Raw genomic sequence first — 72,089 nt, forward strand, 5'->3', positions numbered from 1 at the left:
ACCTTAAATTACTAAGCTTTAGTGTTGTGAGTTAGTTATATTTTGGTACAAACAACGTTTAAGGTTTTAGAAAAAAAATAGCAAACATCTCTGGCTTCTTGCTACACAACTCCCCTAAGAGAAGTGAGCTAATTTGCAAGATCACCATCTAGTGGCAAATTGCTCCCATTGCAAACACACAGTCCCTAGAGCCCAAGGATTTCTAAAGATATATGGCCAGGCAAATCCATCTCAGATACAAGATGGACAGTGTAATTTTGACCATAACAGGCAACATTGCACAAGTGGAAATAGTCCTCCTATATTTATAAATCATGAGCTAATAGCTGGGAAAGGAGTAGAGGACCCATGCTACATGGTTAAATTAAGTGGTGAAATGAGAAGAAGCTAAACAGATTGTATGTTCCATTCTATCCCATTGACAAAGTGTAATACTACTACTTTTTGAAAATAAATTTTAGGAAACAATCATAAGGAAGCAGGAATGAATGCTAAGAATAAAAGGGTTTTTTATGTAGCAGGTTTTACAAATTCTGTTTACCACCTACAGAACTGGGTAGAAAGAGACCCCCTGTAGTATAATCTGTACCTACTCTTTCTCTTTACTTACATTCCTTTAAAGCATGTTGGAATCTTCATGAGTAACAGAAACTTATCCTATGTAAATAATGTCAGCACTCCCATCCCTGCAGAGCAAGTTGCTTGCATTAGCTAAATTTTGGGATGCTTCTGTTGGACTTTGGGCCACTTGCTTCAGCTGGAATCAGCAGTCACCTACATGACAGGTGGGGTTTGGAGAAAGTAAGGATATTACTCCTTGGCCAAAATGAACACTCGCATTAAGATTCTATTGTGCCTAAAACTCACACAAATTAATGTTTACTGCTTTTTAGGAATCCCATATTTCTGACTTCAGCTAAAAGGTCATCAATTATAAGATAGAACATTATTTTATGTACAACCAAGGAAGAAATATACTGCCAATTTAACCATGACAGGTCATCAATTGTAAGATGTATCCCAATTTCAAATATGTTAAGTCATATTTTTAAAATATGTTTGTATCCTTGAAATATGGAAAATAAAAATTCTGATAATGAGAGAGAGAATTGGAAATGAAGACTATAGTAATATTAATTCAACATTTAAGTACTGATGTCAACCCGCTAAGGCAGCGCCCTAAGGAAATGGAACGCATGAGAGTCGTGTTTTGATAGAAGAGGAGGAAGAGAAAGATAAACTCCAACTGCTTCACAAGGTTGACTAAGCCCGGCTTTATTTAGACCATACAACCTCCTTTGAACAACTCCTGTTAGCAATGTTTATTTAAAGAGGTCCCTATTTGAAGTTAGCATACTGAATTCCATAGCTGTTGACACTTTGGAAAAATAACTGACTCTGAGAAAGGTTAGGAAGGTGGGAAAAGTCTATGAATAAAACCTTTTCAAGCTAGAAAGAGGTCAAAGTACAGCATGATCAAAGACACAGATGAAATGCAGAAGAATGCAGATAAAGGTAAAATAATGAGGACCCAGAGACACCAATAAAAAGAGAAATGCTTTCTGAAGTGGCCAGGTGTGGCTGCAAGAGCAGGAAAAAGCTCTCAGACACCCCGTGGAAGGACTTTACTCATCCCAGCCTGTACACAGCAGCAGTAAAGAAAACAAATAGAGAAAAAACAGAAAACAATTGCTGAGTTTCAATTCTAAAACAGGCTGACTTACACTGGATGTCAGATCACAGAGCAGAGTTATGGGGACAGACTCCTTTTTCTCCTTGAGCTGCATATTAGGTTTTACAGTAATACAATTTTCTTTTTAACTCAGAGAGTGAAAACAAAAACAACCTAGAAATTCTCCCCTCCTTCAAGATAAAAGAAAACTCTGTAAACTGAATTGATGTTAGGGACAGAATAGGATGTTATTGAGGTTGTGCCCAATACTAGGAGAATACACAGTATCTACATGACATCCTTTGAAAGATTAGAAAAAGATTTTCTTTTCTTGATTATTTTTTCCCTCAGGGATCTGAAGTTTATCATCAAAGAATAATTTCTTTGTGTGTTTGTGTGTGTTTGTATGTGTGTGCGTGTGTGTGTAATTTCAAAATTCCAACAAAGTTAAAATGTCCTGGGCACAGGGTGTTAACATATTATGCCATATTTTTAGTAGGTTTGTCTTATTTGATAAAGTTTTTAGGTAACTTGAAAATCATGTAACATACCACAGCTTACATGATTGACCCTGGTTGGTAAGAGTTGTGGGGAGAGGAAAGAAGACCATGGTGAAATGAAATTTTAGAACTTACAATAATTAATGCACTGCTAAATACTTTACATACAGTCCCTTAATTTTCATAAGAATGCTGTTAAGTAGTTATTAGTATCATCCTCATTTTTATATAAGGAGAAATTGAGCCTCAATGATATTAAATAACTGGCTTAAGACAACATAGCTGGTCAGTGGAGAAACTGGGTCCACCCAAGTCGGCTCACCTCAAATTCCTACAAAACTACATCAGGATATGTGGGAAGATAGAAATACTGAACGAATGGTTAGAAAGACACCAGATCAACTTTATGTACATCAGAATATTTTCCCAGAGTGGCCCATGCATTTGTAACATTTGTTGGTTTTTAATAAAATTATAAAAAAGCAGATTTCCCAGGTTAAGCTTACATTCAGTGAAAATTTGGGTAGGCTAGATTAAACCATAGTTCATCTTATTTTGATTATTCATCAAAGTAATCACATAATATAGATATTTTAATAATCCCCTTCTCAGCTTCATATAGCTGGTACACAATAGAGCCAGGACTTTTACCTCTTCTTCTGATTTCAGATTCTGGGCTTCTTTCAATAAGCTGTAACACCTCAAGTGTAGTTTCACCTAGAAATTGTTTAAGATCTCAGGAACTCTTTCAACTTTTAATAATGAACAGAGCAAGAACTTCTATCCTTCCTATCCCTACCCTGCTCTACACTGTCACACACAGCACATTTTTTTAACCAAAACTTGTTTATGACTCTAATTTCAGAAAATCAAATTCCCGTGGAGTGAACTTGTTTTTATCTAGACTAAACCCAAGTTTAATGGCCAACAATCACTAAATCACCATAAATATGACTGTTATTAACAAGATGAAGTTTTCTTTTGGAAAATAAGATGTGTCAGACAGTTAGTTAGAGAGAACATTAACATTAACATTAACAAACATAAGTTGAGTAACATAGAGTCAGAATACGCCAACCAGCAAATTTCTTCATGCATTCACAAACATTTATTGAACTTCCTATGTGTCACATACTATTCTAAGTGCTGGGGATACAGCAATAAACAAAATGTTGAAAACTGCTGCCCCTGTGGAACTTACATCAAGTAGAGAGACAGACAATGATGAAATAACTAATAAAACATACTGCACGCTACATAGTGATAAATACTGAAAGGAAAACGTAAATGGGCAAAATTTCTGTACAGGGACAAATGGTAAATATTTGAGGGTTTGAGGGCCAGACAGTCCCTGTCATGACTACTTAATTCTGCCATTGTGTCATGAAAGCAACCACAGACAATGTGTAAATAATCAGAAATGGCTATGTTCTGACATAAATGTATAAAATATTGGAGTTGGTCATGTGGATATCTGAAGGAAAAGCTTTCCAGGCAGAGGCAACAGGAAGTGCAAAGGCACTGAGACAGGAGTTTGCCTGGTGTGTTCAAAGATCAAAGAATAGGCCAGTGAGGTTTGTAGGGTAGAGTGAGCTGGAGGCATCAGGTACATAACAGGAGGTATGGTCAGATATGTAAGAACTTAGAGAGCAGAGTAAGAATAGCAGAATTTACTCTGTGTGAAAAAGAAAGCCATGGAAAGACTTTGAAAAGAGAAGTGGCATGGTATGTCTTACGTTTTTTTTTTTTGTTTTGTTTTGTTTTTTGCGGTACGTGAGCCTCTTACTGTTGTGGCCTCTCCCGTTGCGGAGCACAGGCTCCGGACGCGCAGGCTCAGCGGCCATGGCTCATGGGCCTAGCCGCTCTGCGGCATGTGGGATCTTCCCGGACCAGGGCACGAACCCGTGTCCCCTGCATCGGCAGGCGGACTCTCAACCACTGCGCCACCAGGGAAGCCCCCATGTCTTATGTTTTAAATGATATCTCTGGCTCCTTCATGAATAGACTGAAAGGCATGAAGGAGCAGCAAGAATGATTAGGCTGTGACTGTAGTCATTCGTGTCTTGGATCAGAGAGGGTGTGGTCTAGTTGATGAGAAGTAGTGAGGAATAAAGGAAATAATGCCCAAAAAACATTCAACATAGTGCCTAACAAGTTGTAAATGTGACATAAATATTTGATGTGCCTACTGTTATCAATTATGGAGTAAAGTAAGGATGCTTCAAACCTATTGCCTGTAATTTATAGAAAAATAATACTCATTTGAAGAGGTATTCAGGACTATGTAGTCTGTAAATGTATTAACTCTGGCTCTACAAAAATTTTGATCTAAGAGTTTATTCAGCCTCCAAGAACATAAGGGCTCCTGGATTATTTGAAAACATTTACTTGGTGTATTTTCACTAATTGAAAACTCAAGCCCTCCAAATAGGCTTGGCATTACTTTTGTTTCTTTAGCTTTTCTTTTTTCCCCTTTTAAACATTAGAGGAAAGTAGGTTATTGTAACTGATAGCACAAGGAATTTAGAAAAAGGAAGGAGGGAATAAAGGAAGGAAGAAGGCAAGGGACAGCAGGAAGGAGGGCGGGAGGTTGGCAAGAAGGTTACACTGAATTGGAAACAGTGTTCTGAGGGTTAGTATTCCTGAAACTTAAAGAATAGCTCGTCTATACGCTTATTTTTACAGAACTTTCTTCTCCTCTATCCTCTCTCCCAAACTTACCACGTATCAGTTTGCAACTGATACCCTGGGTGATAAACCATGACAAATAAACTGACATTTCTCAATGCAAGCAGAATCTCCTCAGTGGTTTAATTACTTGGTAAAACAGGAAGATACACTGAAGCTTCTTTTCATAGAACATCTAAATATTTGTGCCACCATGCATTAGGGGATGGTATTTTCCTTTATAAACTTTGCATTTTGGTATAAAATGTTAATTAGGTTAATAATGAACATTATTTGTGTTGAGGTTGAACTTATTCAAAGGAATTTTAAGGACAAAAACGTGCAAATATGGAAATAAATTACATAGGCATTTGCTGAAATGGACAGTCCAGTTTCCCAGCTTCACATGGTCCAGGGTTTTCTCTGAAGGATGAAGCGCCCTTGATATAAAGACTATTAAAGATATGTCAGAATAGCAACGTCCACACTTGATCTTGGCCTAGTCATATTAAGATACTAGTTGTCTTTAATATCTTAAACAAACAAACAAACAAAAATCGATACCTGGCAAACAGTGAAAAAGCAGTATAGAAGACAATTTTTTAAAGTGCTGGGATTCTGAGTGTAGGTTTGAATTCAAGCTTCATGACTTGCAATACGACATTTGAAAGTTATTTAACCTCTCTGGGCCTTAGTTTTTATATTTGTCAAGTAATTATAAAAACGTCTTAAAATTGGATGAAAGGATGAAATGGAAAACAAAAGTGAAATCCCTTGTACAAAATATTGTTCTGTTGTATTAAATTCTTCTTGCTTAAGGAAATAACTGCCATTATTCTTATTTTTAAAGAATATCGCAAACCAAAGTTGGAAAACTAAACCTGACAGATTAATAACCATGTTAACTAATGTATTTATGACAGCATTTTAAGTAGTCAAGGTTTCTTTTCTTCCCAAGAAAATACTTCAGTTTTTTTTCCTCAAATTAAATTCCCATCTGTTGCTCCTCCCCTTAAATAAAACTGCATGAAATCACCATTGACTTATGAAGAGCAAAAACCTAATTTAACACTTTTAATCACATATGCAAGGAATTAGGTTCTATGAGAATACAGAGAATTTCTGTAAAAGTTTTCAGGAAAGTGTGTGCACTAGTGTGGAGAATTAGCCCCCATGATCAGAGAACTGTGCATATGGTTTTTAAAGATACTTTTATTTTATTTTTTTAACATCTTTATTGGAGTATAATTGCTTTACATTGTTGTGTTAGTTGCTGCTGTATAAAAAAGTTAATCAACTATACATATACATATATCCCCATATCTCCTTCCTCTTGTGTCTCCCTCCCACCATCCCTGTCCCACCCCTCTAGGTGGTCACAAAGCACCGAGCTGATCTCCCTGTGCTATGCGGCTGCTTCCCACTAGCTAGCTATTTTACGTTTGGTAGTGTTTATATGTCCATGCCACTCTCTCACTTCATCCCAGCTTACACTTCCCCTTCCCTGTGTCCTCAAGTCCATTCTCTATGTCTGCATCTTTATTCCTCTCCTGCCCCTAGGTTCATCAGAACCATTTTTTTTTTTTTAGATTCCATATATATGTGTTAGCATACAGTATTTGTTTTTCTCCTTCTGACTTACTTCACTCTGTATGACAGACTCTAGGTCCATCCACCTCACTACAAATAACTCAATTTTGTTTCTTTTTATGGCTGAGTAATATTCCATTTTATATATGTGCCACATTTTCTTTATCCATTCATCTGTCGATGGACACTTAGGTTGCTTCCATGTCCTGGCTATTGTAAATAGTGCTGCAATGAACATTGTGGTACATGACTCTTTTTGAATTATGGTTTTTTTCAGGGTATACGCCCAGCAGTGGGATTGCTGGGTCATATGGTAGTTCTATTTTTAGTTTTTTAAGGAACCTCCATACTGTTCTCCATAGTGGCTGTATCAATTTACATTCCCACCAACAGTGCAAGAGGGTTCCCTTTTCTCCATACCCTCTCCAGCGTTTATTGTTTATAGATTTTTTGATGATGGCCGTTCTGACCGGTGTGAGGTGATACCTCATTGTAATTCTGATTTGCATTTCTCTAATAACTAGTGATGTTGAGCATCCTTTCATGTGTTTGTTGGCCATCTGTATATCTTCTTTGGAGAAATGTCTATTTAGGTCTTCTGCCCATTTTTGGATTGGGTTGTTTGTTTTTGATATTGAGCTGCATGAGCTGCTTGTAAATTTCGGAGATTAATTCTTTGTCAGTTGTTTCGTTTGCAAATATTTCCTCCCATTCTGAGGGTTGTCTTTTCATCTTGTTTATGGTTTCCTTTGCTGTGCAAAAGCTTTGAAGTTTCATTAGGTCCCATTTGTTTATTTTTGTTTTTATTTCCATTTCTCTAGGAGGTGGGTCAAAAAGGATCTTGCTGTGATTTATGTCATAGAGTGTTCTGCCTATGTTTTCCCTAAGAGTTTTATAGTGTCTGGTTAAGGATATCTTTAAATTTATTTCATTCCAAATTTTAAATAAATTAAAAAGTCAATGGCAATTTACCAGCTCCCAATTGCTAGGGTTGCGGGGAGGGAACATAAGAATGACTAACATTGGAATAAAAATCGGAGAACATAATTTAATTGCAAAATTGATATTTAGCCACTATTTGCACATATTTTTCTGCATTCATCTCCATGTGTTAGCCCATTATTTGAATAGTTTATTAACTGGAGTCTCAATTTATTTTTTCCTTTCAAATAAAAAAAAAGTCAGTGGAAATTTCATTTGTGACATAACTTAATTCTGGATTTTACTTTTGATTACAGCCAGGGTTTACTTTGATGTTTCCAAAATGAATTTCAAAGACCATTTATTCAGTAAATTTTGAAAATAGAAACATACTGAAACTTTTATCCCACTTGGTAAGCAGTCATCCTTTAGTTTTATCCAAGTTTTCCCATGAAAATGCCAATCGGGAATAAAACTGACAAATATATTCAATCAAAGATGGAATTTTTTTGCTCTTAAGTTGCAAATGGCCTCATTAAAATAAAAGCACCACCTTAGGGATTGCATAAAGCAGAGAATTGGTACCTAAATGGTATTTATGACCAGGCTAAATGTAAAGTGAATTAAAATTTAAAGGATTATAGTCAGGTAGGCCACAGACATCAGTAGAGAAATGTCCATTAAGAAGATGAAAGAACTAGCGGTCCCTGGTGACAGGCATATGTCAGGTTAGCGGTCAGGCATACCTATACACTTAGTGCCACAGCAAATGAGAAACACATTGCCCAAGGAGGAAAGTACTTACGAGATATTTATTTTAGACTAAAAAAAATCCTCAAACTAACATTTTGGAATTCATATCCATCATTGTCATCAAACTAAAGTGAAAAGAATGGGGGAAATAAGATGTGGACTGATAATAAATATTATCACATATGTGTTTATAGATACCATATACACTCTGACCCATGACTGTATTTATAGAATCCACTGAAAGCATAATCCTTTAGGAGTCTCACTGCATCTATGGTGATATAACCACAAAGAGATGCCACTGCCTGGCTACAAGCAAAGACCTTGTTTAATTAAAAAAAAAAAAACAATGAAATAGCTTCTAGGGTGCAAATACACCAAGGGATGCATTCTTCATAACGTGAATGAGTCACAAAACCAGTCACTATTTTGTCATTTTCACGACACAATGCTGTCCTGTGCACACAGCGTCTGCCTTGTTAAAATCAGGAATTCTTTTAAATGATCATCAAATGCCTTTACGTGATGACTCATGGACACAGGAAATCTGGTCTCATAATTACAAAAGACTGACTGCTTTTCTCTCCCCTCTCCTCCCCTTCTCTCCTCTCCAGTCCTCTCCTACTATCCTCCTCTCCTCTGCTCTCTTTCCTACTATTCTCTTCCCTTCTTTCTATTCCTCTCCTCTCCCTCTCTCTCCTCTCCTTTGGCATTTGATATAGCAAAAGATGTTTGAAGTTGTTTATTGCACGGTTCTCCTTCTCTGACATGTATTCATAATCCAAACATAACTGTTTCTCACTCTATGCTTTTAAAATCAGTTCAGAACATTTTCCTTACTAAGGGTGCAACTCATTTTTTTTAGGAATCATGGCTTCCAATTCCACTTTTAAACTAACGAGCCCTTGATGTCTAATGATACCAAGATGTACTCATTGCCGAGCTGAAGCCACTCTCCAATATGGACTTGTGTTCCCACAAATATGAAAAAAATGGTGTTTTACAATCTTATTTTACCTTCAAACAGAAAGAGTTTTTCATTACCAATGCTCTATTGTGACTTCACTGGACATCTTAAATATTCTTGGGGTGGTTTTCCTGGTCTTTAAGATGAAAGTGGTTCAAAGATGCTCTTCTCCTAGTTCCATCTCTGCTGTCAGTCCATAGTCCTGTATTTCAATATAATTACCTGGTGGATAAAATCTTGGAAACCAGGAATAAGAAGTGACAGAGGATGGCTTTAAAATCACCATTTCCCAACCTCAGGATCTTCTAGTTTTTGCACCATCCTTCTGCAACCTCGTCAGCCTTATCACTACTCTTTATATAATTATCACCAACCACGTATTAGATTGTGTAACTGACTGAGAATCCAGTGAAACAAAAGGTCATGGCTTAAAGATCTGTGGTAAACATCATCCTTAGGATAGAATTTGGGGTAAAAACATAGATTTATTGAGGTGAGATGTGGTAAATAAATACATAGGTTGGACTCCTATCAGCTACCTTAGGAATGCAAATGGGGGTCTAATAAGGAATGAATTGGGATAACTGGATCCCAGCCCCACCTCCCCCCCAAAAATAAACTTGGTCCAATTTTTATATAGAGTGTGTACATTTCTAAAATGTAGTGTTTTAGGATTCTAGAAAAATTATTCTGCCATGTACTCTCATTTCACATTTAAGGACCTCTCTTCTGGGGCAGAGGCACTCCCGTGATGATCTACTAGCTGAGATCTCTAAGAGAAGCATGTGCTGTGGAACTCTCTCACCCTCCCTACCTTCACCGTGAATTTGACGTCAGTGTCTTTCCTGCAGTATCTTGCTCTCAGCCCTGTTGGCTAGTTAGTATTAATTCAAATTATTGAGAAAATAGGTAAATAAAATGTGTGAGTCTTCTCCCTTCAGAGCTCCATATTTTAATATATTTAAAGAAGCTTTAAGTTAAACGAATAGCAAGAACTTCAGGCAGAAAAGCTAGACAGTGGTGGGAGTGATTTGACACTCAGAGAACCTTCCATCCGCCTCATGCAGCTGGCTACTCTATCTGGATGCAGGGCTTTTCCTTCCAGCTGAAGCCCACCCAAAGGTGTGCTCGACACTACGTACGCCACACAGTTCCTCTTCAACAAGCTACCTGTCCCATCGGTATATGTTCAGTAGTTTTGTTCCAAATTTCATTTTTATTAAATACAAGGTTCCTGTGAAATATCAAAAAGAAAGCTGAATATATTTAGGAGTAAAGGAGATGTCTTAATGTATTTTGGCTATGTCAAAGCATGTGTGCTTGATAGGGAAAATTTTCACACCACTCCAACCCCAGACTCCTCAGGGAGCAATCTCAGCTGGCCTCATTAGAGAGATGTTAAATTCGGGCTAATCTCAAACGGTCTGCAGTTTGATGTCTGCTCACCATCTCTAGAGATTGTAATCGGAATTAGATAAATTGCTTGGAATATTTCTTCATTATTGCTCTATTTAAAGCGTATACTGAAATGGATGTCAAGTTATGCAGGTATCCTCCTTTTTGAAAGTTTGCTTTATGCCATTTCACTTTTACAGAAGACCTACTTTAGTACGTGTTTTCGCTAACTGAAAGAAATCTGAAGATAAGTTTCGATTTTACTATAAAGAAAGGCAAAAAGTGAAAATGGTGTTCAGTTTGTTTTGCAGCGAGCCCTTATAGAAGCGACAGGCACCCTGCGCAGCGAGAGAGGCACCGCCGAGCTCCTTCCCAGGGAACTACCCTCAGCGTCTTAGCATCCAGTCTCCATAGTTTTCAACTGTGTCTATGAGCATCTGTGCTTTGTCTCGACTTATTTTGTGCAACCGTTAGCAAGATTTGGACTAAGGTAATGCTTCTTTACTTTACTTCACTTTCATTTGAGAAAGGTTTCACAGGAACACGCTCTCCTTTCTAATAGTGGATGGTGGGGGAAACCTGTACTTAGAGTAAGTGAAAAAGAAGGGACTTGCGCTGCTAATAGAAATAGTACAAACCACAAGTAACTAAGAGGCTGCTCTAAAACATGTCCTTACAATTTACCCAGAAGCTTAAACTTCCATTCTGTCAGACTTGGAGAAAGGAAGAATTTCAAAAATGAGGGGGCTCTCCACTGAAAAGAACTGTCCTAACTAGGTCTCGCGAGACTTCAGATTCAAGCTCTAGCCAGTCTGTAAACCTCAAAGGTCAAGGGTTCAAGGGGGAAAGAAGTGATTGCCACGTCCAGGCCACATAGAGCTTGTCATCACTGTCCCCTTTAAGAAATGTCAGGCATCTCCTCTTTCCAACCAAGAAAGAGTCTAAGGAACCAAACTTGTGTTCCCACAATTTAGAATTTCAACAAGTAATTCATTTGTCTTTGAGTGAAAAATAATAATAAAGAAAGGTGGGGAATAATTTAAGAGGGGAAAAAGGAGTCTCTTGAAGTGGCTATTATCTTGTGCCATGTTAATGTTCTTAGCCTGGGAAGTAACGTTTTCATCATTTGCAATGTAGGAAGAAAATGTATATCTTGTAATGAACCAGAAGTTCTCAGCATTTCTGGACTAGAATTTCCTGCATAAATATCTAGCAAAATACTGGACACTTCATTGCAGCTGAATGTGTATTTATTGAAAATAATTTTCTCTATATCATACCTCAGTGCATGAAACTACTGTCTAAAAAGATATTTAAAATGAAGAGTGATTATATTAAGATGGAGGTAGGAGAAATAAACATGTTCTTAATGAAAATACTAACAGAATCTGCTCGCTCTTGAAATATCAAGAAGTGTTATATTATTTTTATTTTGTTTTTCAGAAAGAAAATCGAAAAAGTGTTAAAACAAGCAATGTGTGGAACTCAGTCTCCAAATGCTTCCTACTGAAGCTGTGGAGTTGGATTGACTAGGGCCCACGTGGACTTAGCCCCAAGGTTTGGGGTCCATTTCCAGGCCAAAACCCAAGTTTCCAGTTCAGGGCCCCCAGATTCCATTAAGATTTCCCGTGAATCAGGTCCAGGCTAATTCAGTCTTGAAAAATCAATCATTCTCACTGCATTTTGTGAGTGGGAGTGATGGATGGTTTTCTGCTGGTCATGGCTGACCCAGACATAGGAAGCAGACCTGAGCACCATGCCTCATGTGTGAGTGGCTTATTTGGAATCGGTCAACTGCAAGGAACTCTCCGTGTCTTCCTGGTTCCTTTCCTAGACAGACACATAGCCTTCAGGTCTTTCCTATGCGTCCTCTTGCTTGCTTCAGCTATTCTTGCTCTCTCCTTCCCGTCACTCTCAGGAAATAGCCGTGTGTCTGCACCCCTGTACGTATTTTCTTAGCCCTGGGTTAACTAGACCACATTTCCCCCAACACATTCAATTATTTGTCCATTTAATCTTTACTGTTTAGAATCTTATCTGCTAAATCATCCAATCTTCCTCTTCCCTCTTCTAAACCCTGGACCTTTTCAGTAGTTGTCCCTTCTCTTGTTTTCTCATAGACTTGTTAGAGAAGAAAAAGGAAAGAAATGTCATTCGAACTGCTTTTCTCCTCTTTCTGACGTTGTTCTTAAGCAACGGGGGGAAAACAACACAACAGCTCCACCGTTTTGTGCATTAGTAGGTTTTGTTTGCCGTGTTTGCAGCTGGTTATCTTCCATTCTTGGGAATATTCATGCTGCATTTCAGAGAACAGTGTACCATTTTGTAGATGTTATCATTATGGCCTTTTCGTCCAGAATTACCACTGCTGTTACAGTCACTACAAGGAAATGCTCTCCCACTCATTTCTCTGATAAGAAGCTGCCTGGCGTCCTCAGGCTTCCCATGGTCTGCTAGCTGGACCGAGACGGTTGCAGCAAGGGTTTCAAAGGGAGGCTAATAATGTGCACAGTTTTCAGAATTGTTATTTTTCCCCCAAACTCACTGTAGTTGTGAAAACCCTTATGAAAAATGATTAGAGAAGTTACGGAAATTCACAAACACAAGGCAAAACTCAAAGCAGTTTTTTTCATCATTTTGGTGAACGGAAGAAAGGAGGGCCCATTCTTTCCTGTCTCACAGCAGAATCATGATTCCGAAGCACAACCACCACATATATTTATGAAATTATGGACAGTTTCTTTTAAAGGAGAAGCACAATTACAATACGTCAGAGAAAAATAGAGAGTGATTTTCCCGTAGGTTACAAATAAAAGGACATTCGTTATTTAGCGTGTAACCTATATCCATTTATTTGTTTAAAATCAAGGATTAAATGACTATATAGATTTATAAGATATAATCATTTGAGAAAGAATATTATAAAATATATGGTATATAAATGCACACACCTTTTAAGAGTATATAAATATGTGTATATACATACACAAACACATCTTCATGGTTATAGATATATAAATGGATGGAATTAAAAGAAGCAAAATATTTGTTAAATAAGAACATGAGAAGAGAGTCTTTTCTAACATAGTTGAATCTCTTAAGAGGGGAGAAATGTTTCTCCCGAGGGACTTTTAGAATTTTATGATTTTGTTCAAATAGCAGATGCAATATAAACATTCTATATTCTTTTGTGACTTGTTTTTTCCTTTCTTGGTCTCTGCTAGTAAGTGTAAAAGACAGTAAATAACAAAATAGCATGTTTAATAAACAAATAAACAAACAGATGAGTGAAGGGGCCCCTGTGTGCTCCGTTTGCCCCATCAGTATTTCCAGGAGGGGCTGGGCAATCAGCTCCATGGGCTCCCTGTGCTGGGAGAGGATGAGTCAGGCTTTTGCCGTGCGGTGGTGGCACGTATGCGGTCTCCCTGCTAGGCTCAGAGCATCAGGGACCCACTCACTCTCCCCTGCTCTGTCCGAGGGCAGAGCACCTGAATCTCACCCAAGAGAAACCTAGCCCTGAAGGGAGTGACAACTGAGGTGTCCTAGGGCGGAGCTGTCAGCCCCCTCTGAGCACTCTTTCTACCCCCTCAAGGGCCCCAGTGCTGCCACAGAAGCAGCATTGTGTAAGCCATTGCTGAATCACAAAAATATCCCTTTACTTTCAGCCATGTTATCCTTAGATGAAAAGCCAGGCTCCTCCCCGGCCATGAGGAGAAAACTTGGATGGGGATGGAAGGGAAACAAGATTTCTCCCCATCATATCCTAAACACTATGTTGCTGACTCCCTCTCAGACAGGAAAGGTCACTGTTTCTGATTTTCTTATTGAAGAATAAAACCATCTTTTGAAATTACAGTCACTAAAAGTACACGTGGCTTAGAGCACAGGAAATGCCATGGTTCCTAACCAAATAAGAACCAAGGAACTGTCCAGTTATGTTTTTTATTATTAGTATCTGCACATCAGAATGTGTATTAATGTTATTTGGTGAGATTAATGTTAAGCAAAGAATATGCTGGAGAGATACGATTTCTTCGATGCTAGGGACAGGCAGATGCGTATCAAATGTCCATAAACATCTGAAAGCAGATAAGAAAATATTGGCCTTGCTTCAAATGAGATGGAAGCAAAGATAGTCAAGAATTATTTATCAGAAATGGAGTGGAAAAAAGATCAGGTCCAGGTATGTAGAACCTCCAGGGTTTGTAGTTGCAAGCAAATGAATAGTAAAATTTTAGATACAAGTTCTTGAAATGCTGCTATACTTAGTTAAATAAACAACTAATGAAAATATATGAGAGTTTAAAGGGTAAAGATGTTGTCCATCATTACCTACAAATAAAGGGTAATTGAGCATATTTTGAGATTTTTCCCCTTTATAATAGTGAAGCAAGATTAATTTGAAAATCAACTCTTATTTCTGCACTAATGACCTTAAATCCAGACGGTGGTATTCTTTTTAACCCAGAGCATGAGAACAATTTTTCTGCGTAGAATGCAAAAATATCTAAGGGGAAACTAGTCCTTAAAATCCGGCATGACCCAGCTGTATTGGTTAAAAGATATCATTTTTATGAAATATAACCATAATGTCTTTTGAAGACATATTCAATAATTAGGTTGGTGTCCCTTATATGTTTCTTAGACCACAGTATATTAACATATTTATATCATAGATACATACATACATATATATGTAAGAGATAGACAAAAAACATCATTTAAAAATATTGAAAGCAGTTTCAACTTCCTAAAAGGTAAGGATTTTAGTTCAGCTTTGGGGCAGAATTATTTTGTTCTAAGAAAAGCACTTGAGTGGGCTCTTTAGTTGCAGAACTTTAAAGAGAGCATGGGCACATTGTTCTTGAGAAAAACTAGTGAACCCTGAGTTGAATGCAGATGTTCGCTGGAGAAATTATCTGTTCTATTTGATAAAGAAGATTGAGTACAGATTTAGCAGAGCTTCCTCATGCGTTGCAACTCTAAGGAAAATGTGTCTGTACTCTATAAGAATTTAGAGTATCCTGAGCCTATATGGCATTGCTTATTTTGTTTTATCCTTGCTCAAAACCTGCAAGTCTGAACTTTACCACAAACTGAAAGAAAGATATAGGAAAGAAAGATCTGGAATAAGATTGGCCCAGTTCAGCACTGTGGATACTGTGTGTGTGGATACTCTGCATGTGGAATTCAAGATTAATGAACCTAGATATCTATTTTGATTTTCGAATATTCCTGGGACTATGTAACTGCATCACTCTGCATCAAATGAGTCCCGCTACCAAACATTTTTGGGAAAGGTCTACCTGAGTATAAGAAGTGAAGACTTGAGAGACAGACCTCAAACTGGAGTTAGGAGGAACTCTTCTTCTCTTTCTGGAACCTCAAAGGGTTAGCGCTTGATCAATGGGAAGAGCAAGCCTGCTAGAGGGCATTTCCATTTGCCTTGCCGTTTGGTGATGGTCTAGAAAATATGACCATTGTAAGGCTCTCTGTGCTGCATTTCCTTCCATTAGTTTTAAGCATTCAGAGAAGTCCACCTTGTTAAAGAGAACATCTTCCAGAGTTGGAACTAAGTACCAAAGGGGAGGGCAACAGGTCCTGCCGTAAACCCAGATAGACATCACAGCTCAGCATCTCTCAGAAGAGAGTTATCTCTGGAAGTTTTAGCAGAAGCAGTGGGGAGAAGGTGAAGAAATACAAGAGATGCATGACACCATTCACTTATTCACTAGCTGCCCCAGGAGTGCCTATTCTGTTTTACCTCCAACTGGTATACTGCTGTTCAGTTATGGCACTAGCCATCTGGAGTTAGCATAGACCCCACAGGTTAAGCATTCAATCCTCCACAAGACCTCTCCCGCTGCAAATTCCAGGACAAGTTCAGGGTTTCCTTAGTCCACCAATACTTGATTGACTGACTACAAATTCAAGGTTTCCCTCAACATCTTCAAGTTGGATAATTCACTAGAAAGACTCACAGAACTCGGCAAGGTACTGTAGTTAGGATGACAGTTTTATTATAAAGGATACAATTCGGGAATAGCCAAATGAAGAGACACATAGGGTGAGGTCTAGGAGGGTCCTGATCTCAGGACTTCCACACCTCCCTCTTGTGGAACCCGGGCATATCATCATCCTCTCAGCACATCAATTTGTTCACCAGTCAGGGAACTCCACTGAGCATGTGTCCGGTCTTTACTGGGGTTTCATTACATAAGCATGATTCATTAAATTAATGCCCATATAATTGAACTCAATTTCCAGCCTCCCTTCCTTCTCCAGAGTTTGGGTTGGGTCAAGATTCCAACCTTGTAACCAGAGGTTGGCATTTTGGGGGACCAGATCTCAATCTGAAGCTATGTAGGGATCCACTATGAGTAACCTCACTAGCAAAACCTCAGATGTGATCAAGAATAACAAAGCTCATGAATAAAAAAGGCGTTTCTATCACTCACATCATTCCAAGGGCTGTGGAAGTTCCATGGCAGGAACACAGGACAAAAACCAAGTTCTTTATTATGCAGCATACCTATTTTAGAAGCGGATAGGGATGCTTGTTGGGACTCTCTGTTAGCATTCAAAGAGAATGGAAGCCAGAGCCATCCGGTTTGGAGAGACATATGACTGTGTTTGTAGTCACTTTATTGGGAGACCTAGGCAAACTGTATAATACTTAGGAAATGGAAATTGTTTTTAAAGGTTCTTCTTTCTTGATTTTAACACTGGTATTATAAGAGGAGGCTTCTCAAGTCAAGTAGTCTCCAAATATGGTACTAATCCAAGTGTGCCACTCATACAAATTTGGTAAGCCACCTGAGGACTTCGTGGTTCCATATATTTCTAATCTTCTTGAGCTGCCTCTGATTTCCAGTGAGAGATCCTTACATTCCTCAAGTCTGTTTTGCTCATGCCCTACAAGCAAGTAAAACTCTGTGCTGTGAGAAGGTCGGCACCAATGCAGAAAAGTCACAAGATGGGAGAGCTGCAGATCTTGTTTTAAATGTTTTTATAAACAAGGTATAAAGTTCAAAGAATTGCAGTAGTACCATAATACATTCATTTGAAAAGCTACAATATGAAAAATTCTTGAGTAAGACATCTATGTTTTACCTGTATTTATCCCTAAAGCATGTTTCAAAACACTCAACAAATTTTATCTACTACAAACCCTGCCTGACATTCCCCAGACGAGAATCAAATGCATCAGAGGGCCATTTTAACAAAGGAGAAAATGACTGCTCCTTAGAACTAAGAGAATGCAGAATGGTATTGGAGGAAAACCACATGCAGTACTGCGCGTTAGGCACCATTGGATGTACTGTTTGCTTAGTCTTTCTCTGGATGATGAATGATGTTCTACTTCGAGGAAACAAGACATATGGTACAGATGCTATCACTGCGCACAGGAAGCTGGCAAAAAGTAGTTAAGTGATTTTCTGAGTTTACTCAGAAAGCCAGTAGCAGAGTTGGGTCAAAAGCCCCCATGTTTTATTATTATTATTGAAGCAGGAGCACCTATAAAAAGAGTTTGAAGGGTTAAGTACAAGGTCTTAAATTGATCATTTTTAACCTTTTGTTTAATTTTATGTCATTCTACCCTTTCTCAAGCTCCTTTGTAGATCACAAGTAGATTTATTAATGCCTAGGTGTTCTTATGCTTTTCAGAACTGGTTCATAATCTCCAATCTTTTACTTAAATTTAGTTTTCCCCTCAAAAAAAAAAATCCTTTCTGGATACTCAAGGATTGAGAGAGGAGGGAATTTTTTAAGTCCCCTGCCTAATGCCCATTGATTTTGTGGTGGAAGTAGTTAGCTAATCTAGGTGTGGTTCTGTTGTACATTTGGATCCCTGGATCTACTCTGTAGGGCTTTTTTTTTCCTTCTTCTTCCTTAACTTTCAAGAACAGTGAAAAATAATTGTTTTTTTCTAAGAAAAATTTAAAAATAATTTTGAAAAACAGAAGAAAAAGTTTCTGTATTTGCTTTGCTGGCTTTAGACTGTTACCTTTGCTTATTTTTCTCATTTCCACATAACAAATAGAATTAAATTTTATTTTATAAAGGGTATTGTTAAGTCTGAATTTTTTTTTCATCTAAAACACATTAAGTTCCTTAGATATTTAAGAGTGCATAATTACAAATGTATATCATTAAAGCAAAACTATATTAATTAATACAAAGCTGCCCTAGGGTCTAGTAGCTTTTGGAGGCGCCAGCAAAACTACTTAGAGACTTTTCTCCTTTGTCTAAACATGTTGATTTCTTTCTTCAATTTTAATTTTGTAACTTAACACAAAGTACATTTTGGAAATGTGCACAATTAGTTTAGAAGGTAAGTCAAGTTACTAAATAATAAATAATAATACAGTAAAAAAAAAATCACAATAGCTGTGGTTCTATCATTAAGGCATATTTTTTTCTAGTAGTATACATTATACAATACATACTTTAAGCCCAACTATTGGAATATTCATTTTCATTAAATGCTGTTTTTAAAAATAAGTCCACTCCTTCAAATTCAAACAAAATATTTGTGTAAATGGAAAAAACGTAATTATGCTTAGTCTAAGGAAGGAAAGACAAGTCTAAATGTGTGAGTTATATCACAATACAGATTTTTTTTTTAATTCAATTTGCTCATTTTCAAGTATCTTTGGTTGTCGTGTTGGAGGTGATGTTATGGCAACATCTACTACACACTACCATAAGTATATACAACAAAGACTAGCAAATATAGACACACTAAGGGATTTTTATGGCATTAACTAACCTGGAGCAACAAGACTTCCTAGTGGAGGTTCTAGGGGGCCTACTTTAATGATTGGATAAATGTAGGTTGCAATAAGCATACTGACATAAGATAAATGGGTGCTTTTAGAGGTTTCTCAGCCTCAGCACTATTGACATTTTGGGGTGGATAATTCTTTGTTGTGGGTGATTGTTCCGTGCATTATAGGATGTTTCACAGCATCCTTGGCCTCTGCTCACTAGATACTAGTAACATCCCCCGACTCATTGTAAAAAACTAAGATGCCTCTGGCATTGTCAAATGTTCCCTGAGGGACAAAATCATCCCTGATTGAGAACCACTGGTTTAGAAGATGCTTGGAAATAGCTTTCATTCCACATTAAATATTTTAATGCCCCTCTATGTAGGATTTACTTTATTAATTGAATCAGTAAACACACTTCTTCCTAATACATATGAAGCCCACTTAGCCCAGACTCTGAGTGAATTATCTCAAATTCCAAATTGATATCGTCTAAATTAATTCACTTTATTGTATAAACCTAATCAACATTGCATTAACCAGAGGTTCATATAAGTTTATAATATTTTTCATCCTCTTATCAAACAGCTCTTATGAGTATCTTAGTCTAAACAAAGCTTTGCAAACTATGTTATCATTTGTACAACAAAGGAATATGAGGCAAAATGTTAATTCTGTTGTGGTTCAGCATGTTTACCCACTGGTCAGTCTTGCCTATTATCAGATGTAGTAATTGGCTAGCTTGTGTAGTTGTACTTTTTCCAACAAAAACTAAAACAGTTATTGTTGAGGGAGTATCTTTAATAACAGTATTCTGGGAGTTCAATGAAATATGTGTCATTTCTACTGAAATCATCCAAGTGGTTGGAAGAAATCATGAGAATGTGAATGAAATTGGGAAAGGAATTAGAAGAGTGTTGGGACTGGTCCTGTGAACCACAGAAATTGTTGCTTTTCTCAGCTTCCCTTCTTTTCTGATGTCCAAAACAAGAGTCTGAGCTCATCTCTTGATTTTCCAACTGTAATTACTTCATAGTATCCGGTGGGTATCTTCACCTTCTATTCTTCAAGTAACTCTACACTTTTGTCTTTGCTCTGGATGCCAACATAGGCTATCTGCCAAAAGATCCTTATCTGCCTGTACTATTTTTATAACCTGTTTACTGAGCCCCTTTTCTTATTTCCCCTCTTATTAGCCCTAACATTTTCAACATTCAAATTTCAAAAGCAAAGAGCTACTTGCTTATTTACCAGTTGATCTTTTTAACTTTATAACAATAACTAAAAATACTAGAAACCACTCATTTCTCAGCTCCAGTCTTTCATAAATCACGGTGTAATGGGACTGGAATAGACCTTAGGGGTCAACTTTCAACAGATGAGAGCTTTAAGCAAAAGGCTCAAAGTCATAAAGACCCAAAATCAAATTCCACCTCCATTTTACATTATAGGAGTGACACTGAACAGGCTCTTAAATTTACTGAGTCTCAGCATAACTCTTAAATGGGTATAGGAGATCCTACCTTATAGGAACATAGGAGGTAATGTATTGAATTTTTCTGACACATAGCACATAATTAATAAATATTTATTTCCCTCTCATTATTCCCATTTGAGTAAACACTACCATAAATATCTGTAATTGGAATTCCTTATCCACATTATAGCAATTTTATTTTAATTAAAATTTTTGCTTAGGTAATGTACGCCCTGGTTAAAAATTCAACTACTACAGGACATAGTTGGTGAAAAGTAAACTTTTCCATGAACAACTACTATTATCAGTTTTGTGTGTGTGTGTGTGTGTAACCAATTAGAGGTAGCCCATGTACACACAAATGCACTCACATGCACGCATTTCTCTTTGACAGAAGTTGTAGGATACTATGCATACCATCCTATATCTTGAATTTAACATGAAACCTATTTAAGTATTTCAAGGTTCTTGTATTATTGCTGTGTTTATTTTTCTAAGCAATAAATACCTTCAGTTTCTTTAATATATCTCTACATATGTATATATGTATATTTATACCTATCTATACCTATCTCTGTATCTATGTATCTATGTATTCTATCTTCATAGTAATAATAACATTGATGCAAGCAAACAATTAGCAATAATGCAACTGACAGCAGTATGCCTACACTCTTAAACTAGGGCATGGCAGTCAATTGAAATTCCTAGTGGTTTCATAGTTCTGGTATAGCTGAGATTCTAGATTTTAAAAGGGTCCCTTCTTAAAATTAGGTGCTCTTTATGGTACATTTAATAAGATTCTCCTTTGTAGAGGTGGCAAAGATTATGAAAACTTTCGTATGGGCCTTGGGGGCAGAAATGTCTTTTTGAGAATGTGTTTTCTTTTAAATTAATTGACTTCATGTCTTAAATTATCTACAGTAATACAGACTAAGCTTTGCTGTTGTGTCAACTGACTTTGTCTATTTTATTTATTTTATTTTATTTTTTTAGAAGATATTGGGGGTAGGAGTTTATTAATTAATTTATTTATTTTTGCTGTGTTGGGTCTTCATTTCTGTGCGAGGGCTTTCTCTAGTTGTGGCAAGGGGGGTCCACTCTTCATCGTGGTGCGCGGGCCTCTCACTATCGCGGCCTCTCTTGTTGCGGAGCACAGGCTCCAGACGCGCAGGCTCAGTAGTTGTGGCTCATGGGCCTAGTTGCTCCGCGGCATGTGGGATCCTCCCAGACCAGGGCTCGAACCCGTGTACCCTGCATTAGCAGGCAGACTCTCAACCACTGCGCCACCAGGGAAGCCCCGACTTTGTCTATTTTAAAATTAATTCTTATTCAACTCAAGGTGAGAAAAGAAAACTTCCCCAGATAAAGTGGAGAATGTCCTGTTTCTCAAATTTTAATCTAGAGCAAAGGTTTACAAAATGAGTTATGAGGGTTATTAAAGTAAACATCTGAGGGTTTTGTGAAATATTACAATTGTACATGCAGACTTTTTTTCCAAAAGGGGCCCCAAAGCTCTCCACAATTCTCAAAGGGGAATGCATGAAAAAAAAAAAAGTTACTGCTCTCAATCAAGAATCTTCTCTAGAGAAGAGAACTAAACAGAGAATGTGGTTCAAAGTTCTACCCATATTTCTGGGAGAGACTGAAAAGAAGATTTATTCAGAATGTCAACAAATTCTTAAGAATGCTGTGGAGAACAGCTGTTTTCTCCTTAGATGGAGATTGTGAAGGCTAGTTTTATGTGTCAACTTGACTAGGCTACGCTACCCAATGACTTAATCAAACACTAATCTCGGTGTTGCTATGAAAGTATTTTGTAGCTATGGTTACCATCTACCATCAGTTAACTTTAAATAAAGGAGATTATCCTCCATAAAATGGGTGGGCCTCATCCAATCAGTTGAAGGCTGTAATAGCAGAAAAATGAGGTTTACCAGAGAAGAAAACAATCTGTCTTAAGACTGCACCATCAACTCCTGCCTGAGTTTCAAGCCTCACAGCCTGCCTTATAGGTTTCAGACTTTACAGCCCCTGTAATCATGAATCAGTTTCTTAAAATAAATTGTAGATATAGATATAGAAATAGATATCAATATGGATATGGATATAGATATTTATTGATTTCAATCCTTGTTTCTCTGGAGAATTCTGACTAATCTGATATAGGGGCCAACATTAGAAAAGAAAATAGTAATAGAAAGGATCATTATATCAAGTGAGAAATTTCTTTCAGAGTTCTAGCACTGCTAGAGTCTTAAAGAAAATAAAAGAGGGGGGATTGCCTAGTGCAGAACTAAGAGGCCTCTCAAGAATAGGTGCTTAAAAATAGCTCCAAATCCTTGCTGGACTAAAAACAAAGGAAACACTAGCTACGGAGAAGACATCAGAGGATCCCAGCTGAGAAAGTGTTCCAAACTGCAAAGTATCAGGCAGCAGGGGTAACAGTGAAACATGGCTTCGAGTTCCAGAGATCAGAGTATTCCTACTTCATCTCTCATAACCATGCTAGATTCACGGCTTTGCCCACCATTGTTCTCCAAGAACCATGGGACATTGCGATGTTCCTTATGGTACAATCAACACCGTACATGTAATAAAGTTCAATATACTAATATATTATTTTATCATAATTCTAAAATATTATATCAGAAACTCTGACAAGTCTGAAAGAGCATTTTCTCTTTTTATTTGTGTGGCAGAAAGTTGCCAATCAAGTTAAGTCTGGACAAGCTAAGGAGAGGAACAGAGAAGCATGTTTTCAACTGTAAAACAAAAGAACTCACTACAGGGGCTTCCCTGGTGGCGCAGTGGTTGAGAGTCCGCCTGCCGATGCAGGGGACACGGGTTCGTGCCCTGGTCTGGGAGGATCCCACATGCCGCGGAGCGGCTGGGCCCGTGAGCCATGGCCGCTGAGCCTGTGCATCCGGAGCCTGTGCTCCGCAACGGGAGAGGCCCCAACAGTGAGAGGCCCGTGTACTGCACAAAAAAAAAAAAAAAAAAAAAAAAAAAAAAGAACTCACTACATCATGTATACAGTTATCGCATGTTCTTGGTACCTGGTTCATAAGTGATGTCCTGGACAAGGAACACAGCTGAAAAAGGCCACAAAGCACATCTTGGAAAGATTCAATATATTTGCACCACATTTGTAGTTCCTTCTCTTCAAAGCTGCTTTATTTTGCAACTCTTTCCCTAATTAACAGTGTCCTGGCAGCCCTGTAAGGAAGTCCAGTTGAAAAGATGCCAAAAAACTGCCGTGACCATTTCTTAATGTCAAGCACAAGCCAAAAGTGAGATTCAACGTGTTACCTGAATTAGTTTTGTTTGATGTTTGGGACGTGATTTGATTTTATGCTTTAATTTTTATAAACTTTAATTTTGCTTCTTAAGTCAAAAAAGCAGAGGAAGGGGTACAAAGAGGTCACTACAGGGAAAGTTTTTTTCTAGCTGTCATTGGTGAGTTTTTGTTTATTCACCCTGGGAGGGCTTTAATAACTGCGCTGCTTTGTTGATCACATGACCGTGTTTGCACTGGTCTTGCTTCTGAATACCTAGGCAAGGGTCTTTCATCTGATTCACATGTCGCTCAACCTTGGATCAATGCCAGATTCCCCACCTTCATGAATGATCAACTCATGTAGCCTGTTGCTAATAATGTGTTCACTTTATGGCAGGTGATATTTATTTTGGACAGGGTGAATACGGACCTTGGATGTTTGAACAGGGAAGAGCAGTACATAGTGTGTGTGGGCGCACTTTCCAGGGTAAAGATCAGATACATATCCTCAGGTTGCCCCTTATCTCCCCTTTGCACTCTCATAGGAAGGGAGTTTTCAGTTCACTTTATCATTCACAAGTTACCTCCAACTTAGCCTTGTCATTGCGATTCGTCACACTTATACTCTATCCTTTTATGTGCTGTATCTCACTGAAGTCTCCACACACCAGGCTACTGCCCCAGGGTATATGCCTACAACAAAGATCTCAAACATAGTTTAAAAGGAAACACCATAAAAGAGAAAAATAATGGTCACAGTTGCTGCTAGAGGCTGGTTCCCACAAATCCGGCAGGTTTTCCAACTTCAACCAAAGCTGAATTACAAGGGTAGCTATCAACTCAGCAGCTCTAAGTATGGTTATGTGTTGTCGCACTATGGTGTTATCTTTTTCTTTCCTCTGCTTTTTCTTCTGTAGCAGGGCCCCCCAACTTAACCTTCTCAACTAAGAGATAGGGAGAACATAGTTTCTTTGTCTTCCCTTAGCTGACTGGAGAAATCTATGAGAGGCAGACGGAGCAGGCTGCTGGGCTTCCACAAGCAGCAATGATTCTGCCCTTGGCCATGTCGTGGGGCCATATTACCCGTCTAGCAGATTCCTATAACTCAGATGTCAATAACTCCATTCTCATTAAGTCTGGCCATACCCAAGCTGCAGGATTCTTGAGTGTGTGCTAGGCCACTGCCCAAGACTCACCTTGGGAACATGTTAGAAATTCACCTCCCCAGAAGCCCAAACCTGGAGACTCGGTCAGTAAGGTTGGTCTGGGTTGTGAGAGTCTGTAGTTAACAAGCTTCACAGATGACACTGATTCCCTGCCTGGCTTGGTGATATCTGGTTCACGTTATGGCATTTTTCTCAGGGTGTGTAACTCTGGAAATACACAGGTATGGTAATACCAAATAACAGACTCAGATGGGCAGCAGAAGGGGAAGGAAGGAGAATGTCATGTATAGAGCACTAAAAATATGCTAAGCCATGTGCTAGGTGGTTCATCTTTGAAATCACATTTCATTCTCATAAAATGCTTAGACTTAATTACTCTGTTTTAATGACGGGAAATTTTTTTCTGCTGTTGTTTCTTCTACATAAATTAAGGGTGAGATGAGTTTGTAAGGGCTTTCCCCTCATTTTTCTTGTTGCGGCCACTTAGCTATAAAATTTAGACGATAGGTTGCCATGGCATCTACAGTCCTCGTGTGTGTGATGTGTGTTATCTTTTGGAGAAGAAGGACATGTATATTATTACATTCCTATCAATGACAAAACAAATTATGCACATTCAAGAGCTTAAAACAACACAGATTTATTTTCTCACAGTTCTGTAGGTCAGAAGTCTGGGTAGGCATGACTGATTCCTCTGCTTTGGGACTGCTGAGGTTGAAGATGAGGTGTCGGCCGACATGGGCTCTTGTCTGGAGGCCCTTGAAATAGGGATGGGGAGACGTGCTTATAAGCAGAGCCCAGATCCTGGTGGTTGGCAGCTGAGGTCCTCATTTTCTTGCTGACTGTCAGCCAGGATCCTCTCTTGACTCTTAAAACCATCAGCATTTCTTGTCATGTTGTCCTCTCCACCAAAGTCATATTCATGCTTTGAATCCTCCCCTTTTGTGTTTCTCCTCTCCTCTCCCCTCAAGTATGCAGTCTTCAGGGATAACCTTCCTTGCCTATATTGGGCTACTTAACTCACCCTAAAGTGCTTTCACTCAGTCTGATGAAAATTTGTGTGTCTGCTTCATGGCTGGCGTAGGTCTCTTCTGCCTGTGGCTGGGTGAACTTCACATTCACATGAATCACAACCTTTTTCATATTTGAGTGGCTGGTGGCATCATACCCTGAATTAGCCATTTAGAACCACATCTCCATATACGATCAAATGTGCAATGGCCTGCGGGCACTGGTTTGGATTTTATATCCAACTTAGAACTCATTTGTCAGAATAAATTGGGCTTGAAACTTGATGGTGAGACTTCAAGCAACTATTCAACCAACGGTCTCTCATTTTATTGATTTAGATAGTAAGCTCCTAAGGTCAAGACCCATGAGGGGTTACGTTGCTTTGTTCTGCAACCATCAGAGATGAGGGCAAAGGTGAATACTTAACAAAGGGATGTAATGATGATTATAAATATAGGGATACCTGTGAGCAGAAAGGTTACACAAAAATTTCTCTTATCCATGGTCTTTGCACATATGCAGAAAGATAATGATCATTTTGGGTCATCTACTCACATGAGCATATATAGAATGCATATATTTTCCCTTATATTTTATTTTCAAAATAAATGAGAAGTCCTCATAAACTGGAGTGGTAGTGGTGGGGGGATGTTTTTAATATATTGTTTTACTTTGAACATTTTATTTTTTCCAACCAGCCATACAAATCTACTGCATTTTCATTTCTTTAGTGGGGAAAGGCTTATTAGGAAAAAAGAAATGGATCATGGCAAAACTAAGGAAAGCAATTAGCTTTGTATAAAACACAGTGCACTGTAGTAGTGTATGCAAACTCTAAATAAGCCTTTTTAGTTCAGAGCAACCAAAACGCTTCTACCCACCTGAAAATGACTTTCTCCTCATTACTTTGAGCGCACAGTCAGCAACACCTAGAAGGACAAGAAAAAACAACCCATAAATGGTTTCGTAGATGTCTTGCAGAGAAGTTGAATTGTATGTTTTTAATTATACACATTGTATCCAAGAAAAAAGTGCCCAATAACAATGCTTTCTCAGAGGTAGTAATACTCCAAAATAAGCTCCAAAATGATCATTTAACTGTGTATTATATAGGAGGCCTTTGAAGCAGTGGAACATGTTCTAATTATCTGGCAAATACTTTTAGAATACATGCACACTTTGCTCCTGAATTTTGTTCTTCAGGATGGTGTACTTATATCTTCACCACATATATATGAGGTCTAACAAATTGGAAATATTCCAGCGTAATGTGTTATACTTAAATAAACACATTGATTAAAGATCATTCTCGCACTTGCAGAATGAGCAAGGCCTACTTGTGATTTAAGTGCCACCTGTAGACCCCGTGTAAGACTGTAAGTAGTTCTCAAACCTGCTCCACCCACCTGCCTTCCAGAACATAATCCCTTAAAGTTCATTCCTCCAGAATAATTTTTTTTCTATACCCTAAATCCAGTAGCAGTTTAGAACAATCCTTTGAACTCTTACGCATCATTCTCATTCTAATGGAATACATCTGTGTATTATTTCCAAACTGAAAGTTGACTAATATGCCCTGATGTGGGTAATATTTTAGAGGGCAGGGGTAGCTGGGAAAGGTAAGCGCATGAGACACAGCAGACCTCGATGGTATACCACTGGTTTAGTCTGGCAAACCAAAAGGTGTACAAAGGCACTTGGTACCCATGGGAAAGGGAAGGAACTAGAAAAGGAAAGAGACTATCAAAGAGGGAGAAGGAAAGTCTTTCAACTACTTCCAAATTTTACCTGTCACAGCCCCTCCCAGATCACTGAGAATCACTGCCTCACTTCCTGATAAGCTAGAGATATGATTTTTTAAAAATATTATATTTCCTATTACTTTCTTAAGCACATTGCCACTCATTCTGCATACTCACCCACAAAGGAGCAAAGCTAGTCCTTCCTGAATGCATAGTAATAGGATACTCTTGATGGAGTATCTTATTTTGTAACAGAAACTATATTAATCCATTGGCATATTTGTTAGGATTAAAATTTACATGTCTCCATCCAAATGTGGAAAATCTCTAAACTTCCATTATTTCCCTATCACGGAACTAAATTTCATAAAAGTCTCCTATTTCACTGATGAAAACAAAATCTTTACATTTACTCATTCAAAGAATGCTATTTTCTTTGAATTTTTAATAGGGTGCCATCATGGGAGACTCAGTCTCTTCAAGCTCAGGGTTGCTTACTCTCATTCTCATTTTCAAGATGATGCACAGGTGTTGGACAAAATATGACAGTGGTCTGTATGTATATGGTTGGTCAGGCAAGATCATGAAAGAAAACACTTTGAAATGGGCAAAAATTATTATTGGGTATCTGTCCCGCCTAGCACACACTTCTGAGTTATATGATTCTATGACACTCTCCCACTCGCCTTTGAGTTATTTTACAACTCTGTATATTGTAGTAAAGTGACAGCAGTGGAAATGGTTCCTGTCCATAGTACTGCCAATTAATTTTGTCTGCTGCAATGCAATTGATTACTGCCCTGATATTGCAGAGTTTGGCACTTATTGTAAATTGATTTCAGCATTCCTGATTACTTAAATAAGTATGTGCTCTTTGAATTCTTCTTTCAAACATTTGTAAAATGTTCCTCACTCCTTCATTCATTAGTTAAATAAAATGTTTGACACGTGCATTTTATGTGCCTTTGAGAGCTGTGATTTTCACCCCAACAAGTCATTCTCTGATGACCTTCACTGACTTCTAGTTCAGGTGGAACTGCTCTTCCCTGGCCTCTGGTGTTGACCTTGTTCTTGATGCATTTACTGCTCAAATGCTCAGTGGTGTTGTAACTAGAGGTCTGTTTTCTTAACATGACTGGAGGGCAGGGATCCCCACTTTGCTGACTCTCACCTCCACTCTCACTGGTAATGAACCCTCCAGCTAGTCCCTGGCTTTGGTCTGATAATTCAGCCCTTGTCATGAGCATCTCATGGAATACTGGGAAATCTGAAAATTACCTTTCACTCCCCTACTGGAGGCACACATGATTTGTTCAATGTCTACATCCTATAGGGAAGGAGAATCAGGGTACAACTTCTGATATTTTTTCTGCCTCAACTTATTTTATTGCCATTCTCACTCCATTCACCTATGGAGATACTCTCTAAGATGATTTCATATTTGGGTTCCAAGTGGACTTGCAGAGAGGAGACTCTACTTTCTTCTGTAATTGTCCATTTTCCTTTTTTGTGTGTAATTTTTCCTCTTGGGGTCAATCTCTCCAAAGGACTCTAGCAGCATCTTCACTCAACTCTTACTTTTCCAAATCTTTCCTCACACAGAGCACAGTCCCCCAACTCCCGCCCTGAGCTCTGAAGGCTCTCTAGCCTCCTTCCTAATATGTAGAAACTTTCCTTTCCGAGTTTCTCAATTTTTGTGTTTAGGGTCCCATGCTTCTGATATGTAAAAAGTGCTTTTGGAATTTAGATGATATCCCCTCTCCTGACAAATACTTTAGAATCATCATTTCACTACAGGCTGAAAAACAGCCAGCTTTGAAAGTTAAAGTTGAAAGAAATGCCTTTATCTAAGGTTGTACTGATCTTTTCCAAGCCTGGATGAAAGAAGTACTACACTGAAATAATCCAGCTTATTTTTAATGAACAATGTTTCAAGGAGTATCTTAAATATATAGTGCCTCTTTTAAGCCTAATAACATATCTATGGTAAAAGTATTACTTATTCCCATTTTTACATGTTAGAAAATAAACATATAGATGTTATGTAGCTTGTCTGAACTAATGAGGTTACAGAATTACTCAATGACAGTGCTGAAATTTGAATGCAGAGCTACTTAATTTTTCCACTACAGCTGCATTTCCTAGTTTAATAGAAAATATAATAAAATGATAATATCCATTTTTGTTTCTCTATAAAACTCTACTGTGCTGTAGTAGTTAGAATAATGATCCCTTGCCTCATAACCTAATCCCTAGAAGCTGTGACTATTTTACATGTTACATGGCAAAGTTGGGGGAGGTGCTTATATTTTATACTGAATTGAGATTGGTAATCATCTAACCTTAAAATAAGAACATTATCCTGGATTATCCTATCAGGTTCAGTGTAATCACATGGGTCACTTAATATGTAAGAGCGATGCAGAAGTATCAGAACCAGAGAGATTGTATCATGAGGCTTGACCAGCCATTACTGGCTTTGAAGATGAAAGATGGCTATAAGCCAAGGAGTATGGGTTGCCTCTAGAAGAGGGAAAAGAAAAGAAAGAGATTCTCCTCGGAGTCTCCTGAAAAGAATACAGCTCTGCTGACACTTGAGTCCAGTGAGATCCATTTCTGATTTCTGACCTTAAGAACTGTAAGATAATAAATTTGTGTTGCTTTAAGCCACCAATTTGTAGCCATGTGTTACAGGAGAAGTAGGAAATAACATATGTGCAAAAACAGTATCTCTTTAGCCTTTTATGAATTTATATTTTCTAGATAATTGACTTCTAATTTATTTGGCAAATTCTTCTCACAAAAACCTGTCTGTTCCTCTCCCCTGATCCTGACACACAGTTAAATGCATTTCTTAGTCTCTGTGGATATGTATGATCAAGGTACTGAGTGTCAACTAAGGGGATACTTTTAGAAGTCATGCATGTCACTTCCTGGCCAAGGATTTTAAAAAGCAAGTTTCCTTCTCCTTCCTTTCTCCACTTCCACAGACTGCATGCCACTTTGCTTCAAGCAGCCTGGGTCACTGGATCATCTTGTGGTAAAAAGCCACATGCAAACTATGAATACTGGATTGTTGCATGCACAAGAAATAATCCATTGTGCGAAACAACTGAAATGTGTGGGTATATTTGTTGCAGTAATTACTGCTATCCTAAGTAATTCTTTATAGATATTAAAGTTATATTTACCTGGGATCAAGGGAACTAATTAGAAACCATAAGCAATGCAATCTCGACTACCACTTTCTTTAGGATGTCATCAATTCTTGCCACAGGAATTTACATCATCTAACTCAGGTCCCTGATTCCAGTCCCATCCTATTTCAACCCATTCTCTAAACTCTAAAGATGTCTTCCAGATACCAACTTAACTGGGTGTAATCTCTACTACTCTCCATAGACACACTTATGCTGTAGCCACGTTGCATTCTCACCGTTTTCTGGCCATGCTTTTCAAACCTTCTTAGTTTTACATATGCATTAGGATCCTTGAGAGAACAGGATTTGAAAAGAAAACCATCAGACTCTAATGTTTACAGGTGTGGCTGTGGACAAGTTACATGGACTCCCGAAGCCTCAAGAAAATAGGAAGAGAGGAAAATTCACTTAACTTTATAAAAAGCATCTTTGAAATATTTAGAGCTAATATTGTACTTAATGGTGAGAGGCTGAATACGTTCCCACTGGGTTAGGAATGAGGCAAGGATGTCTGCTCTTACCATTCTTTTCAATATAGTACAGCAATTCTACCCAGTATTATCAGGTAAGAAAAAGAAATAAAAGGCATACAAGATGAGAGAGAAAGAAATACAATATCCCTGTTCGCAGGTTACATGGATGCAAATTCCAGGGAATCTAACACCCCCCCCACCCCCAAATTCTAGACTAAGAAGTGAGTTAGCAAGGCTCCAGGATACAAGATAAGCATACAAAAATCAATAGTATTTTTATAAACTAGTAAGAAGATGTAAACACTGAAATTAAAAATATAATACCACTTATGATAGCTCATAAGAATGAGAAATATTTAGAAGTATAAATCCAATAAAATACATTCAAGACTTTTATGCTAAAATCTACAAAATTCTGATAAAAGGTATCAAAGAAGTTCTAAATAAAGGAGCGACACATTGTGTTCACGGCTTGGAAGATGTAACATACTAAAGTTATTAATTCTCCCCAAATAGAATTAATATAATTTCTATCAAAATCTCAGCAGAGATTTTTATAAATATAGACAAAATTATTCTAAAATTCACATGGAAAGGGAAAGGAACTAGAATAGCTTAACACAACTCTGAAAAACAAAATAAAAGTGGGAAAAATCAGTATACTCAATTTCAAGATTTATTCATTTCTACATCAAAAAAGACTGTGTGGTATTGGTGAAGACATAAATGCATAGATTAATGGAAGAAAATAGCAAACTCATATAGGGCCACATAAATATTTCCAACTGAGTTTTTTACAAAGGTGCAAGATGTTACCATTGGGGCAACCTGGATAAAGGGCATAGGGATCTTTTTGTATTATTTCTTACAACGGCATGTAAATCTATAATTAAAAATTTAATAAGACAAAATTATGATCAATGGAAGAGCAACATTAGCATGACCTAGCAGCATGCTTGAAATGCAGAATCTGAAGCTATATCCCAGACCTACTGAATCAGATATTGCATTTTTACAAAATCCTCTGGCAACTGATGTGCACATAAAGTTTTGAGAAGCACTGCTCTAGGCAATATCAAAAATTGGCATTTAAGTCATCCTAATATATTGCTGGTTTTGTGTCTCATTTTGTAAATTAAGTTTTCTTGTGCATGGCAGATACACATTCCATAAAATAAAACAAACCAGACCCTCAAATTTGAGCATTTTATATTTTGAGTTTTCTCCCCAAGCCCTTTGATTTCCTGATACATTTCTTTTTTTCCCTAACTTTACCACAAGAAATTCTAGTTATCCTTCTAATAATACTATTAGAATTGCTAAAGGATGCTTTTCAATCTTTTATTGAAAATTACTAACTTAACAGAACACAGCTTAGTATTTTTTGCAAAATTCATGCACCTAATCTGTTAGGATCCAGAGTTGTTTTTTCCCTCTAGTACGTTCCATAAAAACAACTGTGCTAATATTTTTATTTTAATAATTTTTCTGAAATACATTAAACTATGACAAAACACATGCCTTTTCTTATTCCTTAGACACTAAAGCTATTGCAAAGACTTACATCTAAGTATTAGCAATATTCTACAGTATTACCCGTCATGATTTCCAATTTCATTATTTTTTCTCTAGAGCTATGAGGCATGTGCCTCATTTAGTCTAAATTCCCATTGAGTGTGAAAGTTTTAACTAGGTTCCTTTGTGTTTCCACCTTGATCTTCCAAACACAAGGCTTTCTTTCTTCAGAATGCTCTATTCTTCAGCCTTGCAAAGTGAAATCCATGTTTCCCCAGGTCATGAGTGTCTGGAGGGTTTTAAGATCAAAATAACAACAGCATTATAAAAAGTACTTCCAAATACGTATCCCCACCTATCTTTGGGAGCTTTAGTCCATATAAAAATTCCTGCAAAGTCCAGGAAGTCCTGGGAGTCCAGGAAGATCAACTCTATTTTGTGCTCAGAGCTATATCCCTGTGGTTAGCATATTGCTTGGTACAAAGTAGGTACTAAATAAATATATTTTATCTGTCTGACTTGCTGACCATCAAATACACACACACACACACACACACACACACACACAGGTGTATATATATATCTGTGTGTGTGTGTGTATCTTTTCACCTAATTGCCTCTATATCTAATTATATGACATGAATATCAGAAAGATGACTCAGGCCAATAACAATCTCTCTTAAGAGCATAACATAAAAAATACAGAATCTATAACATTCATTAGTGAGAAAGAAATTGAAAGATCATGCTATAGAGGGGTAAGAAAGAGTCCAGTGAAGCACATTTAAGCATGATTATAGTTACAAAGTAATGAGGAAAATTATTTTTAATTGATATTTATTGAGCACACACAACATACTCTGCCTCACTTGGGCCTCATAAAAAACCTATGAGGTCAGTGAAGTTATTATTCCATCTCCATAGAGATGAAGAAGTAGAAGCTCACAGAGGTGAAGTGATTAGACCAAAGTCAAAAACATGTACACAAGAGACCCAGGATTCAAACCCCAGTTTGTCTGATGAGAAGACTGACCTCCCAACAAACTCTAAGTTTCTGTAACTATTTGGTGATGGGATAGAAATAAGAAGGCCTCCAGAACTGGGACACTAATTCAAACTGGGAAGCTCTTGAGTGAAGATGCCTGAGTTGAGGTCTTTAGAGTTTCCAAGGATCTCCTCCAACACTGGTGTCTGCAAAGTCCTGCTAAAGCTTTTGCTTTTGGATATTCATGATTTCTCACCCTTTTTCTCACAGCACACAATTCAAATCGTTGAAGGCTTTAGTGGATCTCAGACCCTTTACAGCATTGTTACTCCAAAATAGATCTAAGATTATCTTACTGTGCTAAGGAAGTAGTCTTCCCAGCTACTGCATGCATATATCACTTCCTCTCCCTCCTGATATGGATATATCAGTGATATCAGAACCACTGAAAGGTTCCCCATCCCCAAATGCCTACTATACTCTTAATCTTATCCCAAATCATCAATACTGCAATAAAATCTCCAAGACTCATCACAATGAAATACCATCTCCAATTTTTCTGCATTCCAATTGTCAGCTGATCCACTGCTCAGTCACTGTGACATTTTCATGCTCAATAGAAACCCTGAATAAAGAAAAGTACCCCACACTCTTCTACTTACCCCTCCTCCCCCTGCTTTGATCACACTAGGACAGAGGTTGCAAAGTACTATTGCCTTGGGCTTCCAAAATCTTTCAGCGATTCCAGTGAAAGAGTCCTTTCAGCTTCTAGTCAATCTTTGCAATCTTCCCCCACTTCCCTCGGAGGCAGGCATGAGGCCAACAGAACCAGAGGACAATCTGAGTGACCAGTACCCAAAACCGTACTGGATTCAAAATTTCCCCTTTCGCCTAACACTGACTCATTGTCCTTGGAATACACTTGGGTGCCTCTTGGGAGTTAGTTTTTCTCTATATTAAATATGCCAGTTGAAAGATCAAGGAAGGACACTTAAGATTGAATTCTATGCTGTACTTTAGTTAATAAAAAGAATGTGGCTTAAGTGTGAGGTTAGGAGAATCTGTCTCTATCATGACAGATAGTTTCGGTGAGAGTTGGGGTCTCACAGGTGAAGAAAGTTCAGACCAGAATCAGAGGTTCTCAAACATAGTTTTAGTAGTGGAACCCATTTTTTATTAGCAAATTACCACGAAGAACTTCAGAATATAAAACATTCAGAAGCAGAGTATGGCAATATCTTTTGTAGTTCAGCAATCTCTTCTTGCTCTCTAACCAACTAACATATTCCAATAGGGAGTACTCCAGTACAACGTATTAGAATAAAGAAGAGAAAATAACATTTAATGGGGTATTATGATGCATTAAGAGTCACATACATTACCATATATAATTTTTATAGAGCCCCTCTTACATAGGAGAAAAGTGAGACAGAGGTAAAATAAAACTGAACACATTGCCTTGGTCTTGTCTTAAGCATTATATTCAATCTCCAGAGTTAACTACTCATAGGCCATGATAACTTTTTTCAATAATTATTTAGTATAAAGCTAATTTCATTTTAGAAGACAATACTTACATATTTATATGGTATATGAGTCAAAATTTATCTCTAATAAAGCTAACAATAAAGGGGGCATGTCAAAATAACGTTCCTAGTTCACATTTCTAGTCCCCGATTTCTCAAATTCTTTACATTTCACGAAATGTTTCAGTGGAACATGTGAGCTAAAATAAGTAGGCTAGAATGTAAGCATTTGGAATTGACTTGTTTCATGGTGTAATTCTATGCACATTTTACTATTAACCTCTAACTCTTCAATGTGAAACAGAAAGTTTCATGCTGTTGAGTCACAAAATGATCAACTCAGGTCATGCTTTCTCTTGGTCCAAAATTCTTTCGGTTTAAGTGACAGAAACTCAACTCACGCCAGACCAGTTTAAGCCAAATAGAAATTCTTTTTATTTATTTATTTTCTGGCCACACCATACGGCATGCAGAATCTTCATTCCAGACTAGGGATGGAATCCGCACACCCTGAAGTGGAAGCGCGGAGTCAGTCTTAACCGCTGGACCGCCAGGGAAGTCCCGAGAATTTTTTTTTTTTTTTTTTTTTTTTTTTTATATTGGGGGAGCTCACTGAATCAAAGGAAAAGCTAGGGGAACCAGAGGAAAACCTAAGAACCTCAGACACAGGAACCAGAGACTCAATGCTGCTAAAACTACTTCTCTCTCAATATTTTTCTCTTCCTCAATCTTTCTCATTTTTCAATCTTGTTATTTTATTGCTTCATCTGTTTTCACCAACTTGTGTAGAAAATAAGTACTTATGGTCCTACATATATCCTTGTACTTTGGTGATGAAAGATACAAGAGAGTCTTTTCCCCCCAGTTTTACTAAAATTAAACATTCTAGTAAGGGAATTGATTTACCTGGCTTGGGTAATGCAAACACCTTTGGAAGTTGCTGAGAAGTAGGGTAATATGATCACCCTCACATCTCACACCAACCCACCCTTAGGTCATAGTGTATCATTTTATAGATGGAGGAGATTAGAGGTTGACATTTTATAAATATCATAGTCTCATAATACAGAATCCATAAATAACTTTATTATTGTTTTTCTCCTATCTTTGCTTCAACATTACTTCACTATTTTATATTCTTCTCAGTTAAATTCCAAATATGACAAGACTGTGGAACCAAATCTGCCTACCATTTAAGGCCTAAATATACAGTTTCTTTTGGGTACCATTTTAGCTACAGTTACCAGTTCTTTTCAGGAATCATCTGTCATTTTCTCTGTGTGCTTTGTTTATTACAACGTATATAGTCTTAGTATGAAAGTTTTTAACAAATACTTTCATGTGAGGACTTACATCACAGAGAAACCTTGGTGGGCAATGTTCCTAAATTATTATTTAGCACTTTCAACCTTATGGTTTTTGTTGAATCTTTATCCATATGCCTAATTGTCATGACAAGTTATCGTTTTACTGGTTCACAGTATTTTTTCTCTTGAGATAATCTTCATCTAGCCTAGATTCCCTTTTTATGGATATTTCCTGAAAAAAACAAAACAAAACAGAAAAATGCCCTCAAGCAGCTGTAACAGGTGTACTTTTTCATACTTTTTTTTTTTTTTTAACTGTCTCTGTTTCTTCACTTTTGTTCTTTAATAGGTACTAGGATGGTACAGGATTGAGATTTCTGCCATATTGCCAAATGGATTGCTCTAGGTCCTTGATAGTCATTTCACTTCCTAGTCTTAATACCTAAATCTCTAAAATGGAGCCATTAATATCACTGAATTTTAGTGTTAAAATGTGTTACATTATTTAAAATTTGTTGTTTGATTTATCTCTACTAAAAGCTGAAAAAAATGGGGTAAGAGGACTATTACACTTTAAAAGAACTCCCCCCTAAATAATACTGCAAAGATGTGTTCCTTATGTCTTGAATCTCAAATATGTGGAGAAAGAGATCAAATAGAGAAAAGAGGGAAGAATTTTACTTTTGAACATTTGCACGTGGAAGATTATAGGCATAACTGGAAACTGCACAAAAGCCCTGCAATTATAGATTGATCTACCTGTATATTTTCAGAACCAAGTAATGTCTACCACTCCAAAGGGGGGATTTAAAAAAAATTTAAAAAGGCATAATAGTAGTTTTTTAGCTATATACAAATGATAAAAGCAAAGACATCAAAGTGGGTAGCCTTTCAACTCATACTCAATTAGAATAAAAGTTTGGTTGCTGTTTTAAACATTTATGACTAACTAACTGTGACAGGCTCTCAGCTTTGCAAACGGGATGATTTTCAGTTGACTTTTGATCTGACTGACAGCTCCTTATACATTTCAGTGTTAGTTTATAACACGTGAGCCCACATCTGAATACACATGTGACTAATTAGGGACTGTTTACGGACCATCCACATAAATTTAACACACTAGAGTGAAAGCATTTTAAACCAGAAGTCATGATTTTAATGAAATAGAGTTAATTAACAAAGGTGCTTGACCTAATTTTTGTATTTCTAAAATTTTAAAAAATGAACACAATCTAAAGTGTGTTTTGCATGTATATTTGATGAGGCATATTAGATCATTTTAAATGTTAATATGATTATGAAACAAAAATTATTAAGGATTTTTTTAAAAGTTTGGTTGCAATATGATAAACTAACACTGTAGACAGGACCTTGGATCTTAATTTCTAAGAATCTTGTGTCTTGTCCCAAGAGGTATAATGTGCTGTGCACTAGAGGTTGCACTGCACCCTGATTCTTGGGTCTGAATTCCAGCTCTACCACTTATTACCTAGGAAATCTAGGTGGTTATTTAACCTCATTGTGCTTTAATTTCCATATCTGAAAAATGGGGATAATAGCACCTACCTCACAGGTGGACTATTTGGCCTCACCAGAAGCTGCCATTGTCCCACCCCAGGTACCTACTATGAGCCTCTGTTCTTTGTCACAAGATCTTTGATGATGTGAGGGCTTCACTAACCCAAACACAAATGTAGTTCATAAATAAAGAAGAATTAACACGTCTAGAAATGACTCTCAACCAATGCAAAGAGGAACAGATCCTGGGAAATAGATCAGTGTTCAGACTCCTGTCTTTCAGAGATATCCCCCTGCTTCCCACTAGCCTGAAGATATGAGACCACGAAGGAACGAAGGTCTACAATAAGGATCTTGATAATGGACCCTTACTCTGTGTTTTCCTGCTCCTTCACTTCCACTTCTTGGAATCACATCTTAAATAAACAAACTACCTGGACACAGTGTTTGTCCTTGTAAGATCTGCTTTTGCAGAGAACCCAAAATGAATCATTCCCCCAAATTTCCCTGGCATGAGATGTTGAGTTAGGAGTCTTTTTCTTCAGGACGAGGGCTTGCAGTGGGAGTTTATGTGAGAGAATTTCAAACCAGTTAAGTTTGAATAGGCATCCCATTTCATAAATGTACTCAGCTCCTTCCATGCCTAGAAACTTTCAACAACAGGCAGTATTTCACTACAGGCTCTGGTCTTCCAGCAAGTTTCACGGCTTGCTCTCTTCACTCTAAAACTCTTCTTTTACTCTCTACCTTCAATCCCCTGATTCACTGTAACTTCACAAACTGAGCAGTTTACCTATTACTTCTTTCCCTGGTTCATAATAGTGTTTGTCTATGAAATGTTTCCTAACCAAAATGTTTCCTAATCAAAGTAATCTCTATTATGACAACAGAGAAAAATATCTGGGGCAAGAAGATGAAATAACAACGCTTCCCTCTACTATACAAGACTTCCTTACTTAATAGGGAAATTCTATTAGAATATCTGGTGAAAGGGACTAAATTTTCTTTTCAAGAGACAATGCCAAGAGACACTAAGCAACTACAGTTCATCTTATTGGAACAGCTATTTCTCAATTATTCCCTCAATGTTTAAATGACTTCCATTTCCCCAGAGGAGTAGGTAATAGGATCTTTTGTGTCTGGCATTTCTTGCCTCTACCAATCCTCTGTGTTATTCGAAAACAAATTTGTTATATTTGCATAGTGGTCCCTGAGCCTCTTGAGAGGCAATGAGAAAGACCTTAAGACATTCCTTTTTGAGAACCAATGATTGTTGAACTTCTGATTGACTCAAATATTACTTACTAGATTATGCTCTCCCAGAAAAATTACCACAATAAGTCCTTAGAGAAGAAATAATCATGAGGAAGCTTATATCTAGCTTATCTGGGCTCAAAAACCAGAATATGATGTTCCACATCGGGGATGATGCAGAAGGCCTTGAGACCTTAAGGTTTATGCTTATGGAAGAGTAACTAAACTTCTGAGCATAAACTAATATTAATTTTAATTTTACCTCTAGTAGCATTCATTGGTGTCATTTGAGGAGGGAATTGGGTTAGTGTGATAGTACCACTACCATTGTGGTTTCAAATCTAACAGGGATTTTGAAGCAACAATAGAAAGAACGATCTTAGTTTTCCTTTCATCTCCTCTCTCTCTCCCTCTTGGTATTTGGAAGGACAAATAACAAGAAAAGCAATAACTGTAGTGCTTACTAAACATACATTAACTTAAGTTACTAATTTAAAAACAAAACAAAATGTGATCTTGTATCCCAAGCTAGTAGAGCATTCTCTGCCAAGGGTAATATCTGTATTTTGATATTTTCATTCTATTGTCCAAAATGTTGAGTTGATATTCAATACATGCTAAAAATGAATATATAAATAGAGCATAGAGATAGGTCAATTATTCTATCTTCTGCTAGGCTTATTCAAAAAAGCAGTGAGAAGCAGATGAATTAGCAAAGGAGAATGTAATTCTTTTACATCTTTATTGGAGTATAATTGCTTTACAATGTTGTGTTAGTTTCTGCTGTATAACAAAGTGAGTCAGCTATATGTATACATATATCCCCATATCCCCTCCCTCTTGTATCTCCCTCCTACCCTCCCTATCCCACCCCCTAGGTGGTCACAAAGCACTGAGCTGATTTCCCTCTGCTCTGAGGCTGCTTCCCACTAGCTATCTATTTTACACTTGATAGTGTATATATGTCAATGCTACTCTCTCACTTCATCCCAGCTTACCCTTCCCCCTCCCCATGTCCTCAAGTCCATTCTCTATGTCTGAGTCTTTACTCCTGTCCTGCCCCTAGGTTCATCAGAACCATTTTTTCCCCTAGATTCCATATATATGTGTTAGCATATGGTATTTGCTTTTCTCTTTCTGACTTACTTCACTCTATATGACAGACTCTAGCTCCATCCACCTCACCACAAATAGTTCAATTTTGTTTCTTTTTATGGATGAGTAATATTCCATTGTATATATGTGCCACACCTTCTTTATCCATTTATCTGTCCATGGACACTTAGGTTACTTCCATGTCCTGGCTATTGTAAATAGTGCTGCAATGAACATTGTGGTACATGCCTCTTTTTGAATTAAAACCATACCCCCTGGTTTTCTCAGGGTATATACCCAGTAGTGGGATTGCTGGGTCGTATGGTAGTTCTATTTTTAGTTTTTCAAGGAACCTCCATACTGTTCTCCATAGTGGCTGTATTAATTTACATTCCCACCAACAGTGCAAGAGGGTTCCCTTTTCTCTACACCCTCTCCAGCATTTATTGTTTGCAGATTTTTGATGATGGCCATTCTGACGGGTGTGAGGTGGTACCTCATTGTAGTTTTGATTTGCATTTCTCTAATGATTAGTGATGTTGAGCATCCTTTCTTGTGTTGGAAATCTGTATATCTTCTTTGGCGAAATGTCTATTTAGATATTCTGCCCATTTTTGGATTGGGTTGTTTGTTTGTTTTTTTGATATTGAGCTGCATGAGCTGCTTGTATATTCTGGAGATAAATCCTTTGACAGCTGCTTCACTGGCAAATATTTTCTCCCATTCTGAGGGTTGTCCTTTCATCTTTTTATGGTTTCCTTTGCTGTGCAAAAGCTTTTAAGTTTCATTAGGTCCCATTTGTTTATTTTTGTTTTTTATTTCCACTTCTCTAGGAGGTGGGTCAAAAAGGATCTTGCTGTGATTTATGTCATAGAGTGTTTTGCTTATGTTTTCCTCTAAGACTTTTACAGTGTCCGGTCTTACATTTAGGTCTTTAATCCATTTGGAGTTTATTTTTGTATATGGTGGTAGGGAGTGTTCTAATTTCATTCTTTTACGTGTAGCTGTCCAGTTTTCCAAGCACCACTTACTGAAGAGGCTGTCTTTTGTCCATTGTATATTCTTGCCTCCAATATCAAAGATAAGGTGACCAATATGTGCGTGGGTTTATCTCTGGGCTTTCTATCCTGTTCCATTGATCTATATTTCTGTTTTTGTGACAGTACCATACTATCTTGTTTACTGTAGCTTTGTAGTATAGTCTGAAGTCAGGGAGCCTGATTCCTCCAGCTCCGTTTTTCTTTCTCAAGTTTGCTTCGGCTATTCAGGGTCTTTTGTGTTTCCATACAAACTTTGAAATCATTTGTTGTAGTTCTGTGAAAAATGCTACTGGTAATTTGATAGGGATTGCACAGAATCTGTAGATTGCTTTGGGTAGTATAGTCATTTTCACAATATTGATTCTTCCAAACCAAGAACATGATATATCTCTCCATCTGTTTGTATCGTCTTTAATTTCTTTCATCAGTGTCATAGTTTTTGGCATATAGGTCTTTTGTCTCCTTAGGTATGTTTATTCCTAGGTATTATATTCTTTTTGTTGCAATAGTAAATGGGAGTGTTTCCTTAATTTCTCTTTCAGATTTTTCATCATTAGTGCATGGGAATGCAAGAGATTTCTGTGCATTAATTTTGTATCCTGCTACTTTACCAAATTCATTGATTAGCTCCACTAGTTTTCTGGTAACATCTTTAGGATTCTCTATGAATAGTATCGTGTCATCTGCAAACAGTGACAGCTTTACTTCTTCTTTTCCAACTTGGATTCCTTTTCTTTTTCTTCTCTGATTGCTGTGGCTAAAACTTCCAAAGCTATACTGAATAATAGTGGTGAGAGTGGGCAACCTTGTCTTGTTCCTCATCTTAGAGGAAATGGTTTCAGTATTTCACCATTGAGAACGATGTTGGCTGTGGGTTTGTCATATATGGCCTTTATTATGTTGAGGTAAGCTCCCTCTATGCCTACTTTCTGGAGGGTTTTTATCATAAATGGGTGTTGAATTTTGTCGAAAGCTTTTCTGCATCTATTGAGATTATCATATGGTTTTTATCCTTCAATTTGTTAATATGGTGTATCACATTGATTGATTTGTGTATATTGAAGGATTCTTGCATTCCTGGGATAAACCCCACCTGATCATGGTGTATGATCGTTTTAATGTGCTGTTGGATTCTGTTTGCTAGTATTTTGTTGACGGTTTTTGCATCATTGTTCATCAGAGATATTGGCCTGTAGTTTTCTTTATTTGTGACATCTTTGTCTGGTTTTGGTATCAGGGTGATGGTGGCCTTGCAGAATAAGTTTGGGAGTGTTTGTCCCTCTGCTGTGTCTTGGAAACGTTTGAGAAGGATAGGTGTTAGCTCTCCTCTAAATGTTTGATAGAATTTACCTGTGAATCCTTCTGGTCCTAGGCTTTTGTTTGTTGGAAGATTTTTAATCACAGTTTCAGTTTCAGTGCTTGTGATTGGTCTGTTTATATTTTCTATTTCTTCCTAGTTCAGTCTTGGAAGGTTGCGTTTTTCTAAGAATTTGTCCATTTCTTCCAGGTTGTCCATTTTATTGGCATATAGTTGCTTGTAGTAATTTCTCATGATCCTTTGTATTTCTGCAGTGTCAGTTGTTACTTCTTTTTTATTTCTAATTCTGTTGAGTTGATTCTTATCCCTTTTTTTCTTGATGAGTCTGGCTAATGGTTTATCAATTTTGCTTATCTTCTCAACGAACCAGCTTTTAGTTTTATTGATCTTTGCTATCGTTTCCTTCATTTCTTTTTCATTTTTTTCTGGTCTGATCTTTATGATTTCTTCCCTTCTGCTAACTTTGGGGTTTTTTTAATTCTTCTTTCTCTAATTGCTTTAGGTGCAAGGTTAGGTTGTTTATTTGAGATGTTTCTTGTTTCCTGAGGTAGGACTGTATTGCTATAAACTTCCCTCTTAGAACTGCTTTTGCTACATCCCATAGATTTTGGGTTGTCATGTTTTCATTGCCATTTGTTTCTAGGTATTTTTTTGATTTCCTCTTTGATTTCTTCAGTGATCACTTGGTTATTTAGTAGTATATTGTTTAGCCTCCATGTGTTTGTAGTTTTTACAGATATTTTTCTGTAATTGATATCTAGTCTCATAGCGTTGTGGTTGGAAAAGATACTTGATATGATTTCAATTGACTTAAATTTGCCAAGGCTTGATTTGTGACCCAAGATGTGATCTATCCCAGTGAATGTTCCATGAGCACTTGAGAAGAAAGTGTAATCTGTTTTTGGATGGAATGTCCTATAAATATCAATTAAGTCCATCTTGTTTAATGTATCATTTAAAGCTTGTGCTTCCATATTTATTTTCATTTTGGATGATCTATCCATTGGTGAAAGTGGGGTGTTAAAGTCCCCAACACTATTATTGTGGTATTGTCGATTTCCCCTTTTATGGCTGTTAGAATTTGCCTTCTGTACTGAGGTGCTCCTATGTTGGGTGCATAAATATTTACAATTGTTATATCTTCTTCTTGGATTGATCCCTGATCATTATGTAGTGTCCTCTTTGTCTCTTGTAATAGTCTTTATTTTAAGGTCTATTTTGTCTGATATGAGAATTGCTACTCCAGCTTTCTTTCGATTTCCATTTGCATGGAATATCTTTCTCCATCCCCTCACTTTCAGTCTGTATGTGTCCCCAGGTCTGAAGTGGGTCTCTTGTAGACAGCATATATATGGGTCTTGTTTTTGTATTCATTCAGCCAGTCTATGTCTTTTGGTTGGAGCATTTAATCCATTTACATTTAAGGTAATTTTCAATATGTATGTTCCTATTACCATCTTCTTACATGTTTTGGGTTTGATTTTGTAGGTCTTTTCCTTCTCTTGTGTTTCCTGCCTAGAGAAGTTCCTTTAGCATTTGTTGTATAGCTGGTTTGGTGGTGCTGAATTGTCTTAGCTTTTGCTTGTCTGTAAAGGTTTTAATTTCTCCGTCAAATCTGAATGAGATCCTTGCTAGGTAGAGTAATCTTGGTTTTAGGTTTCCCCCTTTTATCACTTTAAATATCACTGTCACTCCCTTCTGGCTTGCCGAGTTTCTGCTGAAATATCAGCTGTTTACCTTATGGGGATTCCCTTGTGTGTTATTTGTTGCTTTTCCCTTGCTGATTTTAATATTTTTTCTTTGTATTTAATTGTTGATAGTTTGATTAAAATGTGTCTTGGTGTGTTAGGAGAATGTAATTTTGAGAAAAGTATAAAGGAATTTGATGAGGTGAGCATCAGAAGATCAAGTGAAACAAGCATTTAAAATCGAGAGAGTGGTTGATGTCATATGCTGAAGAGAAATATAAAAAAGCCAACATAAGTCTTGATATCAGATTTGTATATCAAAAAAATTGCATGCAATGGCAAAAGCTATGGGTTTTGAAACCAGATCAAGCGTCTCTCACGGTGACCACTTGACCTTTGACCTTTTATTGTCTCAGTTTCCTCATTTGTATTTAGTAGGCTTGGTAAGGTGATGATGTAAATGAGATAATCTGTGCGTTTAGCAGAGGGCCTGGAATATAGCAAGTACTGTCAACAAGTGTATTTAATGAGCTTAGCAGAAGAGTATTTTTTTGAAGATTAATCTGTATGTTAGCTATTAGTAGGAGTTAGAATGTACATAGAAAGTTGTCGAAGGATATGGGAGTGAGATACACCTCTGGATGCCTACTTGATTCAAGAACACATGTTATTGGGTAAGTCTGGGTGCATCTACTCAAACCACCCATGAACTCACCATTCCAAATAACTTAATTTGGCTTCATAATCATACACCAATGCACCAACATGAGATCCACCAGATGTCCAGAGCCAAGATCAAAATTGCCAATCCAGTGGAAGCCTCTTCTGGTAGGCAGGTTACTATCAGGTTCTGCTGCCAGTATTAGTCTAACCCAATATTTAATCAATGTCAGGCTCTCCTCTGAGAATGGCATGGGGTGCAAGTAGAACAGGGTAGGTGTCCTCATGACTCTCTTCTGCTGTTTCATTGCTCAAGATCCAACTGTGTAATTTCTGGTCAGTGATTCCAGGTGTTAAATAATTTGTAAGTTTTCAGTTTTTATACAACTTTATCATCCATTAAGAATTTAAAAATTACATTCTCTGTTCAGGTTTTAATGCTGGGATCCATATTTAGTTTCATAAGCTTTTTGCTGCTTTTAGTCTTATTTTGGGATTGGGGTTTATGAACTTTATTTCTGTTTGTAGATAAGGAATTTAAGAGTGAATGTTAATAAATTTCAGTTCAATTCTGTAATGTGAAGAATTTAAAAGTTAGAGAAATGGATTTGTTAAAATAAATAAATAAAATTCCTTGTCCTTGCACTTTTGATTAATTAATGGTTAAAAATGAACGAAAGACCATGATGGAAAAGAAGAGCTACATAGCACAGAAGGGAAAAGTAACAGGTTTCAGTGATGAAGAGGATGAAAGACAAAATATTTCACTAGCATCACTTCCTATCACATAGCAGTTGACATCAGACTTAATAATGTGGTAGAACTCTTGGTTTGTAATACAGAGTCATTGGAGGTGGCTGAAGATATCCTTATGGAAATACTAGAACGTTTCAAAGGATGATCCATTTATTTGGGTTCACAATGAGATCACATGTCTTTGAGAAGGATGAGTACCATGGACAGTGTCTTCCCAGTTTTAGACATTTCTGTCCCACCTTTGTTTTTGCCACAGTTATGTACTACCTATACTAGTGTTTACCTGATAGTTTCCTTTAAATCAACTCTTTTTCAAAATCTTAAATATTTATATTACCTATATATTGCCTTTATTCCCAAACAATGATATCTAAGATTTTTAACACACTGACTCTTTTTCATATAATGCATGTTAAAGTAAATGTTAGCTATTTCTATTTTTAAATAATAAAATCTTTTCATGCATTCCCCCAACTCATCTTCTCAACTATCAATGATAAGCTTGCTATACCTTAGGAAACACTGTAATATGCAATAGAATAGGAGAAAAGGAGGAGTCCAAAATAATAAGGTGAAGTCAAAGGTTATCTTGACTTATCTATGCCTAAATTTGTAGAAATCCAGGCTATCTGGGTAACACAAATTATTTGCTGGCTTGGGAAAGCTTTTCTCATTTTTAAGAGTGCATCAGGATCAGGAATGTGTTGCCCTACCAACTTTATATAGTAAAATTCAAAGGTTGCTTAAGATGTGACTCTCCCAGTCTGCAAATCTTTAACAAACATCTAAACATAACTGAGCATATACTTTTAGATTCCCTCCTTCCGAATTCCTTCACTACACTTTGGATTTTTAAATATTAGTGCTCCTTATTCAAAACTTCAGACTTTGCTGTAATCTTCTGATAGAAGCAAGTGAAATATAGGGAAACTTGATTATTCAGATCACTCCCTTAATTTTATATCTCAGGATATTTTTCATAGGTAATATTCCAGCACCACATACTATAGAGTATCTATGGAACTTTCTGAGAATCTGCAATGGGAAATGCTCAAATGTCTGAGGATCTAATAACATTTTCTTGATAAAATAATGCTTTCATGTCACATAAAATGAAACTGTCAGCATTTTCTTTCATAGGTTTCTCTCAAGCTTCAGAGCAGGTCCTTGACAGTTCTAGTATTGCCTTTAAATATTTTATTGAAATGTAGATTAACACTGTAACATCTTATAATGGTTGGAAAACCTTTTCCTTTTAGCACTTGTAGATAAGCGAGTATTAATAATTATTAACGTTAGCCGCTATATTGTAGCATTTTTTCCTAAATGTTGTTTTTCCCCAGGACTTAATACTTAGATTTATTTTAAGACACAGTGGATTACCTAAGACTGTGGTGCAGATTTTGCAGATAAAAGGCCATGTAGATAGATATGCCACTACTTATTCTTTTTTTTTTTTTTTTTCGGTACGCGGGCCTCTCACTGTTGTGGCCTCTCCCGTTGCGGAGCACAGGCTCCAGACGCGCAGGCCCAGCAGCCATGGCTCACGGGCCCAGCCGCTCCACGGCATGTGGGATCTTCCCGGACTGGGGCACGAACCCGTGTCCCCTGCATCGGCAGGCGGACTCTCAACCACTGCGCCACCAGGTAAGCCCCACTACTTATTCTTTATCGAGATCAGGTTAAGGATAAAAACAGTCCTTCCTTCAAATATCTGTAGGGTCAAAAGGATCTAAAATTGAGAAAAATAATATTATACCCCGTATAATTTTAACTCAGTGCCTTAATTTAACAATACTCAATAAATATTTGTTTATAAATATAAAATTTTAATCAGGTCTGGGGTAACACAAGTAAAAATAAAACTCACAGTTTGGAGTTTCTGTGTTTTACCTGGAAGCTGCCGCCCTCCTCACTCATCCTTACCTGTGCAGCCCAAGTGGGTAGGGCAGGATGGAGTGACTGTCTTCTATTCCAAAATTCCCTGCAGTACCTGGCTTCAGGATTCTACTTCCTTTCACTTTTGAAGTCAGGAAGTTGACTACAGGAATAACTAACGGAGTAATAGTAATCTCACTACTCCTGTTTTCAGTCAGGGTATATTGATCACATTTAATACCAAGTAAAGACCTGGCAAAATAGATCTTCTAAATAAATAATTCTTAATTTTTTTCCCTTAAAATTTGCTTTTAGTTTATCACCTCTAGCACTGTTAAATGAACTATATAATATTTGTTAATAATCGGTTGGGACTGCATAAATAAATGGAATAAATAATTGTGTAATTATTGAATATTTATTCATGTCCAGAACTGTGCTACAAATTGTGAGAGATGTAAGAGACATAAACATTGTCTTGCCTTTGTGGAAAATACAATCATGTTGAAAAAGAGGGATAGGCTTCAATTCAATTAGGGGACTATAGAATAAACCAAATTATCTAACCCTTAAATATATAGTAGAATAAATGGGGACAGAAACAGAAGATATTAATGTTGGCTGCATTTAAGAGGAGGTAGGAATTAAATCATTCAGAATCAGGATTTGGGATCAAAATGTTTCTGGAAGTCTTAGTGGTCTCAGTTTAAGTATAGAAGTCACCTACTGGGGACCCTAATAGAGAAATAACCCAAGTTTTATAAATTAATGAAGACATGCCGCTACAGCTTCATATGTACCTTGAGGTTTGCAACCTCTAACTTTTCTAAGAGTAATTAATAAAACAAATATTTGATTACAACCTAGGATAGATGTTAATACATACACACACAGGGGAGGGCAGTCAGCTAATGGAAATACTGGAGAGTAGAGTTACAGCTAGCGTTCCTTTCAAAGTTATATGCAGAAGATAATTTATTTAACAAATTTCTTTTTACACAATTATTTTCAGTAAACTAGGGATTCTACTTATATTTCATTTTAAATTAGGGATTCTACTTATATTTCATGTTTTAAGGAATAAAATAAAATGTATAGCCATTATTTATCTCAATCTATGCTTACACAAAAGTATCTTTACAGACATGTATATGTCCATGCATATAACATATTCCTTAATTATCACACAAGTTTACTGAAATAATTTCATCAAAAGTACTTAGAAATCATGAGACTTATTCATGTCCCCAAATGACAGAGTAGTTAACTAACTTATTATTATTTATCTATTAAAATAGTAGATTTTGAAATATGAGCATTCTTTGGCAAAATTGGTGTTGGAGAATGTGTCGAGAAATGGAAATGCTTCAGCACTAGAACAGGCAGCTGCATATCAAATGTATATAAACATCTAAATACACATTAAAAAAATTGGGATTTCACATGAGATGAAAACAAGATATTAACAGAAAATTTATCAGAAATGAAATGAAAAAAGATCATAGCCAGGTATGTTGAACCTCCAGGGCCTCTGATCCAAGGAAAAAGCAAATTGACATTAAAATACTCAGTGAAATGACCTCATTCCTGTGGCAGTTCTTAAATATACAAAAATATTAAATGTTTAAATTGTAGAAAAGAATTTATTCTTCTATAGTATCAGATAATGAGAAGGAATTAAAGCACTTCCTTGGGAAATATTTCCTCTCCTCAAATGCAAGATTAGATGTGAATCCATAAAGTCATTCATGTCTGAGCTCTAAAAGAGAGAAATACTTGGTTGGTCTAATCAAGGTTAAACTTGATATCTAAAAGAAAAAAAAAAAAAAGACCAGAAAAAAAAAAAGACTTAGGCAGCCTTTAGCAAAGGAACACATTCCATGAACACATTTTGAGTTCTTAATTAACATGTAATAACTGAATTAAATAGGTAAGAATTAATTTTTACTAATTATTCTCTTTATAATCTAGATCATTAGAAGATTGGTTATTTCAATAAGCATTTTTTTAAAAATCTAGAACATTAGAATCACCTGGGGAGCTTTAAATAATACAGGTCTACCTTCTGAAATCCATTAATTCATCCAACATTTATTTAGTACATGTTCTAGTCATATTGATAAGAGACTGCGAGATGAAAATGGGTGATGCCTGCCTTCTCAGAACTCAGTCTAGGAGGGAAAAAAGTAAAGAAAGTTAACCTTTATAATAAATGTTTCATAATTTTAAAACAAGGAATCTGGGAGTGTAAAGAAATACATACTAATAGAGATATTTTAAGAAGAAAAAACTTGACACAGGTTTCATTGCAAGAAAAGAACTATGAGCTGTGTAGAAAATGAATTGAGGATAAGGGTGATGAGAGAGAAAGCAGGTAAACAAGTTAGTAGACCATTGCAATAGCTCAGGTAAGAAATGACAGAGGCTAGGAGAAAAATGGGGTGTGGACTATTTTGTTTGTTCTGTTCATGTCCTACGGCCCCCCCAAATGCTGATAATCATAAATGACATCAAGGGGTTCTTTTGTCTTCTAAATTCCACTTTGGTTTAGCTAATGGGAGATACCTGCCTAAGACTGGAAGATGACCTCAAGAACGAGGTTGGGTGTTTATTACCCCTGCTCCTTCCTTGTCGTGACTTCTCCTACTCTTCTGTCAAAGGCCACAGATTACCTCAGACAGCACTCATCACGGAGCTATCCTCTCTAGTTTCTGGTAACTGTTTCTTCCCCTTGTCTCTTCAGCCTACACTGTTGACAGCTTCCTGTTGCTCCCAGCCATGGGGTCTTAAAATATTTCTGGTTGGTTTCCTCAAACCTTATCATACCTTTTAAATGTCTTTTAAATATGATTTTACTAAATTTTTTTTACATTATCCACTTTGAGCAGATCACACTTTCCTGGCAGGACCCTGAATGATACATGTGGCAATTGTGGAGAAGAGATGTGGACATATTTACATACATTTAGTGCATAAGGATGACAGGACTTAGTGATGGCTTGGAATTGGGGAGTGAGGAAAAGAGAAATATCTAGGTGACTTCCAGGTTTCTGGCTTGGCCAGTATGTGGATAAAATTATACTTTTAAGAGATGAGGACACTAGTGGAGAATCTAGGCGGGATGGGAGCAGGTCAAGACGCCTTTCTGGGCCATGTTGAGTGGAATTGTCAAGCAGACCATTTGAAATTAGTCAAAAGTTAGAAGACTTGGATGTCAATCCATACTTTGTTGAGGTGACGGCATCAATGTTATTTTACTTGGGTGCAGAAATGAACACACAGCAAGGCCCAAGTCCTCAGGGAAGTTGTGGTCTACAGAGGAAGAAGACTTGAAAGAAGTAATAAACCACAATATTGGATTAATGCTACATACAAAAAGTACATGAAGATATAAGATGAGAAGAAAATCTGTTTTAGAGGTTGAGAGATATGACCGTTCAAATTTTGTCCCAATAGAGACAAGTTGAGTAGGTGAAAAAAAGAAGGAAGAATATTCTAGGTAGTTGGAACAGCATTTGTTTTAAATCCCTGTGGAAAAAAAGGAATTAGTTCATTTGAGAAACTGGAAAGTGGCCCGTGTGGCTGGAGATTAGTGAGTAAAGGAAGAAGGAGCATAAGATTAGGTTGCTGAGGCTGCAGGAGACCAGATTATTAGGTCATGTTAAAGATGAGTCTGTTACATATATACACTACCAAACGTAAAATAGATAGCTAGTGGGAAGCAGCGCATAGCACAGGGAGATCACCTCGGTACTTTGTGACCACCTAGAGGCGTGGGATAGGGAGGATGGGAGGGAGGGAGACGCAAGAGGGAAGAGATACGGGAACATGTATATGTATAACTGATTCACGTTGTTATAAAGCAGAAACTAATACACCATTGTAAAGCAATTATACTCCAATAAAGATGTTAAAAAAAAAAAGATGGGTCTGTTAAGTTCTGACTACTATACTATTTGCTACCTAGAGATAAAGCAGCTTAACATTAATGTAAATCTTAAAATGACCTCAGCTCTTATGAAAGTGCTTCTATTAGCTCTTACCCCATGCATATCAGATAAAATTGGGATATTCAGTATTGTTCAAATAATTTTACAATTGGGCCAGTTGACTCACCTATTTTCTAGGAAAGCACTATTAGGTAAGGACATTAGTGGAAAAGAGAGTATATTTGATAAATCACACAGAAAACAAACACATACGAGTCTAATATTTATGTATGTCCTTATACCTTGAATTGAACTTCATAAAGTGGAATTCATGTGCTTTTCCTTTATGTACCTTTGCTCTTGTGTTAATTATTACATGTTCCTATTATATAGAAATCTTGGGAAATAAAACCCTGAATATTACTTAAGGCATATTTTGGAAATTTTCACTAGGACTTTAACACTAAAGTTAATTCTTTTCATCTCTTTGCAAAGGCTGGTGTTTTTACTAGTGTAGTGAAAAATGTTCACGTCTGAACCCCAGGTTGCTTGCAATCACGTATTCTGGTACACATAATAAACACACCATGAAAAACTTACAGCTCTACTCAAGGATTACACATTTATTCTTTAAATGAAGAAAAGAGGTTAATAATATTTCAAAAATAGCCAACTTTTTTTTTTTTTGCGGTATGCAGGCCTCTCACTGTTGTGGCCTCTCCCGTTGCGGAGCACAGGCTCCAGACGCACAGGCTCAGCGGCCATGGCTCACGGGCCTAGCCACTCCGCGGCATGTGGGATCCTCCCGGACCGGGGCATGAACCCGTGTCCCCTGCATCGGCAGGCGGACGCTCAACCACTGCGCCACCAGGGAAGTCCAAAAGTAGCTAACTTTTACATAGTGCTGCTATATGCCAGGCACTGTTCTAAACTCTTCACATGTATTAAAACATTTAATCCTTATAACAGTCCTATGAGGCAGGTGCTCTTACTATCACCATTTCAGAGATGAGGAAACAATCACAGGTGGTTACAACTTATCTGAAGATGCACAGGCAGTAAGTTGTAGACTGGAATTTAAATGAGTCAGTCTTGATTTAGAACCCACAATCTCAGCTCTCACTGGTTGGTATTTTTCTTTAATGAAAGAAGATCCATTCAGAGACAGGTAAACTATCAGTATCATATTACTGAGTAGGTCTTGAGTCAAATTCTTACCAGCAATCTTTTCTTGTGTGACAACATCAGAGAATTTAAAACTTATGCATGTTATAGACATTCATGAAACTGGTCAGTATTTCATATAACTAGAAATATGTCATGACTCAGGTAAATTGATATTCATATGACATTTTCCTTTCAATTAAACACCTAAAGAAGAGAATTGAGTAATAATGTTGAAGCATTTGATTTGCTGGTTTGATCAAAATATTTTTAATGAAGTCAAATGTGGGTTTAACAATCTTTTAAATGATGGAGGGAAATCTGGAAAAGTAAAAAAGAAAAGCTTATCTATCTGTCTGTCTATCTATCTATCTATATCTCTTCCATATATATTTCTTCAAATATTGGAATTAAATAAAATCCAAGTTTAATGAACATCTGTGAATATTTGGCTATTTTATTTTTGAAAAATAAAATTCCAATATTCTCTAGAGTTGTTTCTAAATTTTAAAATGCCTGTGAATATTAGAAGGCATGTAAACTTAATTTTGTAAGATTTTCATCCTAACTGTCAAGATAATTTTTTTGAGAAGCATCTGAAGGTCTCTAGGCCACCCACCATTTTAATAACTCTGATTGTTCTATATATCATCAAGTCACTTTGTCCAGTTTGGACAATTTTATTTTACATAACTATAAATTTTACTCTCTGTCATTATTATAAATTTATCTCAGTAAGAAGATGCTCATCACTATTATAGGAATGAAAAAAATAGGTCAACAAAGCATAGATTTCAAGCTTCCAACAATATAATCACATACTTCTAGGTATGTACTTTTATGTATGATTCAAAATATCATTTTAGACCTTTATATTTTCCATTTTATTTTTCTGCTGTAAATATAAATATGATATCCACTGAGAAATATGTCTCAACTGTTAAGGATTTTTTTGAAGGTGGTTGTCATTTGGAATTTCTTTTCTATGAGATATTTTGATGTTTAGGATTTAATTCTAGGATAAAGTGTCAAATATGAGGTTGCTGGCTACATAAATACTAACCTTCTACCCCCAATTCAATTTCAAAGAGCAACTCAGGTGAGAGTAAATAAATAAATAAAAGGTTTGGTTAATGTTGGACATTTGCTTGGTACCATGTCATTCAAAACTCCTTCCATTTAGAAACAAAATTTGCATTGACATCTGAATGATGTATAATGCAGTATAATTACTTACAGGGTCCTTGAAAAGAGAAGCCCCTTTTTTTCCAAGTGATTTAACTTTGAAAAGGAATTACTTCACATGACCAACAAATACTATTAAATAGCATTTCATGAAGTTTTTTTCTGCATATTTCTACACATGGACAGACTACTGTGTGTTCTAAAACCTGTATTTACATGACACACTTTTATGGTCCAATGGGCAAACACTACTTAGTCCCAAAATAACATCACAGTAATGACTACAGTCAAGACAGCAAGAACACTCCACCGTTATTATCCATATCAGACTGCACCAGATGGGGTATCTGTGGTAGAGTGCTGACAGTGGTGAACACTGAACAACTGTTCCTGGTATCTTTGTGTACTCTTAGGCACAGCAATATTACATTCAAAATAAGTAGTGCATAAGTGCTTGCATTTTGAAGAAATATATTGTATTGTATATTTTTTTCTTCATCTGGATCTAGTAGAGAAAGAGATGACACAGAGAATTAAAGATAAATTATATTAGGTGGGATCTAGCCAAATTTCACTGGGTAGAAAGAAGGGTTTCTCGACTTCAGCACTATTGATCTTTTTGTGCTGGAACATTCTTTGTTGTGGGGACTCTCCTGTGCATTGCAGGATGTTTAGCAGTACTATTGTCCTCTACTGGCCAGAAGCCAGTACTCAACCCCCAGAGGATTGTGACAGTCAAAAATATTTCCCCACTTGAGAATCACTGATATAAAGGAAGGAGCTCTTGAACATACACAAACTCTTTAACCAACTAAATTGTATTGTGTGGCTTTGTCAATATCAGATTTTTATTAGTTTCTAGATACAAGGTATAAATTTTTTCTCAAAGTGTACTTCATTTATGTTTGTTCATTTGTTTTACTTTCTAATCATGGCTATAGTATGCAAGTATTTTGCATCTGCAATATGATTTCACACAATTTATACTGACAGCAAAAAAATAAAATGGGAAATATTGAATCAAATAATACAAGGGGGCATCTTTTAGAGGAAAGACTCAAGTGTCCATTGAGGAGGGAAATTGGCTCCTACAGGACCCCCTTGGGCCACACGCTCCTGGAGACCTGCAGCTCTGGGCTAATTCCTGCCCAGTGTTAAGAAGATATTTAGACTGAGGAATACTTCATGACAAAAGCTGCTCCTTCCTAAAATCAGTGGGATTTTCAGTTACTTTTCTCATCTCCTTATGCTTCTGGAATAAAGAGCCTGCTTCCAAGAAATTGGGTAGGTGAAAGAAAGAAAGAGGCAAGATTATTTACCAACATCTTTAATTATAATCATGATTTGAATTGTAATAATAAACAGGAAAAAGTCAGAATCCCTGCGTCTGCATCACTGTGAATGTCCACCAGTGGGTCTAATTGTTATGCTAGGACTGTCAGTTCTGTCATTAGGTGTAGTCAGGGATTCATTGTTTTAGTTAATCAAAAATTCTGCTTTGTAGAGAGTAACTATATATACATGAATTATCAATTTTCAAATTGTTACAATATAAGAAAAGTCTACTTATTACAATATTGTTTTCTCACATTACTTCTTTCTATGATAATTTAAAAGGGATTTCAGGATATTTTGTTTGCTTTATGGTTATCACTGTAAAGCTAAGTTGTCATTACCCTGTAGCTATGAAGAAGTGCCTTCTGATAAGGATTTCTGGCTGATACAATGCCAGGAAAAATATCTTTTAACATTCAGGATTGGCAATGGAATATTGATAAGCACTAAATGAATACAATGGCAAAACAGTCTATATTATACACAGCATTGTATTCTGTAAAACGTGCAGTATCTAATTTTATAAACATTCAATAAATATTGAAAAAGATCAAACTTTCACTCATCTGTAAGTTCCTAGTAACTTACTGCTATGTATTTAGTTTGCTAAATATTATATAGTATATATTATAGTAAATAGAGAAAATGAATGTGACTATTTATATTCAGGAAGCGCATGTTTAACATTGTAATTGTCACTATGATATTGCCTTAATTTTCAGCATATATGCAAATATTCCTTAAACAAAAATATTTAATGTTCCAAGTACCTACTTGTCATTTAATAGTCCTCAAGACTTCAGTAATCCAAAATAATTTGACCTATTTATTTAAGATTATCAAGTCTTCTCTGAAACTATAAGTGTAAAAAATGCAAACCAAAGCCCCGATAGTTTAGGAAAGAGACTAAGATTTGTTTGGGTGAAACCTAATTCTGTAAATAAATATATATTCTAAAGAGATGGGAATAATGAATAGGCTTGATCAATTCTAAATTTACTTTCATTTTTAATGCCTTTTTCTTTTTAGTTCTCAAAACGTTTTCTTATGCATAGAGAACAAAAGAAGAATCACCCCGAAGTTAATTTTGTAATTTCATCAGCTGGTAGCAGAGGACCAGTTGCTTTGTGGATAAAGTGTTGGCTTTATATTCTAAAGGACAACTTCAAATCCTGTTAAGGTTATATTTTTATTAAAATTTCCATTAATTTTTCCATCAATGTGATTATAGATTAATGTTAATTAATTCTTACCATTTTTTGAAGAAATAAATGGAGCCATATCTGATTCAAAGTTAAACAAGACACTATTCAGGCTTTCTCGGTAACTCTTTCCTGGGTTCAGAATTGGTTGGGGAGAAAGGGAATAAGAGATCTTTAATGGCATTTTATTGAACTTAGCAATTTAAATGGCCTACCCTGATTTTTGAAGATATCAAATTACCATATGGATGATGTCTTTCTCATCAAATCTGCTCTTATTGTTTACCAAGAAAATGACAAAGGTAATTTTTAATGTTGGATGTGGTACTCATGTGTATGGGTTGCTGATATTAATGAGAATTCTGGGATGAGGTCTCTCTGTGCTAAAAACTGCTACATCAACAAATAGATTAATATTATAGAAAATGACAACAGAAACCACTGGCATTGCTTTTCTGGAGTTTTAATTTATTATTATAGCAAATGAAAAACGTATCCTAGGAAAGAGTATAATCTTTATGCTCCTTGGGGAATGCTGGGATTTAGAGTGGGCCATCAGGTAGCCTATTTGTATTAAGACATTCTGAACTCCTTTGAGAGATGGGAAGAGGTCTTTGAAACTGATGTGTACAGCTCTGGGTCTTTGGGAACAATCCTTTCCAGACAGATGTGTGACAAAGGATTATAACAAGCTTCGGGGAGGGAATGTTATTCAAAGTGAAATGCAAACTTACCCTAACACTCTAAGTTTTAGTGATTAATATGAATGTCCCATTCTCTGAAGTACTGCAGGCTGAATAATGTTCATGCCCACCTCAGCTTGGTCATTTAATAGTGATTGGAGGTTTGTAGTATTCTAGGATTGAGAGAGCTTAAGTTTTGGAGCCTAGCACTGTGATATTAAAATTTAAAGGAGAAATCTCTATATCTTGTTTGCCTGTTTTTTTGTACTTATAATATCAAGAGAGGTTTTTAATCTCTTTAGAAAAAAGGATGTTGGAGAAATATATGAAAATATAATCCTAAATATGACAGATAAAGGAGAAAAGGCTGAAGCCCCCAAACACGAACACGCATGTGCTAAATATTTTGTTATATATCGAGATGCTTTTACAGCATTAGACTATTAGCTATTAGACTTTTTTTTTTACCAATAATATTAAGAGCTGACATTAATTGGACATTTTCTTTGTGCCAGGCACTGTCAAGAGTTTTAATTTCATGGACCTCTCACAGCCACCATATCAGGAAGGCATTATTATTTTTCCCATTATAAAAATAAGTAAACTGAGGTTTGGGGAAGTTAATCACAAAGACTGTTCAGCAAACAACACAATCAGGCAGTGACAACATCAAACTGTCTATGTAGAAATTCTTAAAAGTAACAGTTTTGGGTCTTTCCTGGTGGTGCAGTGGTTGAGAATCTGCCTGCCGATGCAGGGGACACGGGTTCGTGGCCCGGTCCGGGAGGCTCCCACATGCCGCGGAGCAGCTGGGCCCGTGAGCCATGGCCGCTGAGCCTGCGCGTCCGGAGCCTGTGCTCCGCAACGGGAGAGGCCACAGCAGTGAGAGGCCCGCGTACCGCAAAAAAAAAAAAAAAAAAGTAACAGTTTTGGTGGAAAGAGCATTGAAAGCAGTGTTTTCAGAAAGGAACAAAAAACTGAGAACATATTAATTGTCCGTGTCATAAATTGAGAGAGGAGGTGCAGATTAGCCTCTTGAAGTTGTCTGCAGCCAGGATTATAACATGACAAATAAAATGTTCTAGCAACCCATAGACTGACATCCCCAAGCAAAAGAGTGGAAAAAAAGATCATCATGCCCACATCTCCTCAAAAAACACGTGCATTCCATATGGGGTTGGGTGATCCAGAGCAGGGGTTTAACAGTTTTTCTTTAAGATTGGGTTTCATTCTGCTAACAGCATGTTGGCTGAGTGCCCACTAGTAAGCAATTAAGACTTTGTGCTTGCCTGCATTTTAGTATCTCTCCTCCTGAAACATGCAGCCACATGGGAACAGAAGCTTTGCCAGCATGGGTCACGGTCTGGGAGCAGCATCAGGAGAGCGTCTATACTTTAAGGACTCAGTCTTCTGGGAAGCTGAGGAGAGGATGGATGATTGATTGGCTGTGCCTGTGAGAGAAGATTCAGAAGGGATTCGTTAAGAAATGGGGAACTGCAGGACGATATCAAAAGTGAAGTTAGGAGAAGAAAGCAAAATGCTACCAAGTAATCTAAAGGAAAAAGAGATAAATCAATGTCTGAAAATTAAGAAGCAATTGGGTTAAACAAAAAGGAGACAAAAACTAGATGGCTAGTGAGAGTTTCTTAACCATTAAACTTGGATGATTCCCTCATTAATTTGTTTTTATAAGAAACACACAAGTGCTGAGAACCTCAAATGTGCCAGGAACAGGGCTGGAGACACGAAGATGAGTGAGACATCTTCGTGTAAGGGTGAGGGGAGAAGTCGAGCCTCCATGCGTGGTGTCAGCCTGAACAGCTGACGTACTATGCATGCAGACTTATGGAAATGGCAACAGTGCAGCCAAACTAGTTTCCTCTCCCCAGCCTCACTTGATTTTGTGCCTGGAAAGAAAGCATCTTGACTCAGGTTGGCCGAAGGTGTGCCTAAAAGAATTAGAAAGTTTTATTCAAAGATGAACTAACCTCCTTAGGAAGGGCAAGCTTTTCACATCTGAAAATAAAATAGGTCAAATCAGTGGTTTCAAATCTGACTGATTACTGAATACCTCCTGGGCATGATTTCACAGTACAGAACAGAACTCCTGCTTCTGGAAATTCTGGTTCAATAGGTCTAACCAGATATATTCTCATGATGTAAACATTGCCCTGAACAATTGTGAAAAGAACTAAAATCACAAAAATAATATTTTTGTCTTCACAGTAGACCTTATTAGATTAAAATTAAAGGAAGAACTACTATGTTGCTGGCTACATCTGTATATAATTTATAAAAAACCAAATGTACAGAAAACAATCCTTCAAATTATTAATATGGCCCCTGAAACAAGCAATCTTACTGGTGTATATGAAAGCAAATTATACACATTATTTTCAGGGATAGATCTGTTGCATTAACTGAAGCACAAAAATATTCGAGTAGTTTATATTTTCTAGCTACAGTAAGTCCCCTCCATACAAACCTTCAAGTTTCAAACTTTCAAAGATGCGAACATATTATAAATCTATTACTGTACGGTACTATATAGCCGATTGTGTTAGTTGGGTACCTAGGCTAACTTTGTTGAACTTACGAACAAGTTGGACTTACGAACGCACTATAGGAACAAAACTCATTCGTATGGAGGGGACTTAATGTACTTGGAAATTTGAGCATAAACCAGGTTTACATGGAGCATTAGTCTCATCACTAACAAGGTGTTTTGATTTTATGGGCTTTTAGATGACAGGCAAAAATTATAATTTTATGAAAGTCATGGTCTGGATCAAAAAGAATTTTAAAATATAGTTAACATGCTCAAATATCCAAGCCATAGAAATTCTTGGGTTTAAAACTTTTTCAATAATGTCAATCTTTGCTTAAGTAAAATCAAAAGATAAGGTTGGTACAGCTTAGGGCAGAGCAGGTGTAGCTGTCCAGAGTCTCCTCTTTGGCCACCATGTTGTCTACATTAAGAGCTCTTAACTCCCTCTTCAGAATCCTGGAATCCCAGAGAGCACAGACAGAATATAGAGGACCCGTTTTAAATTTTATTTCCCAGTAAATCTCCACAACTTGAGCATTATAGTAGATTCCAACAGATATGTGAGGTTAACTGGGTATCCATTTGAGTTAAATCTCCCCAATGGCTCAAAGCAGACTAAGGAACTGTGCACATGTGGTTGGATCTGGCCCACTGGGTCACTCCAGTGGGCACACCAAGTGACATAGATAAACAACAGGGGCCTATCTGTCAAACTCAAATTGATCTCTAATCTCCATTCGCCAGTTAAATTAACTTGAGCAAGTTAGTGAACCTTTTCCAGTCCTCTTCTCTTGGCCTGTAAAGTGGGGATAAAGTCTTCCTTTCACTCTGGTAGAGACTGATCTTTAGCAACAGGACAGGCTGTTGCTTTTCCTGCTTTCCTGTGATCAGGCCTGGTTCGGAATTTGGGAAGTTGCTCTAAATCCTTAAGGCCTATTCAGAGTGTATGCTTTTCATTTCTCTGCACTAAAAGTGTCCCCTTTTGATACAGAAGAATTAATGATGGGCTTCCATGGGCAATCAATTGCTGCTACTTTCCCCACGGCACTAAGGAGAACATCTTATTAAATTCCAAGTTCTCAACTAAGTTGGTTACACTTAGCATATAATAATTATTTGCCATGGTCTTGAAACTATTTATCTATTAACAATCACATTAGGTAGATTTTGTTACAAATTACTGCATTTTCAATGTGCTCAGGCAGATACGCACCTCTGGCTAGTCAGATAAATCTGAAGATTGACAAAGGGAAAACATAAAACTCTCTAGGTAAAGTATAGAGTACTGTGAGTATAAGTGAGAGTGTATGTGCATGTGCATATACCCTGGGGACCACAGAAAAAAACAACAACTATGATAACAAAAATAACAACTGTGAATGCCCCAGAGATGGGAATTCCATCTCATTTTTGAGATTTATTTATTTTTGTAATTTATCTTTATTTCTACAGTGGAGTATAGCTGATTTACAATGCCGTGTTTCTTTCTGGTGTACATACACTAGATTCACTTACAGAGAGACATCTATATATTCTTTTTCAGATTCTTGCCAGTCATATATTCTTTTCCAGTGATTACAGTGTGTTGAGTCAAGTTCTATGTGCTATACAGTAGGTCCTTATCGGTTATCTATTTTCTCTATGGAAGGGTATGCATGCTAATTTCAACCTCCTGATTTATGCCTCCCCCCCTCCCACCTTTCCCCTTTGGCAGCCATAAGTTTGTTTTCTAAATCTGTGACTCTGTTTCTGCTTTGTAAGTTAGTTCATTTTTATCCATTTTTAATTACTCCTATAAGTGATATCACATGATAAGTCTCTTCCTCTGTGTGACTTACGTCACTTAGTACGATCATATCAAGTTCCATCTGAGTTGCTGCAACTGGCCTTATTTCATTCATTTCATGGCTGAGTAATATTCTATTGTACATAAGTACCACATCTTCTTTATCCATTTTTTCCTTCCAAGGACATTTAGGTTGCTTCCAAGTCGAGGCTCTTGTAAACAGGGCTGCACTAAATGTTGGGGTGCCTGAGATTTATTTTTAAACTGGTCCAGTCAAAAGAAAGGATTGCTTAGCTCACACGGCTTACTTCATGTTCTTTCCAAAGGAGGTAGTGTAGTAACACATGGAGCGTATATGGCTTTTGTATAATGATGAGATTTCTTTGAAACATAAGTGCAATAAAACTGTAAACTGGCTGCAATGGAAAGAATTATATTTCTTTCAGGTAAGACACCATCACCTGTTTAATCAAATAGTTCAATACTGAGAAGCAAACTCCCCTGAATTCTGCCCTATTCATGCACTTTACAAGGATTTTGCAAGCACTCAGTGCAGAGAACCCAAACATTTTATTTTGGCAAGGGAAGCTTTACAGAAATATTTGCAATATTTTGTGCTAATCCCTTCACGAGTCACTTTGGTGTGGCAAATATTTGTTCTAGAAGACTTTTCGACAGTTACAGAGTACATCAATCTGTTGTTTTAACCTTTTGAAAATAACCCTTGTGTCTTCTTGAAGGAAATAAAGAGTCATTGATGAAACCTTTTAAGTTTTCAACTTCTTTGCAATAAGGTACCTGGAGGAGAAATCAGCACATTCCCTCAAGGGAATGGAGTACATCTCTGCTTACTTTCTTGGCTCATTGCTTTATGGGTATGAGGGACCTAAAAAGTAAATGGTGGTCAAAAAGAACAAACACATTTATTAGAGCAGTTAGAAAAGACTGTTTTGATATTTGCCAAGTTCCTTCTCAATAACATGTTTGGCAGCTACCAAATGACACAGCCTGCCCAGAGTTGATTTTGACGAAGCCTCTGGGATGTGTTAAAAAGTAAACCAGAGCAAATCACGTACTGGAAAGCATAACTCAATCAAGGAAAAATGTATGATTAAGGGTGACATGGGCAAGGAAAGCTTTGCCAGAGCTCAGGGTAAATATTTGTATCAGTGTGAAGAGAAACCTTCGTGATGCTGATGTCAACCAGCTGGAATTTTCATTGTTTATAAACTTTTGTTGTTAGAGTTGAATTCTGGCAAAAAAGGTACCAAAGAAAGAGCAGTTTCCCAGCATGAAAGTTTGAATTCTGATAAGGCAGCTTGACCAGATATGAATGCAACGATGCAGAGTTTCAGGCACTTTTTCCTTCCAGAATTCTCTTGCCAAGAAACAACCTCTTGCCTTAATCCCACTTTGACAAAATCCATCAGGATTACCAAAAAGACAAAATGTTGTTTTGTTCTGTTATAAGGATTTACGGCTTCTTCTTTCTTAGTAGACTGATCAGAAAATGGGTAAGACTATAAATGGATTTTTTTGTTTCACTTTTTTTTTCCACAGAAGAACATTGTCACATGAATCAGATATTTTTTTCTTTTATAATTAATTAATTAACTTACTTTTGGCTGCGTTGGGTCTTCATCGCTACGCACGGGCTTTCTCTAGTTGCGGCGAGTGGGGGCTGCTCTTCATTGCAGTGCACAGGCTTTTCGTTGCAGTGGCTTCTCTTGTTGCAGAGCACGGGCTCTAGGTGTGTGGGCTTCAGTAGTTGTGGCACTCGGGCTTCAGTAGTTGTGGTGCACGGGCTTAATTGCTCCGTGACATGTGGTATCTTCCCAGACCAGGGCTCGAAACCTTGTCCCCTGCATTGGTAGGCGGATTCTTAACCACTGCGCCACCAGGGAAGTCCCTGAATCAGATATGGATTGAAAATAAACAGTTTGGCATTGAATCCATGTTTTTGAGGAGTGTCCATTAACTTCATGATGCTAGGCAATTTACTTTTTGCCTCATTGGGGGTCATTTCATATTTTTAAACTGCATAGTTTAACAAGTTAAAGGATTTGGGCACTTTATTTAACTCACCAACTAAGGAATCTGTATTTTCTTACTAAACTATGCTCTGTTCTACTCTCTGAAATACTGGAGATAGTCAAAAGTTATAAATCAAACAAATTACAAGGACATGGGCTTGCATACGGATTTATAGTAGTTCAGAACAATTAACTCAACTTTCAGTCAGAAAAAGAGAAATTGGTGGAAACTGACTCATAACACATAGTCCTTCCTCTCTGGAAAATAAGCACACACACATGGTGCTCATACAGGAAAAGACGGACACACCGAGATTCCCCGTTTTCAGACACTGACTTCTGCCAGAAAACTTCTCTGCAGCGTGGATATTCTGATAACTGTTCCTTGCTTTTCCATCAGGGTAGCCTGAAAGCTCCAATATGAACCACTTTCAGTGACAGATGTGTAGTGAGATTCACTGAACGGGAAATAAAGAAGACTCCAAATTCTTATCAAGTTATACTTTCTTTTAATAGCTGCATGTATTAAATATAGTTCAATCTGATAGGCCTAAAACATAGCACAATAAGACTTACATGGTTGTGTTGTTTTTGAAAAGGTTCATTACATCCATTTAGGAAGAAGATCAGACTTGAGAGACCCTCCCCGGCCTTCTCTATCCCACAACGAACTGAAAGTTGTCCCTGCCAATGCAGAAACAGGACACACCACAAACATAACCACATTACCTAGCTGCACTAAGAATAGAAACCAAGCCCCTGCTGGTGTAATTAAGAAATCTTCTCTTCCAGTCCCTGGGCTTTAGAGACCTGGATCACTAACTAATTCTAATTTAGAATGCGTTTTTGATCAGGGCCTTTGTAAACTAGGAATTGAGCTGAACATGAAAACTCTTCACTACAAGTTTCTGAACTACTGTGTCCCTCTTGTGAAGTAGACTTGCTGGTCACACTGGCCCAGAAATCAACCTTCAGAGTGTGGGTCTGTCTGGTGCGTTGAGATGGTGGTGTCTTTTCAGAAGCTGAAGAAGTGCCAAATCCTTCCACCTGAAGTTTGCACATTGCATTGCAGTGCATTAGTGCATTCAACAGCCCATGGTAATCAAAAGAATGCAAAAAAATAAATAAATACCATACTTAAAGCTAGAAATCCTACCAGGTGGGAACCCTGGGCTAGGGCACACTTAGATTTCAGTTACATTAAGGTACATATACAAATATAAAAGTGACCAACCTGTCACTGAGCAATTCCTTTCTCATCCCCTTCTTACCTCTCAAGGACAGGACATTCTCTAGGTCATTCTGCCTTGTGGATTGGGACCCTCTGGCATTATATTTTAATTAAATGGTCAGATTATTAACGCGTGAAAATCAGTCACTGCAAATGTTGAGCTAACCATTTTTCATACATAATGTGTCCATATCATCATTATAACAGCCATATACTTAAGATTGACATGGTCACTTTTAAAGAAGAAGCCCTGATAAATATTTGAGTTAAAGATTCTTGGGATCATACTAAGGGGCTAAGAGGTCAGATCTCATTGCTGATTTTTTCCCCTGCTGTGTACTAATGGAAAACCACTCAGTCCCTCTGCTTGTGGGTCCATTCTAGAAGTTCAACAGAGGAAATAATTGTGTACTCGCATGCATTCAACATTTTGTTCAAAAGGGAAGGGATTCTGAAAAATTTTTTTAAACTATTCATGTAGCCTAATGCCACTGGTTTGCAAGCCTAATATATCTTCTTTATGGTATCCCTCCCCCTTATCTTTTGGGAATTTTCCTTCCCTTCACTTCAACCATATGTTACTGTAGAAGGCACCAAGTTAATATAATTTTTACCTGTTGCCTAACCACATTTGATTGGTCCAATTTGAGGAAATCAGAATCTTGTCTATGAATCTGAGATAAAAATAAGAAATCCCATTTCAGTCTAGATGCTCTCTTGAATAGAGGAGATGAAAAAATCAAGCCTGTTGATATCCTTGTACCTCACTGTAGACTTGAGAATGAGAAAAAGCCAGACTGCAGCAAGAATGAAGATTAGCATAAGGTGTAGAGATCAGCAAAAGATGGAGAGGTGGTTTTTGAGTCTCTGCTACCAGCTTACCCAGGCCTACCTATATCCCTTTCCAGGAGATACTCCAATGCTATGAAAAATACAAAAAGCCCTAATGCTTATGTTAGTTAAAACGGGTATCAGTTAGCTGCAGCAGCAGTTAGGGCTTAACTCCTAAACCCCCTGCCCTCAAAGAAATAATAAAGGAATTTACTAAATACCTAGTGTGTACTAGGCTGTTCATAGGCATTATCTCATGTAATCCCTTTAGCAATCCTAGAACTTTAAATAACCTTATTTCCATTTTACCGAGGAAGAGACTGACGATCAGAGAAGTTAACTACTTCATCCCTGGTCACACTGTCCATCACACAGAGTGAGTCCAAACTCCATCCTCTTGTGTTGCTTGCACATGTCCTTAGAAATCTAGCTGAGGAAGAAAAACTCCCTTGCATTCAGTAAATAAAAAGTATAATAAATTTCAGAATATTGTTAGTGATGTATTATCACAGATAAAGAAATGTAAATGCAGGATGGAGTAGCAAGGACAAGCGTCTCGAGATAGAACTCTCTCAGTTACAAATGACAGAAAAGACACCCAAACTCACTGACTGATTCAGGAACTCAGAAGTGCAAAGGTCAGTCTTGCTTCACACACAGAGGATCTGGCACTACAAGGAACCCATCGGTCCTCTGTCTTTGTTCATAGACTCTGCTTTTCTCTTTGTTGCTTTCACCCTCAGAATACTTTCTGCAAGTAGTGTCCTTAAGCATGTTTCAAACACTTGCAGGTCCTGAAAATTACACTTGTGGCTTGTGTAAAACGGGGGCCTCTGGCCTGAAGTCCTTTGCCCTTTCCCCAAAGATGGAGCCGAGGGAAAAGGCTATTATAATCCCTGAAAGTTGACAGATAGCTGTTTGGCAGAAAGTTCCAGGTTTTTGGTACCAAGAGCATGGTATAGAAGGAAAGGGGTGGGCTTCAGAAGGGCACATCCCCTTGGCCTCTCATGGAAAGGCACAGCCCAAGACCAAGAGTAGTCTCTGGATGGAGTCCCCAGTTATCCAGACCTATGAATGACACCAGGTGGCACCCAGCAACTTCAGACTTGCAACTACTTAATATAAGGTCCAAGGAAGATAAAGGAAACAAACAAAAGTTCTAAAACACCTCTGAGTTGAATCCTATTGGCCAGACTCGGGTCTCATGCTCATCTTTGACTCAATGATTGTTGCCAAAGAATTGGAGTATGCTGATTAGCCGGTCCTGATTCTGAGTACGCATATGGAATTGGGTGCTTGGGTCAGCACCACAGAACCATACAGATGGAGAGTGGCTGAGCGGTTATGCTGCTACCTGAAGCCAGGGGTTAGATGCTGAGAAGGCCGAAGAAAAACACGCAAACCACAGCCTGACTATATAAGACTTCTCAGGAGAATTATAACTTGAGATGTTAAGAACTACCATGATAATATGTAATACAATATAACAATAATTATTATTATAATTCTGAGCAGAATCATACAAGTAATAACTGACATTTATTGAGCATTTTGTGTGTGAGAACCATTTTGCTAATGGCCTAAAATATATCATTTCATTTACGTAACTGCCCTGATGTATAGATATGATCATCATCCTCATTTTATAAATGAGGAAACTAAGGGTTAAAGAATTTGAGCAACTTACTTTATGACAAAGCCTGAGTAGAACTCAGGACGGTGTAACACTGATGTCTTGCTATTCACCACTACGATATATGTGGAAATTTTCATTTCTCACACACTTAGCCATAAACATTTGATGTTATGAATAAAACATCTGATAAAAGACTTGCAGAACTGTAATTCTACATCTTGAATCCTATGGCAAGTCAAAGGAGAATACAAAAGGGAAGATGGGTACAAGGACCTTTTCTCCTTGATCCTGTTCTTCCCTAAGATTACATCTTTAGCCCAAGGAAGTCTGTCTGAAGATGCAGGAGCTTGGAATCTCACCTTGCAGACTCAGAAGTTGTTTTTTGTTTATTTGGGGTTTTTTGTTTATTTGGTTTGGTTTCCTTTCTTCATGGTTTTGACTATAAACTGTATAAGTAATTTTGTTTGCCTGGGGTGAGATTTGGGTTGGATATAATAGCAAAGTTTAAAAGTTCTGCTATTCTTTGGAGGATATTGTTATACTCTTTCAAAATTGAAGGCTGAGAAAAATATTTTTATCTTATTATTTTTTTCTGTTCTAGTTTTTTTTTAATTAATTAATTTTTTTTGGCTGCGGTGGGTCTTCGTTGTGCACGGGCTTTTCTCTAGTTGTGGCGAGCAGGGGCTACTCTTGGTTGCGGTGAGTGGGGTTCTCACTGCATTGGCTTCTCTTGTTGTGGAGCATGGGCTCTAGGCACGCAAGCTTCAGTAGCTGTGGCACGCGGGCTCAACAGTTGTGGCTCTCGGGCTCTAGAGCACAGGCTCAGCAGTTGTGGCGCATGGGCTTAGATGTTCCCTGGCATGTGGAATCTTCCCGGACCAGGGCTCGAAACTGTGTCCCCTGCATTGGCAGGCGGATTCTTAACCACTGCACCACCAGGGAAGCCCTCTGTTCTAGTTTTTCTCATTATTAAAATAATGGTAACAATCTTGAAATCATTTTAAATGGTATGTCATTTGTGAATAGTTAATACTATGTCAATGGTTCAAAATCAAATCGATTAAAATTTACATATTGGGAAGTCCTTTTTTCTACCCATGGCCTCTCTCTTCCCTATAGGTCATCATTTAATCACTTTTATGGGTTTTTTTTGTAGCTTTTCAATGTTACTAAATTTATTATGTAAAACTATTCCATCACAACTGTTACAACATTCAAGTGTTCAGGTTCCCATGTTCCTTACCAAATTTTTCCATAGGGAAATTTGCAAATCAGATATTTCAAACCAGAAGAATAAAAAAGAAATGGGTGGAGGAAACCTAAGCCATAGCTGCAGGTATTTCATACCACTTATTTTTTCCCCTTGAAATCTTGCAAAGTTGATCTCATTTACTCTTCAAAATATGGAAGTGATAGTTTGGGTGCCAACAGTCACTGCAACTTGAGGTGCACAATTTTTTCCTTTAGGTTCAAAGTCCTACCACCATGAACATAGCTGACATTTCTGATGGATCCAGGTATTCATGGAACAGCCAACTCCTGTCAAGTTCTCGGAGCTGCAGGAGTTAAAGAAATATGATCCCTGAAGTGTGTGGTAAGTCATCTACTGTCCCCAAGAGCCAACATGTGAAAAAATATCACATGAGGACACGAGTGGGTGTTAATGGCATGTGGGTTTTGGTTCAACCTAGGAAAGATGGTAGTGGTCCAAGCTGATCAACATTTAACATCTTTGCAATTATTTGTTGATTCTTCTATAATTGTGTTGGGGAGAAAAAATAATTTTCTCTCTACCCTTCTGAGTTCTTGCCTAAGACCCATGTACTAGAAGACAGATGGACAAGAAAAAAAACCACACAAATATATTAACATGTATATTTCATGTAAACATTGGAGATATCTATGGGGATAAAAGTAACTCTGGAGATGGCTTAGGATTGAAGCTTAAATACGAGGCCTCTTATGGGAGCGTAAATGACTTTTACAAAGAATGAATGGGCCCTTAGAAGAACAGACGGGAGATATGATAGTTTGTGACAAATTTGTCTGGGTGTGATGTCAAATTCTAGACTCACCTCCTGGGACAAGTGTTAATATTCTGTGGTTGATGAAACTCTTGGGGAGGGGATTTATGACAATTGAATTCCTTTTGAAAGATTTGTCTTTAGGTCCATAAGGGAAATTCAGAGAAAGTTTCTACCTGCATTTGCTGGTTTTCAAGTGCCTACTGCTCAAAATAATCAATATGACAAAGTGTCATATTTGGAGGCTGCATATTCTGCTACCCTTCCCCTTGACTCCCAACTTTATAAAGGCAATTTTTTTCACTGCTGTAGCTCCATTTCCTGACTTGTCTGATATTAAATAAATATGGAACAGGCTGCTTCCGAGAGAAGGGACCTCCTTTTCAGGAGGTATTCAAGGAGAACTCAGATCTTCATTTGGAGAGAAATCGGTGAAGAAGATGACCTTTAAGTCTCCATCTAACTCTTGGATTCTGTGATTCCCAGAATAATAAAATCAGTTACTATTTGTATTCCCCTAAGAAAAGGCAGAAAATGGATGGCACACAAAGAACCACTGGCTCAGGCCCTGCAGGTGGTGTGGGAACTAGGGATGGTGCCAAGGGTTGGGAGGGATCCCCCCCTGGGAAATCACTGTCACTGTCGGGCTGCCTCCAGTGTCAGAAGTAGAGCTTGGTGGGCTACAGGATCTGCATGGAGGAGTAAATAAAATAAATAAAACTCCTTACATCAGCCACAGGGGTTTTCTAAATTCTCGGCAAAAACGTAGAAGATGATGTTTCTTAAAAAAAATAAAATGAAAGAGTAAAAGCGAGTAAATAGTCTTGGAAGCATGATGAACAAAAAAAAAAATAAAATAAAAACAAAAAACAACACTACCGAGACGAATAAAAGTAGACACGAAAGTAGTAAATGAGAAACAAATGGTATAAGCAGGCTGTGTTTTCCGTCGCCCTCTTTAACTGAACTCTCTAGTTAAAACTTCTCATGCAGTATCTGAGCAATGTGGTAAGCACCTATAATTGGCTTCTTACTAAAAAATCAATGCTGTTAAAAACCCACTTGTCTGAAAAGGAAATCTAAATATAAGTCTGATGTAAATGGGTCTTTATGTGATTGTAATTTCTTAATTGGTTATAAATACGTGATTCTTTCTTAGGCGTGAGCTTCACCTCCACGTCAGGAAGGGAAGCAGTCCCCCTGGAGAGACGGAGCAGCCCTGGGCCCAGGGACAGATGCAAATCTGTAAGTCGCTTCAGCTCCTCCCTGCAGCAGCCTGGTCCCCACCAGGCGGCCAGTTCCTCCCTTTAACTGCACTGAGCTCTGCAGCCAGTCGACTCACAGCGAAGAGGAAAGAGACGGGGACTCTGGCTGAAGGGGGCCCCGGAGACTGCAAACGTATTGTATTGTCCTTGAAACTCCACAGTCTCCACTCCTCTCTGCACCCTCTTGCAGCAAGCATTTCTCCTCTTACAAAACAAAGAAACAAAGTAGCAATTACTTTTTCACACCCTCTATTAATGTAACCCCAAGAAATACCCCTCTTTTCCCCCAGACTTCAGTAAGCACAGATTTGGGATCCAGCAAGCATTATCTTAAAAGGGCCATCTTTATTTGGCTCTAGAAATGGAAACAAACAAATGTAATCCCAATTCAGATCTTTTAAATCAGCTTTCTCCAAACATTCACATTTGGAGTACTTGAAAACTTGGCGCTCTGTAGCCTGTTATTCCTTTCCGTGAACCTCACCTGAGGGACTGAGGATCCAATGCCTAGGAGTCTTAGGGTGCGTGGGATAGATGAACCAGGGCACAGAATCATCAGAAAGGCAAAAGAGCTTTATCACTCTCTCTGTCTCTCTCATTCTGTATTATCCCCTGAAGAGGCAGCCCAGACAGAGCGTGGCCACTATTTCTGCACATGGCTGAGGCGGTCTGCCTCACATTTAGGCCTAAGTTCTAACAGCCAACTTGTCAATGAATGCCATTAGAGCAGATGTGCCACAGGCACTCGGGGACTGAGCAGCGGGCAACCTCAGATCACTGTGGGAAGAGCAGACATCGGGTGGTAACAACTTTCAGTCGTTACTGACCTGGGCTGTATTCAAACCAGTGACCTAGAAATGAAGGACTCCAAATCCCATTACTAATTCCCCGAGCCATCAAGTCTCCCCTATGGCCTGGATCTTGTCCTGAAACTCAGGTCTCCTGTTGAAATAGCATCAGACAGCAGCCACTGCACTGGCAGGCAAGGGTTTTAAAATACAGGGGGGGTGGGAGAGGAAAACATGCACTTACAGAGTTGGCTTTAATTATTACTTTAAAGTTTTTCAGCTCCTTTAAACCTAAAAACCTGAACCTTCTTTAAAGTC

The sequence above is a fragment of the Delphinapterus leucas genome, chromosome 8 (assembly GCF_059928025.1).
Source record: "Delphinapterus leucas isolate spDelLeu-1000000601 "Yukka" chromosome 8, BTC_Dleu_Yukka2, whole genome shotgun sequence".
NCBI lineage: Eukaryota > Metazoa > Chordata > Mammalia > Artiodactyla > Monodontidae > Delphinapterus > Delphinapterus leucas.